This window comes from Sus scrofa, chromosome X (genome assembly GCF_054392235.1).
Source record: "Sus scrofa isolate SSC_HxYL_T2T_F1_AM1 chromosome X, Sscrofa_HxYL_maternal_Yorkshire_Landrace_v2.0, whole genome shotgun sequence".
Lineage (NCBI taxonomy): Eukaryota > Metazoa > Chordata > Mammalia > Artiodactyla > Suidae > Sus > Sus scrofa.
Window position 1 is genome coordinate 97,591,457 of NC_139401.1, and position 72,089 is coordinate 97,663,545.

Sequence of the window (72,089 nt, forward strand, 5' to 3'; positions counted from 1 at the left end):
GTGCACCACTGAGCCACGAAGGGAACTCCTGGGTGACACTTTTCAATTGCTCCACTACGGCATTTGTTTAAAGGGACCTCCTGCAGGTTAGGTTTCACTGTAAACAGGTAATAGGTAGCTTGGGTATTGCAGTGCATGGACTGTTGCTAGAAGACGACTAGGAAATGGGCTGAGAGTAAGCCCTAGTAAAGAGGAGTCAAATTTTTCCACCTTTTTCATTTTATTCATTTATTTTTCTTGCCATTTCTTGGGCCGATCTGGCAGCACATGGAGGTTCCCAGGCTAGGGGTCTAATCGGAGCTGTAGCAACGCGGGATCCGAGCCGCGTCTGTGACCTACACTACAGCTCACGGCAACGCCAGATCGTTCACCCACTGAGCAAGGGCAGGGATCGAACCCGCAACCTCATGGTTCCTAGTTGGATTCGTTAACCACTGCTCCACGACGGGAACTCCCACCTTTTTCATTTTAAAGCTCAGCTGCCTGTACTCCTACTCTGACCCCTCACTGACCCCACACACCCACACCCTATTCATTCTCTCTCCCTCCCACCCTCTGGCTGAATCGTCAATGCTTTGAATTTTTCCCTATAGGCGCCCCCCCCCGCCCCCCAACCTTGCGCGTATCTGTGCAAACTCCCACCCTTTCACAGCCCTGATCTGAAGAACGAGTATCCCTGGGAGAATGGTTGAATGTGACCTCTTTCCCACAGTAGATTTATATTTAGACGAGAGCTGTCCATACCATGGCCTGTCTGACATAAGCATTCATCATGTGGCAGGGAAGAGGCACAGTGAGGTGAGGGAAGGGGACAAGGGGTAGCTTTAAGCATTCATTCCAGTGATGACGCATGGCTCTGGTCTCCCCCTATTCCCTGTGGTCCCCACTGGCATATATCTATGATGGGCCTCCTTTCAAAGAAGTTAAAGTGGGAGTTCCTCTGTGACACAGTGGGTTAAGGCAGTGTTGTCACGGCTACAGCTTTGGTTGCTGCTGTAGCACAGGTTCGATCCCTGGCCCAGGAATCTCCACATGCTGCAGGTGTGGTCCCCCCCCAAAAAAAGTTAAAGTTAAGTTTGCGAGCGTCTTCTGAAGTAACTCTGCAGATGAGAAACAGAACGAATATCCAAAACATTCCTCTGGAATAGCTAATCCTTTTGCGACTGCTCGATCCCACCTTCCTTTAATAATTTCTCCATTCCTTGCTATTTTTCACCGTTGGTATACTTTTATGGGTTCATTGGCCAATGCCTTTCGGAGAGTACTTTGAACTCTTTCGAGTGTATACACTATATAAATACAATAAAGAAATGAATAAACAAAATATCTACTTTTACAAGGGGATAAGTTTTACTATTTCTGATAGCATGGGAGCTACCCCCTCATCCAGCCCTAGCCTGAAAAGTGGGAAGTGTACTCTGAGGGATATCAAATAGACCTCGCTGCTCTAACCTACCTCCGCCACTACTGCAAATGCCCGAGTTTGGTGATGCCCATTTTTAAAATTCTAGCCTTGAAGATTTCTTTTTCAAGCATTCCTTGTGAAAAACGCAAACACCACAGAGGAGGTGGGTAGATGGGTCATGATTTAACCTTAGTTGCCTTCACATTAACCCACCCCTCCTGCCAGAAGCGTTTTTTACATTCCGGCCTTTTCTGCACCTGGGTTCATGCTCTTCTTTCAGAGATAATGCTAAATAGAACATAAATTATCAGTATAAACAGCACCCTGTATTTTCACACGGTCTCTCATTTGATAGCTAAATCCAAGCCTACTCATTCTTTTTAAAAACAATTTATTTTTTTTCAATATAAGAAGAGTAACAGGTTTATTATAGAAAATTTGAAAAAGGCAGGAAGATAGGACAGAGAAAAAAACATCAACCAGAGTCCTACCATGTCAAGAACAACCGCTGTCAACAGTGCTGTCAGGCCCGTCCTTCAAACACACCCTAGTTGGGATCCCATTTATGACTGATGCCTTCCCTGACTTTCCTCCCCCAGAGCTCGTCTACCATGTTTGCGCCACTCACTTGTACAAGTCACTTGACATGGTGTGTGTCTCATGTTTCCAACTAGACTGTTAGATCCTTGAGGGCGGAGTCCATGAGTTAGACCTTCTTCTCTTATCCCCAAACACCTGGTATATTGGCCCCAATATGTGCTCATTGATTTAACTTAAATGAAGAGAAATTATTTCAGAAAGGATATGAAATAGGCCAAGTGTCTGAGGCATGGACGTTAAAAGCTTTCCTGTCACCTGGTTTGGTGACTACTGCTTCTCTGTTTCTGGAACTCTTGAAAGCCTATTTAATTAGCCTCTTTCTCCACATCGAGACTGAATAAGAAGCACACTGATTAAGAGCCAGGATTTACTCAGTCTCCATGTAAGGCCTACGGGTGAGAGAGTGAGAGCAAGAGAGAGAGCAAGAGAGAGAGAGAGAGCAAGAGAGAGAGAGAGAGAGAGAGAGAGAGAGAGAGAGAGAGAGAGGGAGGGAGGGAGGAAAGGAGAAGTGTAGAGAAGGCGACACAGAGTAGCTGGTGCTCAATCCAGTATGTGATTTGCCTCCAGCACCGTATACAGGATCCCATCCACTTGTTCTGAGTCAAACCCGATCTCACGAAGCTCCAAGTGAGGGAGGACAGAAGTAAGGAGATAGCTGACGTGGATACGCAGCCGTGTAAGCTTTGCCAAAGCCCTGTATGAAGGAGTGAGGGACAGGAGAAGAGATGACATGAAGTCGTTAGCCAACAGAACAAAATGAAGCTCCTTCAAAATGGGCCTACATTTCTCAACAATTACATTTCCATTAGCTAGAAACAAAGAAGGAAGCACAATGCCACCAAGCACCGGGAGACTGGCTGCAGCTCTCTAAGAAGTGATTTCCTCAATCGATCCTTGGTGGCCTAGGAATTAATGAAGGCTTCTTCCCTTAGCTATAACCAGTAATGGGGCACGCGGGGGGCGGGGGGGGGTGGTCCTAAGGGAGGCTTCCCATTAGCACTCACAAGCTGGTAACTAAACCCTAGTAATTAACCTTTCTAGGTCATCTCCCTCTGGGGTCCGGTAGGAGACCTGAGCCTTCTGCAGCACTTCCAGGTGTGTCTCTGTCTCCTTCAGTTTCTCCTTTAGCTCCTGCTTTTCCTCTTTGGTTCTTTCCAGCTCAGCTTTCAGAATCTGGAATTCAGCCTGGCGATAACCCATGTGTTTCTTGCTCCAATACAAGCCTTCTGTCTCCTGGGTACTATAGGTCACCAATTCGTGTTGGACTTTCTTGAATTCAGAATGCCAGTGATTCCTCTCCTGTTCCAGCTCCTCCACCTGCAGTCCCAAGAAACAGAAATTCAATAACCCCACATACTTTAAACTTTAAAGAAGGTGGCCCCAAATTTCCTGAATATGTTCACCCTGTGGTGATTCCTCTACACATATTCTTCTACTTTTGGACCTTTTTAAACCCAATATACGGGAGGGAGGCTGATCAGAGTTCGCTCTGAGACATACCATAGAATCATTCCATGGCTTATTTTGTTTAAAGGCCTAGGAGGTCCCGTCTTGGCTCAGTGGGTAACGAATCCGACTGGGAACCATGAGGTTGTGGGTTCGATCCCTGGCCTCGATCAGTGGGTTAAGGATCCGGTGTTGCCGTGAGCTGTGGTGTAGGTCACAGACGCGGCTTGGATGCCGTGTTTCTGTGGCTCTGGCGTAGGCTGGCAGCTACAGCTCCAATTAGATCCCCTAGCCTGGGAACCTCCATATGCTGTGGGCTGCTAGACAAAAATAAATAAGTAAACACATACATACATACATAAATGAATAAATAAAGGCCTCAGAACATGAGATCATTGACGTTCCATCTCTCGGCTCCCTTGATTACAACGAACTCTCCTTCCTAGTGGTAAGGTGTTACCCTAACCTTTTGCTGGAACATATTCCTTTCTGCCAAAACACGTTCCAACTTCTCTGTGGTTCTCTTCAGTTCTTCCAGCTCTCTTTGGTTCTTCATCTTTGGTGTATTACGTCCTCCACTCTCCTCACAGCCTTTTCCTTTCTCCCCGGCGGCTGCAGCAGGGGTTGCAGCAGAGGCCACAGCAGAGTAAGGCGCCGGGGGGTTCCAGGATTCAACTGCTTTTCGTCGCTCAGCAAGCTCCTCTCTGTTAAAAGGGATCAGCTGAATGGGAGCTCCTGAATCTCTAACACCTTTTGCAACACCGACAACAGCTACGAAAGGTCCCTTGCTTACTTCTTCCTTGTTTATGTGTGTGCTGCCTCTGTTAGATTCTTCTGCTACCAATCTTGGCATCTGATCTTCTAATTCTTCAGGGAGCAGGGACCCCTGGTGTGGGTCTTGGGCCCCTGCATACAGAACTGAAACCTCCCTGCTCTGACTGGTACTCTTAACAGCTTCTGGGTATTCTGGGGAAAGGTACGGTGGTGTGCTTCTCTCAGAACTGGATTTATCATGGCTGTTCTCCCCTTCTGGGTAGGCAACTGCTGCCTCTACCCTCCTGTAAGGGCCCGGCATGGAATAATCTAGCGGAGGTGTTGTCATCTCATTCTGGAGCTTCCTTCGTTTCTCCACAGGTTCCTCACCTAGGATCCATTTGTACTTACTGCAAGAAGAAGAGGAAATTACATTTTAAGCTATCACAACACAAGCTACCTATATTCTTATCTACGGAGCCCTGCTTCCAATTTTTCATATTAAAAGTGACTCTCGCTCTTATTCACAGAGCATTTCTGGCTAGCATACACCTTTACCCTCAATCCCCAGCCCCTTCCCTCATGTCATTCGCTGAGATAGCAATTGGTCTTAAGGGAGAGAGGAAATCGAAAGGTGTGAAGAATCAGCATCTGGATATAAGAGTACCAGGCTGGGCTTGGTAGGATTTCTGAAAATAGGATTGAAACCGGATGGAAACCAGCCGGACTTTGAAGTTTGCGAAAGGCAAGGAAAGGAAGGAAAACAAACAAACAAAAAATATGCACGCCAAATTCCCCAACATGAGAATGGAAGAAAAGGTCGTAAAAAGCCTAGTGGAATAAGTGGAGGAGACCGAGCCAGCTCGTTTATTTTAAAGTGTCACAAAACCCTTCCAGTATCAAAGACTCAACGCACATTTTTATATTGCAATGGATCACCACACGATGCTTTTGCCAGCCAACTGGATTGTGGTTATTGCCTATTATCCACTTGTAAAAGTTAATTAAAACTCAGGGCCCTAGTCAGAAACAAAGAAACTGAATTGGCCAATTCAAGCCATTCCTCACTTCGGGCAAAAGAATTCCCGTCTGTTTGTTGGGGCAAAGAGGCACTCCCTCCATTCCTCAGGAAAGCCCAGGACAGTGACCTCAAATCACCTTCCATTTCTGGCTGCTCTAAACACTGAAGGTTGAAGGAACTAACAACAACAACAACAAAACAAAACTGAGGCCAGGGAAATCCGTAGTCAATTTAATATCATGCAGCAGGATGGGATCCCCCCTTTTATCCTTATAAACACTCTGCGCTCTCTCCAGAAAACCAAGACATTTCGAGGTAAAAATTAACTTTCAAAAAGTTTCAATGAGAAAGAGCCAGGCAGGTGACTGGCCACCATATCTCGAGGCTGACCATGTTCCTCGGCAAGTTCTGGGAATATCTGTAAGGCATCTCAAACCTTAGCGTCTTATGATACCCGAATTTCTTCAAAACTAGTGTTCACTCAGAAATAAATCAAACCGGTCTGCCATCTGGATAGATCTTGCTGTGTTGTGTCAGCCTTAGGGGAAAGTGAAAAGGACTTAAGGGCTAAATAAGAACGCATGTATCCATCTTTTTTTTTTTTCTTTCCCCCAGCTGAACCCGAGGCATGTAGTTCTCAGGCCTGGGACTGAATCTCAGCTGCAACTTAGGCCACAACTATGGTAATGCCGGATCCTTTAACTTGGGACCTGCCCTCTCTTTGTTTTCCCACCTCTAAGGGTTCTGTCCTTAATGACCCTCTCTTCTGTCCTTACGTTTTGTTTCTTTGGTAATCTCATACAACCTTTGGGCTCTAACTTCTAGAAATTAACTTCCAAATCATCTTCCCAGCCCTGATCTCCAGTACTGAATTTCCAACTGCCTGTCACACATTTCTTTCTGGAGGTCCCAGTGGTTACCTCAGCTGGTAGGTATAAAAATCACCTTTCAATTTCAGGGTTTTTTTTTCTCACTTCAGACCTGCTTCCTCTCCTATGCTTCCTCCTTGTATAAAGACACCACCAGATTCTCAGGAATTTTACGGAGCCACAAGCAATACTCAAGTTCAAGCTCTCATGACCTCCCCCAGATTATTGCAATGGCTTCCTCCAGTCTCCCCATGTCACACTGCCAAGTTAATCTTCCTAAGGTATTGCTCTGATTATGTCACCTCCCTATTTGCAATCTTTAGGTATTGTTCCCCACAACATGAAAGCTCAAATGTCTTAGCTTGGTATTCAAGCTTTTCCAGTCCCGAACACAGGAAACAATTACTCAGCATTTATTTACTCTGTGCCAGACAGTGCGAGAAGTCTTCCTGTGTAGGGTCTCAGTGCGAGAAGTCTTCCTGTGTAGGGTCTCACCCAATAACCCTGAGGTAGGAGGAATTTTCTTCTGCATGTTTAAAAGAGGACGCTTGGGCCTAGAGAGGTTAAATAACTTTCTGGGGAGTTCTCTGATGGCCTAGCGGGTTGAGGCTCCTGTGTTCTCACTGCTGTGGCTCTGGTTGCTGCTGTGCGGCATAAGTTCAATCCCTGGCCCAGGAATTCCCACATACTGCCTGCGTGGAAAAAAGAAAAAAAAATACAAAAAAAAAAAAAAAAACCAACAACAACAGGAGAGAACCTGAAATAAACGTTGCAACTCTCATTTAAAATAAATAAATAAATAAATAAATGACTTTCTGAAGGTCATGTACCAAGCAAGTGGCAGAGCTGGGATATAATTTGCCCCTATAATTTCTTGCTCACTACTTCCCTTCAAAGACACCAGCCTCAGAGATTGCCCCCATGATTTCTCATGCTGCTTCTTTTGACTGAAATACACTTTTCCTCAACACTGCATGTCTCTGTCCAGCTCAAATGCCACTTCTGAATTCCAAGAGCACCTGAGCACTCTCTCTATAACATTTATTACTTTCTACTCTGTATGTGTGTATATGGTAAGTCTCCCACTAAAGTATAAGCTCCTTGACTGAAAGGAGCTTAATTAACTATGCTACATGAGGATAAGGGAACAAAATCCTGCAAATAAGAGGCAGTCAGAAAAGAATGATTATGTTAACAAGAGACAATGAGTGGATTTTACTTATTGGTTCTGTACATACTTCTGGTTCTTCCCTCCAGGAATCAAATTCTTATTCCAAACCTGTATTCACTCATTTAGTAAAGATTATGTTAGGGTTTACATGCCAGGAAATATTTTCTAACTACATAGTTTCTTCTCATTTTCCTTTTTCTTTGTGTCATATTCTTCCACTGGCTGCCTGCAGAGAAGCCAGCTGAAATTTTGATAGGAACTGCATTGAATCTATGGCTCAATTTGAGGAGTATTGCTGTCTTAACAATTTAATGTTGTTAACATTAGATCTGCTGATCCAGAGACATGAAATGTCTTCTTCCATCTGTTTAGGTCTTCTTTAATCTCGTTTAACAATATTTTGTAGTTTTCAGTATACAGCTCTAGCATGTACTTCTGTTAAATTTATTCCTAGATACTCATTTTGAAGCCAATATAAACTGCATTCTTTATTGTTTTATTAATTTTTGTTGTTCCTTTCAAAGAGCCAATTTTTGGGTTCACTGATTTCCCTATTGTTTTTATATTCTCTGTTTCATCTTCATTCTGATCTTTCTTTCTGCTTGATTTAGGTTTAGCTTGCTCTTGTTTTGCAGTTTTTTTTTTTTTTTTTTTTTAGGGCTGCATCCTCAGCATATACATGTTCCCAGGATAGGGGTCGAATGGGAGCTGTAGCTGCTGGCCTGCGCCACAGCCACAGCCACACCAGATCCCAGTCATATCTGTGACCTACACCACAGCTCAGGGCAATTCTGGATCCTTAAGCCACTGAGCGAGCCCAGGGATCAAACACGCATCCTCATGAATACTAGTCAGGTTCATTACTGCTCAGCCACGACAGGAACTCCGTGTTTTTGTAGGTTTTTTTTTTAAGAGCTGCATCCTCAGCATATGGAAGTTCCCCGGCTAGGGGTCAAATTGGAGCTGTAGCTGCCAGCCTATGCCACTACACCGCAGCCACAGCAGTGCCATATCTGAGCCGCATCTGTGACCTACACCACAGCTCACGGCAATGCCAGATCCCCGACCCACTGATCGAGACCAGGGATCAAACCTGCATCCTCATGGGTGAGCCACAATAGGAACTCCCTTTTGTAGCTTCTTAAGGTGGAAGGTTAGGTTACCAATTTGAGATATTTACTCCATTTTAATATAAGCATTTACAAACATAATTTTCCCTCTGAATACCTCTTTAGTTTCATCCCACAATTTTTTGCACTTTTAATTTTCATCTTAAGACATTTTCTAATTTCCCTTGTAACTTCTTCGTTACTCCTTTGTTATTTTGCAGTGTGTTATTTAATTTTCACATATTTGTAAATTTCCCAAATTTTCTTCTGCCGTTGGTTTATCATTTAATTCCATCGTGGTTGGAGAACATTGCTGAGGTTTTGTTTATGGTCTAACATATGGTCTATCCTGGAGAATATTTCATGTGCACTTGAGAAGAATATTATTACACCGTTTTTGAGGTGAAGTGTTATATATGTATCTGTCAGGTCCAGTTGGTTTATAGCATTCTTCAACTCTTCTATTTATGGAGTTCCTATCGTGGCTCAGTGGTTAATGAACGTGACTAATATCCATAAGAATGCAGGTTCCATCCCTGGCCTTGCTCAGTGGGTTAAGGATCCTGCATTGCTGGGGCTGTGGTGTAGGTCGGCAGCTACAGTTCCCATTCGACGCCTAGCCTGGGAATCTCCATATGCCCGGGGTGCAGCCCTAAAAAGACAAAGGACAAAAAACAAAAAGCCTCTTCTATTTCCTTGTTGATCTTCCTATTATTGAAAGCGGAATACTGAAGTTTCCAACTATTATTAAGTTGTCTATTTCTCCTTCCTGTTTGCTTTTGTTTCATGCATTTTGGTGGCTGTTTTTAGGTCCATATATGGGTATAATTTGTATAGTTTCCTGATGGACTTCATCAATACAAAATGTCCATCTTTATATCTGATAACATTTTATGTTTAAAATCTATTTTGTCTGAAATTAGTATAGCCACTCTAGCTCTCTTATGGATGCTGTTTGTATGTTATGCCTTTTTTCATCATTTTATTTTCAATCTATTTGTATCTCTGAATATAAAGTATAGATAGTATATTTGGTTATTTTTTAAAAATGTAATTGGATAATCTCCATCTTTTGAATGGATTGTTTAATAGATCTTGTCACATTTTTTTTTTAATTTTTTATCTCTTTGACTTTTCTAGGATGGCTCCCACGGCATATGGAGGTTCCCAGGCCAGGGGTCGAATCGGAGCTGTAGCTGCCGGCCTACACCACAGCCACAGCCATACTGGATCCTTAACCCACTGAGCGAGGGCAGGAATCGAACCAGCAACCTCATCGTTCCTAGTCAGATTCGTTAACCACTGTGCCACCAAGGGAACTCCAATCTTGTCACATTTAATGTTACTGTTATGACAGAACTTACATACAATATTTAGCTTTCTGGGTTTATTATTATTATTCTTTTTATGGCCACATCCGTGGTATATGGAAGTTCCCAAGCTAGGGGTCAAATCAGAGCTGCAGCTGCAGGCCTGTGCTACAGCCACAGTAATGCCAGATCCGAGTTGCATCAGTGATCTACACCACAGCTCATGGCAATGCCAAAGCCACTGATTGAGGCCAGGGATTGAACTTGCATCTTCATGGATACTATGTTGTTGTTTTTTTTTTTTTTTTTGTCTTTTTGCCTTTTCTAAGGCCGCTCCCGTGGCATATGGAGTTTCCCAGGCTAGGGGTCGAATCGGAGTTGTAGCCGCTGGCCTACGCCAGATCCTTAACCCACTGAGCAAGGCCAGGGATCGAACCCACAACCTCATGGTTCCTAGTCGGATTCGTTAACCATTGCGCCACAACAGGAACTCCACTATGTTGGGTTCTTAACCTGCTGAGCCACTATAGGAAATCCAGCTTTCTGTTTTTTAAACATGTCATGCCTTCTTCATTCCTTTCTTCCTCTACTGTTCTTTCATGTTATGTGAACATTTTCTAGTTGAACATTTACAAATCTAGTAACACATTACTACAATTATTACTTTAATGTTATGCCTTTTGAGGAAGCTGAGAGAAGAAAGTAGAGCAAGTACATATTTATAATATTTATAGCTTGTTAAATCTTATTTTTCCATTTTAAATTTTCCTCATTTCTTACTGTGGATCTGAGTTACCTTCTGGTGTTATTTCCTTACTCCATTAAAGCTTTGTTCCTACCCACTTCCTTAGTACTGTTATTGGCAAACATTTACATCTGCAGACAACCTCAACAATTCAATTATATACATATACAAAATTATATACAAATATATATATTATTTATGCAATTATTCTTTAAATCGGTTAAGAATAAAAAGAGGAAGATGCCACTGTATTATCTCTTATAATTAATTACAGTTAGTACTGCCAGAACTGTTTTTTCATGTGAATTTGAATTACTATCTAGTGTCACTTGCTTTAAGGCTAAAGAATCATCTCTAGTATTTCTTGTATGACAGTTTTGCTATAAACAAATTCCATCAGCTTTTGCTTACATAGGAATGTACTTATTTTCACCTTAATTTTCTAAAAATAATTTTACTGGATTTATGATTCCTGGTTGAAAGTCTTTCTTTAAGTACTATGAATATGTCATCCCATTGCCTCCTGGTTTCCACTGGTTCTGATGAGAAGCCAGATGTTAATCTTATTGGGATTTTCTTTTATGTGATGAATATTTTTTCTCTTCCTGCTTTCAAGATATTCTCTTTGCCTTTGGCTTTAAATATTTTCACTGCATGGCTGTAAATCTCTCTGCATTTATCCTATTTTGAGTTACTTGAGCTTCTTGGATGTGTAAGTTAATGCTATTCATAAAATTTGGAAAGTTTTCTGACATTATTTCCTTGAATATTTTTTACCCCTTTTTCTCCCTCTCCTCTTTCTTGTACTCCTAATTTGTATATGTTGGTGCATTTAATGATGTCCTACATTTCTCTGAGGCTCTGTTCATTTTTCTTCATTCTCTCCATTCTTCAGACAGAATGATCTATAATTAATGTATCTTCAAGTCTGCTGATTCTTTCTTCTATCAATCCTAAGGTGCTGCTGAGTCCCTTTAGTGAAATGTTCACATTAGTTACTGCACGTTTTACCTCAAGAATTTCCATTTTTTAAAAATAATTTCTGTCCCTTTACTAATATTCTTAACTTGATGAAACATGGTCTCTTTTAGATCTTTGAACATATTTATAATGGTTTCTTTGAAGTCTTTGTCTGCTAAATCCAACATCTGGGTCTCTTCGGGAGCTATTTCTATTACTTGCTTCCCCCCATGTACAGGTTCATAGTTTCCTATTTCTTTGTGTGCCTCATAATTTTTTTATTGATAATATAGTATAGCAAGTCTGGACACTGATCCCACCTCCATGAGTGGTTATTGCTATTGTTTGCTGGGCTTTTTTTCACTGACTTGACTGACTGAACTTACTCAATGAAATTTGTTTCCTCTGTAGTATGCAACCTACAATGTTCCTGCTCAGATTTCTACTTGATTTTTATCTTCTACCTGGCAATCTGGGAGTTACCCTGGGTCAGGACAGGTCAAAGGTTATGATAAACCTCTTTGCCAGATAGATTTTTACTTACCACTGGATGTATGCGTGGCTTGTAGGCTGCTATCACAGTTCAAGGAATTCATGCTTCTGCCTCACATTCGGCCAGAAGGTAGTAGCTTGGATTTTCCCTCTCCAAGCACCTCTGAGAAGGCACAGCCTTGAGTATGTACACAGTGTTGCAGACTACCAGCGATATATGTGATTTTATTTTATTTATTTATTTTTTTAGGGCCACACCAGCAGCATATGGAGGTTCCCAGGTTAAGGGTCGAATCGGAGCTACAGCTGCTGGCCTACACCACAGCCACAGCAAGGCAGGATCTGAGCCACGTCTGCAACCTACACCAGAGCTCACAGCAATGCTGGATCCTTAACCCACTGAACAAGGCCAAATGGAACCCACAACCTCATGGTTACTAGTTGGATTCGTTTCCACTGCACCACAACAGGAACTCCAGCATGATTTTATTTTTAAGCCTGGCCTCCTAGGAGTTGCCCTTAGGTAAGAGTAGCTTATTGTTCAGCTAGTGATTAGTTAGAGGTTGTTCTCAAGTCCCTTAGTGACAGTGAGACTCCTGCTCTCTGTTGTTTGATCTGTGTGAAGCTCGGGGACTGCTTTCAAATCCACCTTATGTCTTGAATGAGTGCAGTCTTATGCTTAGGTACAGCCTTCCTAACCCTCAGGATTGACTATAATCCCAGGAGTGCTCTTCTTGGATTTTTACTTAGTTCTTTCTGTTACCAAACTTATGATTACACAGTCATTTTGCTTGTTGTAACTTGTGTCATGGAGCTGTGAGTGCCATCTTATTATCCACTAAGATTTCCATTGTTTTTGATAATGCCCTTAGGAATGGAATTCTCCACGATCTGTTTCACACAAAGTCAGTTGCTTTGAGTAGAACTAAGGAGTTCTTCATCTGTAAGGCCTGCCTCTCTCCCTAAGCAGGACCTCTGTGTCACTGTGCAAGAGTTGATGGCAGGGACAGTGGCCCACTCCCAAAGAATGAAACCTTTTCTTTACAAATGTGTACCGAGATGGTTTTTGGTTTGCTCCTTCTGGCATGAACCTCTGCCCTATAAGTAAGCTGCACTGGAGCAACAGGGGTCCAGGATTGTCAGCATACTGTCCCTAAGTGAGTGCTTCCACCCTTTGAGTGGAGGCTGGGTGGGGGAAGAGAAAGCTGGGTGGGAGAAAAGAAACCCAGTCCTCTAGATTCTACTTGGGATAGAACTTCTGCAAGACAGACCTGGGGGATATGAGAAATGTCAGAGGCCTGCGCCACCCAGGTGAAACCATAGCTCTAGACTAGGAGCTAGGGTGAGAGGGAGCCCCCAACTTCTTGACCACATCCACCTGGATAAGAGTTCCCTCAGTGGTTTTCATAAAACAAAGCTTAGAGGGTGATGAGAGCAGGCTAAATGCCAAAGACTCTTGCTGTTCTTTCTGAGATTTAATAGATTTTATTGCATGAATGTTTCTCTACTTGCTTTATGCCCCTAGGACAATTTCCAGGGACTAGGAATGACTGTTTCGTTTAATAATTTTTTCCCAGTTAAATAGTTATTTGTTGGTGAGAGAATTCATCACACTCTCATTTTGCCATTCTGGAGTCTTTCTCAAAGATCATATTTTAAAATGTTAATACTGGCCACCCCTGAATCAATCTTATTCATTTGCAAAATTGTTTTTCTATTTCTACCTTGTGTTTGGTGTTTCAAATATTCCTTTAAATATATATTAGAATGTCTTCCCTCTTCTCCTTCCATCATTACAGTGTACTTTGGATTTTTTTTGGCTATCCTTTTAAAACATGAACTAATTAGTCTTACTCAAAAGTTACAGTATATAACTTACATATATAACTATATATAAAACTATATAGTTTATGCAAAAGTTCTCAAAATATCTAAATAAATTATAGCCACTAATTCTCACCTTTGTCTGTATGCTTATATGTATAACTTTATGGAGTTAGGGGTACATATGCTCCTTCATCTTTGATTTCATCACTGCCTCAGAACACTGCTTTCATACAGTAAGCACTTAAATATACATAGAATGAGTGAACATATTTCTTTCCAGCATATTCCTGAAATATGCTGTCTTCCCGTAAAAGATGAACGTACTCTTTATTGGCGGTCTTCCCCTCCCCTTGCTAGAATTGTGAGACTCAGAAAGCTATTTCCAATGACATCTTTGGAACCCCTTCTAGGTCTTATAACCTACTCTACTAGACATTTTTATTTTTTAATTTTTTTAAGTTTTACTTTTTTTTTTGTCTTTTTGAAGGCCGCACCCACAGCATATGGAGGTTCCCAGGCTAGGGGTCTAATCGGAGCTGTAGCCGCCGGCCTACACCACAGCCATAGCAATGCAGGATCCGAGCTATGTCTGTGACCTACACCACAGCTCATGGCAATGCCAGATCCTTAACCCACTGAGCGAGGCCAGGGATCAAACCCACAACCTCATGGTTCCTAGTCAGATTTGTTTCCACTGTGTCACGACGGGAATGCCCACTAGACATTTTTAAAACACTCTTGGATAGTGTAGGCTTTATTTTTACCTAGAGTTAAAGAGCTGTACTACATAACCCAAGGACCCTTATCAGCTTCAGGTTCTGATAACGAAGGAGACCTTTGTAAATCCTGACTAGACCTATTAATTCCTTAACATGGTATTATCAGAAAACCTTGTATATTTTATTAAAACTCTTGAGCACCTAAATTTTCCTCTATAAGAAGGTAGACTATTTCCAATCAATCTGAATTTCCCTATAAATAAAGCTGGAAATGACATAATCATTTACTGACCTCACATAGAACATATGACATTAGTAGCATCAATCATCATACACCTCTTGAAAGAATATTATTCTCAAATTAAAATTACACATAGTCAAAGTACTTTACCTGTCCTCTAAAGGCAAAACCCAACTCTGAATATGGCACTTCCATAAAGACTCATACAGAAATCCTAATAAAGACTGATGAAGTATGCCACCCAATGGATGTACTGACATACTGCAGTCATAAAATACACACACAGGTTAGCATCTGTAATCTCCCTCAAGTTACTGGACAGTACAAAAAAGAAAACACTGAAGGGAAAGGACAACCTTCGATAGCAATACACCTTGATACTCCAGTGGCAATTCTGATACACGATCACATCAAGGAGGTCAAGGTAGACAGGTAATAATGTGCTTCAAAAAAAAAAAACAGTGCGAGGGAGTGGGATGAACAGGGAGTTTGGGGTTGGTAGGTGCCAACTATTCCATTTAGAATGGATAAGCAATGAAGTCCTACTGAACAGCACAGGGAACTATAGTCATTCTCCTGGGATAGACCATAATGGAAGATAGTATGAGAAAAAATGTGTGTATATACACACACACACACACATATATATATATATCCCAGTCACTATGCTGTACAGCAGAAATTAGCACAACAGTGTAAATCAGCTATACTTTAATTTAAAAAATTGAAAAAAAACCACAGCGCTTTACTGTATACCCCTCCCAACCTACAATGGGAGTTGGAAAACTATGGATGGAAACAGTAGAATTAGACTCAAACCCCTGAGACCAACTAGGCTAAATCTTCCTCCCTTGCTACACAGTTCTATCTTAGAAAGAGTTCCTTCAATATAACTCAGATTCAACCATTAGTTACTGAGTACATACTCTCTTTCAAGGCTCTATTCTTGATGCTTTCATACAGATTCTCATTTAATTTCCTTTAGAGTTTTATTAGGTTTGCTCCTAATAGCTTACTTCTCTTGAGACTTTGTGTTCATGCTCAGGGGTATATGGGGATCTTTCAATATCTACAGGGCTTAACTGTGGAAGAATCACTGAATAGGACACTTGCACACATAAACAGATGCTTGCCTACGTGAGAAGCTAAAAAGACCCACCTAAGAAGCAAGAAAGAGGGAAAGGAATCAGTAACATTGGTGGAGGTAGGGACAGGAGTCAGTTTTGCCGTATTATATATTTCTTTGCTTTTTCCTTATAGTATGTTAAGAAGATATCCAAACTGAAGAGGGTTAATGAGAAGTTCACAACCCCCATATAACAGTCACATTCCTGAAGACTGTAGAAGTTTCTACTATTACAGAGCAAGTCTGTACCTTCCCTATGGCCTGGACCTGCCAGAAGTGAGAAGAATAGTGACTTGCTTTCTCTTCTCTACTATGCTTCTCACTTCTGGCAGGTCCAGGAATACATAATAGGGCAAAAATGACTCCTGTCCCTACTTCCGCCAATGTTACTGATTCATGGGAGCACAGGGACAGTCATACCTTTTAGGGCTCCAAATATTCCTGATATTTAAGATAATTCCTATTGTAAAGACTAACAACATAATATTAATGAGGCACCCGAAGACAGACAAAACAAATCCCAAGACTAAAAATTATACTAAAAATTGACCCTAGATAAAGGTGAACCAGGGTTCAAATAAACTAGAAGGAACTAGAAGGCCTGCCTAATGGCAAACTTCTAATACTTATTTTTATATATGGCTAACATGTTCTAGGTCAATGGGACCCTGCGGGATTTCAATATTCCTAAACTTCAGGTAAAAACAATGTTTATCTCTGTAACATTACCTTACATTTGTATAGTACCTTATGCTTTTCAAAGACTTTTTCATGCCCATTATTTCACTCATACAATTCCCAGCATAATGTCAATATATAATCCATAAAAGAGAATTTGTCAAACGATCACCTCAAAAGAGCAAAAAAAAAAAAAAGATAGAAAAATAGACTTGACAGAACAGTTAAGAGTGCCGAAAAATGGGTCGTATACATAACACACAAGTCTATTAACCCCAAATGGTATTTCTCCTTCTGAATTCTATGCCAGACCTTAGGAAAAACATAAATATGATAACCATACCAATTTATTCTACACGAAAATGAACCTTGAAGCTTATTTTGAAGAGATACTGTGGTGTTTTTTTTTTAACCCACCTGGAAAACTGAAAAACACTGGAATCCAGAGGCTTAAGTTGAAGAGAAGGTGTTCTGCTTTCTTCTCCAACAGATGAAAGCTGGCTAGGGCTATCAATTCCCTCATATCCAGCTGTCTTATTATTCAGGTCCTCCATATCTTGAATAGAAGGGATCTTCACTGGATTAGTGAATACCTAGCAAAGAAAGAAAACAATTCATAAAAATCCCAATTTCAAACTAAATACCAAAGGATGAGTCAATCCTTCTGATGCTAGGAAAGAACACTCGGCCAAAAAAAAAAAAAAGAAAAAAAAAAAAAAAGAAACTGTTTCCCACACAAAACAAACAGCGAAACAGCGCACAGTAATGTACACTAGAACACTGACCCCAGGCACGTTCAGTTATAGCCTTATCAGCTGGACACCAGCAGACCTCCCCAACTCACTTATTGGCTCCTAGAATCATCCCACCCACAACACAAACCCAGGCCCCCTAATCGCTGTCTAATTCTCTCCTGTGACCCAGTTTAAGGCTAGGTTTTCACTCCTCCGAGATCTGTGATGAGGGCAGGGATGGAGGGAATAAGCATTGCAGCAAGTGTCTGTGCTGGTCTTGGAGAAATGCATGCGAGAGACTAACATATATTCATATTGCACACACACAGAGACATGCATCTGGGATCTCGTGGGAGAGCCAGCTTATGAAGACAGCATGAACGATGAAGGTGAAGGAGTTTATAAAGGGGAGGTAAACTGAATGAGGACAGGGCAGTCCCAGGAAATCTCCCAATCTCTACATCAGACTATTAAGACATTAGTGTATGAAACGTGTTTATTAATACACCTGGGTCTTGGTAGCGTGTCAGAAGAAGAATTAGTATTTAATTGCCTCTATCCTCACCAGTCTCACCTACCCTGACTGAGTGGGTGGAAGGTGAATCTAACATGCTACTAGCAGATATCTCTGGGAAAGAGGGTCAAGAGGAGTATCATGCAGAAAGGCAAGGTTGGGTGGGGAAGATATATGGGTGCTATGGTGGCTGTCAGGAAAGGAGTGTCCCTGAAAGGACGGCCAACCTTATTGCACCCTTCAGCGTCCGGAGCTGGGCAACCATGTCCGAGAGACAGTGCTCCTGAAAATTCAAAACAGCAGAGTCTTTATAAAGCCAGCCAGCCTGAAAGCAGGGAAGGGGGGGGGGCACAAAGAACCACCCCTTCTTCCCAAGAGGAAGGAGAAAGGAATCACCCCTGAATCCTGGAAGAAAGGAGACTGAGGAAAACCAGACACTCAACGGGAGCAGCCTGTGTGAGGACGGACCAGAACCCTGAATATTCCGTGACACCCAATGTGACATTCACACTTTCCAGAATCAATACTAAATCCAAATATGGGCAATATATGATTCGGCTCTTCTATTTTTGGGGATCTGAACATCAGTAATGGCAGATCAAAGTGCAATCAAAAGATGCAATGAAAAAAAAGACCACCAGAAAAAATGGTTTGTTATTTCTATGCAGCTTTCAAGAGTGCTGCTCCCTTCAACCCATGTCCTCTGTTGGGGAAAATTTTGTGTGAGAAAAGGAAGCACGTGGACTGTCTCTCACCTGGTGGCTCTCATTTTCCAATGGTACCTTCTTCTTCTCAATAGTTTGATCTCTAGGAGAAGACAAAAGTGCTATTTAGGTCACTCGTAAAATTTCTCAGTTTGAAACGGATCACCAATTGCAGATTTAGGTTATAATGTTCCTTCTAAACCAGAAATAGTATGAATCTCATTGAGTAACTAAGGGTTCCTTCCTGAACTCTACCACTGAAGAGGGATTTCAAATGCCCTATCAAAAGAAGTGGAGAGGGGCGTACCCCTTGTGGCTCAGTAGTTAATGAATCTGACTAGGAACCATGAGGTTGCGGGTTCGATCCCTGGCCTTGCTCGGTGGGTTAAGGATCCAGCGTTGCCGAGAGTTGTGGTGTAGGTTGCAGACGTGGCTCAGATCCTGTGTTGCTGTGGCTGTGGTGTAGGCTGGTGGCTACAACTCCAATTAGACCCCTGGCCCAGGAACTTCCATATGCCGTGGGTGCGGCCCTAGAAAAGCCAAAAAAGAAGAAGAAGAAGAAGAAGTGGAGGGGAAGAGGGAGGCAGTCTAAAAGCAATCACTAGTTGAGACATTTGGGAAATGCTTAGGAAGAATAAAGAATTGGAAGATCAGAAAAGTAAGTAGATACATCATTAAAAACAAGCCCCCCCCCCAAAAGTCTCTCTTCTCAAAATTCCCCTGTGCTATTAGGATCAGGCTCCTCTGCTCTTTGATATAGAACACCACTTTGGGTATACTCAACTGTTTCTTAGCTTTGCTCAAGTAGAGGTCTTCATCAATGAGTTCTTGTTCCTCTGGAACAGAGCACCTCCTGCAGCACAGAGAAGAAAAATCGTCTTTCAGAAACAAAACGTGCCCTTCGCTTTTACCCTTCACTTTCCTCACAACTATGACAAGGCAGGTTAACCATCCTCTAGCATTACAGAGATCAGATGCCACCCACATTGCCAAACCTGTGTGCAGGTTAACATGTAGCAATTCTTTTCCCAAGGCATATCGTGCCATTATTTTGGGTGCATATGTCACTCTTCTCCCAAGACATCCAAAGAACTTGACAGCTACCAAATTTATATCTCTATTTTTACACAGTGACGTTCAAGCACAAGAGAGACTTCCTTGGGAGTTCCTGTTATGGCGCAGTGGGTTAAGAACCTAACTGGTATCCAGGAGGATGCAGGTTCCATCCCTGGCCTTGCTCAGTGGGTTAAGGATCAGGTGTTGCCTTGAGCTGCAGTGTAGGTCACAGATGTGGCTTGGATCCTGTGTTGCTGTGGCTGTGGTGCAGGCTGGCAGCTGCAGCTCTGATTCGACCTCCAGCCTGGGAACTTCCATATGCAGCAGGTACAGCCCTGAAATGAAAAATTAAAAAAAAAAAGAGAGAGAGAGAGAGTCTTGCTGAGGTTCCATACAAAGAGAATATTGCTGAGACTAGAATCTAGGTCTTTTGTGTCTTGTTTACTAGAATCTAGGTCTTTCGTGTCTTGTTTAGTAAGAAAGTACTCCCAAGGTGCAGTCTAGAAGCAGGAGAATCCCTAAACTCTGTGATGACATCTGAAGAAGAAAATCAGAGGCTATGACAGAGAGCAGCAAGAAGAGACTAGGAGCTGACGTTGTAAAAGGAACAGAGACTAGCGAAGAGGAGAAAAAGAAGATTCCATGCATGAAAAGACATTTGCAATATGTCAGGCATGAAGAAGAGACTTTTAGAAGAAAAAGCTGAAAAGAGTACTAGAAAATGTATTCAATGGACACAAGCAATCCTAGAAACAAATAAATAAAAATTAAGAATTGGAAACCCTATATTATACTCGTTTTATTAGGGGTCAAAGTATTTTGGACTAAGTATAAACTGATAGGATATACAGGATTCAAAAATGAGACTTCTAAGCACTCAGTCCCACATTTTAATCACACAAACCCCAAGAGGTATTTAGGCACATCTGGAGACTGTGGGGGAATCTTTGCTCATTACACACCTGGACTGCATTTATTTTAATTTCCTCCATTTTAAACCATTTTTTCTAAAAAGAATACCTTGGTTTACTACCCTTTTTCTATCAGCATTTATCCTGAAGAAAAAAATTAAGAAAGTCACAGCGGAATTGAAGCAAACTGAATTATTATTATGAATGTATATGATTGAGTCGAATAAAAAATATTTGTTACATTGAACTGAATGCCTATGGATATGCCAGGCACTATGTAGATGTCAGTTGCTTCAGGAAACATATGCTATATTAGAAAGACAAATGTAAGCAATCTGCATCGAATGTACAATAGGTACTATAACAGACTCAGGTATAGGAAGCATATGAAGGAAATCTACTCCATCTGAAAGGTAAATCCCTTATTCTCAAATAGTTTACAATTTCCTTCTTTTTTTTTTTTGGCTTTTTAGGGCTGCACCCACAGCATATGGAAGTCTCCCGGCTAGGGGTTAAATCGGAGCTACAGCTGCCAGCCTGCGCCACAGCCGCAGCCACGCCAGATCCAAGCCGCATCTGTGACCTACACCGCAGCTCACGGCAATGCTGGATCCTTAACCCGGTGAGCAAGGCCAGGGATCGAACCTACGTCCTCATGGATACTAGCCAGATTCGTTTCCGCTGAGCCACAACGGGAACTCCCTTGAGTAGTTTATAATCTTTTGAAGAGCCCAGGTATATACAGATGAAAACCATCCACAACATTCAAACAGTATGCGAACAAATGTCAAGAATTAAATACCACAGGAAGCCAGGGTAAAATCACTGTAAACTGAACTACTGTCAACAGGAGACGTATCACACCAAATACTTAAGCTTCCCAGACGGACATGATTCAGGTAGGCAGATGGAATGCACAAAGTCACTATAAGCAAGTGGGAATGACAGCATCATGTCATGGAGGAGGGAAGATGTGTGGCATGGGCGGGGAAAAGTGAAGCCACGGGCCTTCTAAAGCAGAGAGTTTGTGTTAAGATACAATGAATAGTAAGGCTGGACAGGTAGGGTGGGACCAGTTAGCACAGGGGCTTGAATGCCAGGTCCAAAGAGTGTGGACTTGAGATAAACGTTTTTGAATAGAGAGACAAATCAGGAATTACCTCTGGCAAAATACCAAGTCTTAACTTTACCTGTACTTTGGATGGGAATTATAGTAACAAAACCATCTTGCAGGCAATGTAGATGGATCAACCTTGCCAGGAAGCTTCCTCCATTTAAGACACTCATCACACTGTACCCATGTCTGGTCAGGAATCTTCCTGAATGAAGGAAAACAGAAGTATGACTGTATATATCCTAGCTCTGTACTCTTATATGAGAAAGGTACAACTTAAAAGCGAAAGAAAATGATTTTATATGCGAGATGTGTTAGAAATGTAACAGTCTAGGTTTCTAACAATCTTCTCCTTTTTTTTTTTTTGGCTTTTTAGGGCTGAACCCACAGCATATAACATATGTTATATCTTGAACTTTATAGATAAAACAATGATAGAACTAGACCAAACATAGATACGAAAAACAGCAGCAAGTATTTTTTTCTTTTGTCTTTTGTCCTTTCAGGGCTGCACCTGCAGCATATGGAGGTTCCCAGGCTAGGGGTCTAATCAGAGCTGTAGCCACCGGCCTACACCACAGCCACAGCAACGCCAGATCCGAGCCATGTCTGCGACCTACACCTCAGCTCATGGCAACGCCAGATCCTTAACCTACTGAGCAAGTCCAGGGATCGAACCCGCAACCTCATGGTTCTTTGTCGGATTCGTTAACCACTGCGCCACTCTGGGAACTCCAAGTAGCAAGTATTAACATGGTGAACCACCATGTTATGGAGGTCAGTAGTACTTATCCTGGAATCGCTAGTTCTAAGCCAACAAAAGTATAACTAACTCTAAAATTTATTAACTGGCAGAAAATTATACATATATATTATATATATATATATATATATATATAATATATATGTTGCAATATTACTAAAAAAATAAAACCCACTGAATTATTTAATTTGCTTCTATCCAATCCCACAACAGATTTGAATTGCATTTGAGAGTCACTGAAACATCATCATTAAAATGTCTCCTCTGAACTTCCGGTGTGGCTCACATCATTAAAATGTCTCCTCCATTTCCCCTCAGGCTCCCTAGTCCTTTTTTTTCCTTTCAATAAGTCTTTGTTTACACTTAAGTCAAAATTTCATTAGGTTGATACTCCCAAAATGAATATTAAGAAGGAACATAAATTTGATGAAATTTCCTAACTCGAAATGGTGGCGCCAGTCCAACAACTAGGTAAAATTATTAAGATAAAATTCTTCCAGAGTTCTACCCTGAAACACATACTCATTCTCATCTCCTCTAGGAAGCATAACCCGGTTACCTATACCTCAGAATAAATTTGTTTCTCTGTAAGAGGAGAAGGTCCATATATAATAGAAGCTGTCAGCATCTAATGTGTGAAATGCAGCCTGGAGTACGAAGGGGGAAGGCTAGAGAAAAAGACATAGAAAGAGGGTAGAGGCGCATCTAGGGCCAATTTGAAAAACATGTAATTTAGCCTAGGAGAGGTTTTATGTATGGTACATTTACACTGCTCTTATACTAGACATTTCAACAGAGTGGTATGATTCTTTTATGTCTTAGTTCAATATGTTTCTTATCTTTTTAAATGGTGCTTTTTTCTAGTTATAAAAGAAATATAAGCTCAAAGAGAAAAATGAAAAAAATACAGAAAACTACAAAAAAAGAAAAGAAAATGTGCCCATAGGTTTACCACTCAAATATAATGTCCTCTGTTTAAAAACTCTGTTTTAACAAAGAGAATTCATACCTGTTTTTGGATATATAGCTTCCTATCTCCTTAGCTACAGGCTGCTCCAGCCGTGCAGCATTTAAGCTCTAAGCTCAGGCCTGACCTCTGGTGTCTATATATTTCTGCACAGTTTTATTTAGAGCCAGAGAAAGCAGTTTCAGCAGTACTGGAAGAGGAGAGGAAAGGTCATATGAGCTTTGGTTTTACATGTACATGCACAGAAGAGGTTCTTGTAGAAGCGTGCCAATATTATTGTCTTGAGGAGAAGCACTGGAGACAACAATTTCCTGCCTCAGATTACATGCAGCTCATGGCTGATCCTTCCGTTTAGGCAGAAAGGAGAGGCTTTTAGCTTGCACTTGCAATAAACAGGTATTTGAAGGGGCTATGCCATATTCTTCTCATTGGATCCTTCCAGAAGAGCGTCATGGTTAAGAACTTGGGTTTAGGGGCCTGACTGCCCATGTTTGAACCTTGGATCTATTACTTTCTACTTGTCTAATCTTGAACAAGTTACTTAAGCTCTCAGTGTATCAGTGTCTACATTTGTAAAGAAGTAATATCATCTGTCTATCCCATAGGGTTGTTCTGGTGATTAAATAAACACAAACACATGGAAAGAACAGTGTGCCTGGCATGTAAGTAAGTACTCAATAAATAATCATTACAATTCTGCCTCTAAAAGGTTTATAACATACATACATATACTCTAGCAATATAGAAACATGTTCCATTGCATTAACCATTGCTTATTTAAAAGGCAAAAAAGGCATCTCATCTTAAGTTGACATTTCTTTGAAAATCAGGGAGTTTGGACAGGAGTAGGGATCTTTAGAATAAGACAGTGATATTCACAGAGCAGTCAGCTGTGTTGCACCTAAAACAAAATTGTTTACCAAACATTTGTCTGATGATGTCCATTAAAACAGAACATGGGTGTCTACCCACAAACAAATTTTTAATACTCTAATCTTCACCTTGATAGTATAATTGACTGTAAATGCACTGGAAAATGCTCTGTTCTCTGTATTATGCTCCTTTCCTGGCCTCCTGCAGCATTTCATCCTGATCCACCATTCTGCGTGTAATTCCCTGTCTTAGATTCAATAAACTTTACATTTTTTTCTGATATGCTGGGTTCTCTACTTCTATACTCAAATTTCTTGCTACAGTTCCAACAATGTTCACTAGGAATAAAGAGAAGAGAAATGTTGGCTAATATTTTTGAATGCCTACTGTATGCGAGGTACCATTCTAAAATTTTATCTTCTAACTTAATACACTCAGTGACTTACTTACCAAAAATTACCCATCTATTAAGAACCAGATCTAGGTTTTCAACCCAGAAGTGGCTTATTTTTTTTGTTTGTTTGTTTGTTTTTTGTTTTTTAGGGCCGCAGTTGCGGCATATGGAAGTTACCAGGCTAAGGGTCGAATTGGAGCTATAGCTGCTGGCCTACGCCACATTCACAGCAACACAGGATCTGACCCACATCTTCAACCTACACCACAGCTCATGGCAATGCCAGAACCCTGACCCACTCAGCGAGGCCAGGGATCGAACCCGTATCCTCATGGATACTAGTCAGAATCGTTTCCACTGAGCCACAATGGGAACTCCCAGCAGTGGCTGATTTAAATGGCCATCATTTTCTACTATATCACACTACCTGTAGGATAAACTGATATTTATCTTTTCATATTTATGACCCAAATGATATAAGTGTTAAACCAAAGTGAAGAGATCTAAAGACTGATGAAACTAGTACCTGCGATTTCCTATTTTTAATTAAACTTCCTTATGGGAAAAACACCATTTTATCCTATTCCTTCCATTTTCTCTGTAGACATTACCCCAATATATTTATATTCTAAATTTAGTACTCACGGTATTGGCCTGACTATGGCTGAGGTCTCAAAATTTTCTTGGGAGGTCTTCTCCTTCCAAAAAGCATTGAGCTTCTGGGCAAGGGCATTAATTGTCAACCTGAAAGAGAAAGGAAGAAGCATGTCAATGTTGAGAATTTTTTGAGTAATTCTGTGATTTTTAAGATGCTCCCTTTAAGAAAAAAAGATGCTCCAATTTAACAGAAACCAGCAATTTAGAATATTCAGCATAGGTTTGAATATCTACACTACAGAAACTAGAATGGGAATCCACTGCCTTTGCAAGTTATCTGTCAAAATGACAAAGTCATAGTGCTGAACAGTCACTTTGGTTGAAAAGTTAAGATGGTCACAAGTCCTAAAAAGTAGTATGTTTTCCTAATTTTCTGGGCTTTTAGAATCATGGTGAGGGGAGCTGACATTAGAGACAATGACAGAAGACTGGCAGCTAAGTTGTTGAGGAGTTATTCAATTGTCAGATGACTACAGGTAAACAATTCAGGACCAAGTTGAAACTCAGAGGATCAAATACTGTACCCTATCTATTACAAATCAATCAAATACTAACTTTAAAATGTCTATATAAGAAGTTCCCATTGTGGCTCAGTGGTTACCAACCTGACTGGTATCCATGAAGACACAGGTTCGATCCCTGGCCTCATGCAGTGGGTTAAGGATTGGGTGTTGCCATGAGCTGTGGTATGGGTTGCAGACATGGCTCCGATATGGCATTGCTGTGGCTGTGGAGTAGGCCGGTAGCTGCATCTCCGCTTCCACCCCTATCCCCTAGCTGGGAGCTTCCATATGCCACAGGTGTGGCCCTAAAAAGAAAAGTCTGTATAGTTTTTCTTAGTCCAAATGCCAATCACAGTCGTTACAGCATCAATGGGTAACAAGTCCCCTTCAACAACCTACTACTACATAGCTATTAGTGGAGGCTATGCCCTAGTTATGGCTCCTGCCCTTTCTCCTTTATCTCTCTTCCAAAATGAACAACAAAAGACCCAGGCTCAAACAATATAATGTGAATAAAACCTGAATTTTGCTTTTAAAAACTGCCAATTTCTAATGACTAATTCCTATTTAATTCTACAACTCAGGATTACAACTTAATGTAGACCTGTATGCACCTGAAACTACAAATTTAGTATTTTTTTACATTTCTTGATTCCTTGGATAATTCCCCCAAGGTTTTGTAGACCTCTTCTCTCCTTAAGGGAAATTTTCCTTTTTTTTTTTTTTGGTCTTTTTGTATTTTGAGGGCCACACCCATGGCATATGGAGGTTCCCAGGCTAGGGGTCTAATCGGAGCTACGGTTGCCGGCCTACACCACAACCACAGCAATGCAGGATCCGAGCCGCGTCTGCAACTTACACCACAGCTCACAGCAACGCCAGATCCTTAACCCACTGAGCGAAGCCAGGGATGGAACCCGCAACCTCATGCTTCCTAGTCGGATTCATTTCCGCTGCGCCATGACAGGAACTCCAAGGAAAATTCCTTCTTAACTCCACCTTATATTAAATTAGATTTTGACCGCACAGATTAAAGAAATCATACATGAGCTCCCCTATAAAGTCTCATTCCCATCCAACCTACCAATATTTCTAATCTATGTTTATATCCTGCCCTAAAGTCATAGATGAAGAACCATTTCTTGTTTTCTCTTAAAATTCTACTTTAAATCTACTTTTAAAGAAAGATTACATGGGATTCTGGGCAGACGGTGGAGTAGGAGGAAGCACCAGGAATCTGCCTCTCCATCTCGACAACAACTGTACTGGCAGAATTTGTCTAATGTAACTTTTTGGAACTCTGGAGTCCACTGAAGACTTTTAATTTCCGGGGGAATGCTTGGATGATAAATTGGCAAATTTCAGCTCTTAGCTCAGTAGTAAGTAGCTACCCATCTACCCCAGTCCTGTGGTAGGCTGCTGTGCACACGTTTCAAGAGCAACTTGCAGGAGCAACTTCCAAATAATGGGTATCTGTGCTCTGACTGCTGTTTGCTGCTTCTGATCACAGGATCATGCAATCCCATGGTAACCACAAAGAAAATAGCAATAAAATATACACAAAAGAGAGGAATTTAAATATTTCACCCCCCAAATTAGCTAAACACAAAAGAAGGTAGTAATACTTAATACAGGAAATGAGGGACAAAATACCTATACAGCATATAGACAACAAATAGCAAAATGACAGAAGTCATTTCTTATCAGTAATCACTTTAAATGTAAATAGGTTACAGAGAGATGGGTAAAATGGGTTAAAAAATGAACTACATATATGCTGTCTACAGGAGACTAACTTTTTTTTGTTTTAAAATTTTATTTACTTATCATTTTTTGAAGTTTTATTGAAGTATGGTTGATTTATAAGATTGTGATAACTTCTGCTGTACAACAGAGTGATTTGGTTATACATATGCAGGAGACTAACTTTAGAAACAAAGACACAAACAGGGTGAGAGTGAAAAGATGGAAAAGCATATTTCGTGTAAATAGTAACCAAAAGAGAGCAATATCAGACAAAATAAACTATAAACTATAAATCACAAGAGCTAAAATTTGGAAGTAACCCAACTGCCCACTGATAAATAAATGGATAAACAAAATGTAGTATATACATATGATAGGATATTATTCAGCCTTAAAAAAGGAAGGAAATTCTGACATGCTACAACATAGATGAAACTTGAGGACATCATGCTCAATGAAATAAGCCAATCACAAAAAGACAAATACTTTATGATTTCACTTATATAAGGAACTTAAGAGTAGTCAAATTCATAGGGACAGGAGTTCCCATCGTGGAGCAGTGGCAACAAATCCAACTAGCAACCATGAGGTTGTGGGTTGGATCCCCAGCCTCATTCAGTGGGTTAAGGATCCGGCGTTGCCATGAGCTGTGGTGTAGGTCACAGACTCGGCTTGGAGCCTGTGTTGCTGTGGCTGTGGTGCAGGCCGGGAGTTGTAGCTCTGATTAGACCCCTAGCCTGGGAACCTCCATATGCCACAGATGTGGCCCTAAAGAGCAATAAAAAAAAAATTCATAGAGACAAAGTACAATGATGGTTGCAAAGGGCTAGGAAGAAATGGGAATGGGGAGTCATAGGTACTGTGAAACTGTTTAATAGGTACAGTTTCAGTTTTGCTAGATGAAAAGAGTTCTGCAGATATATGGCGGTGATGGTTGCTCAACAATATGAATGCACTGAATACTACTGAACTATACATTTAGAAATGGTTAGGATGGTAAATTTTATGTGTATTTTACTACAATTAAAAATTGTTAAAAAGGGGTAGATTATGTGGTTGCCAGGGGCTCAGAAGAGGGTAAAAGGGAAGTGACTGCTAATGGACAAGAGTTTTCTTTGGGGGTGGGTGATGAAAATGTTTTGGAGTTAGATAGTAGTGATGGCTGTACAACGTTGTGAATATACTAAAACCACTGAAGTATACATTTTAAATTGGTGACATTTATGGCATATGAGTTATATTTCAATTTGGAAATAAAAATATAAAAACAAACCTCTGTTCTCACATACTCAGGCAAAAATAAAAAATGAGGTAAGTTTTACATACAGTAAAATCCATATATATATATATATATTGTCTTTTTGCCATTTCTAGGGCTGCTCCCACAGCATATGGAGGTTCCCAGGCTAGGGGTGGAATCGGAGCTGTAGCCACCGGCCTACGCCACAGCCACACGGGATCCGAGCCTCATCTGCGACCTACACCACAGCTCACAGCAACACTGGATCCTTAACCCACTGAGCGAGGCCAGGGATTGAACTCGAAACCTCATGGTTCCTAGTCGGATTCGTTAACCACTGAGCCATGACGGGAACTCCTAAAATCCCTATTTTAAAAGTGTAGTTCTATCAGTTTTGACAAATGCATACTGTCATGTAAGCACCACCTCAATCCAGACACCATTCTTATGTATTTTGAAACCCCATTCCCTCTTGCAAAAAACCTGGCTTGACTCCACTGTTCTATTAATCTCCTTCCTTTTACTTCCCCAATCGTTACATATGTCACCTAACCCAGTACCTCCGCTTCATTCTCCTGTCTTAATCCCCTACAATCTAGTTTCCACCATTGCCACTACACAAAACCGTTTCTCTTCCCAAACTCATTCATTATTCTATCAATAATCCTGCAAATATCACAGTCTACTAAATTTGAGACTGATCTTCGATTCTTTCCTCTCCTTTGTTTGCCTTATACCATTGTTAATATGTTACCAATTTTTTGGATCCTTTTTTTTTTAAAGTTACTCTTATTTCAGACCTTCACCATACACCTAGATTACTCAAATTGTACAAAATCCTCTTTCAATCTATCCTGCACCCTGTTTGTATTTACTTATTTTAAAATTTTTTTTTTGTCCTTTTAGGGCTGCACTGGCAGCATACGGAGGTTCTCAGGCTAGGGGTCAAATCAGAGCCATAGCTGCTGGCCTTCGCCACAGCCACAGCAACATTCAGAGCCAAGCCATGTCTGCGACCTACACCACAGCTCACAGCAGTGCTGGATCCTTAACTCACTGAGCGAGGCCAGGGATCAAACCTACGTCCTCAAGGATTCTGCTGAGCTACAATGGGAACTCCCTGAACCCTGTTTTTAGATTTATCAACTGATAGAATTCACATAAAGCACCTTATAATTCACGTACAGCACCTTATAAACCATAAAGCAGTATATAAGTATAATGCACTATATTCTTTTTCTTTCTTTTTCTTCGTCTTTTGTCTTTTTAGGGCCATATCCACGGCATATGGAGGTTTCCAGGCTAGGGGTCTAATCAGAGCTGTAGCTGCCGGCCAGATCCAAGCTGTGTCTGTGACCCACACCATAGCTCAGGGCAACACGGGATCCTTAACCCACGGAGCAAGGGCAGGGATCGAACCCACAACCTCATGGTGCCTAGTCGGATTCGTTTCCACTGTGCTAAAACGGGAACTCCATAATGTACTATGTTCTTAAGATAGAATTGTTTCAAGTCACTCCTCTGTTCAAGAATACACAAGAAATACTCATTGCCTAAAGCATCAGCTACTCTATCCCACGTTCTCCTAAGACAGAAGTTCTCAAACTGTCTTGGTTCATGGCACCTTTAGTGTCTCAGGTTTTTCATGGCACCCTTAGGTCTAAAGAAATATTACAGTTCAGGAGTTCCCATCGTGGCTCAGTGGTTGGCGAATCTGACTAGGAACCATGAGGTTGTGGGTTTGATCCCTGGCCTTGCTCAGTGGGTTAAGGATCCGGCGTTGCTGTGTCTCTGGCGTAGGCCGGCGGCTGCAGCTCCAATTAGACCCCTAGCCTGGGAACCTCCATGTGCCATGGGTGTGGCCCTAAAAAAGACAAAAAAAAAAAGACCAAAAAAAAAAAAAAGAAATATTACAGTTCAATTTACTATTAAATAGGTCCAAACAACTTGATAAGTATTTCTGTACTAGATTTTAGTATCCATTTGAAAAATAACACATATAAATTTAAAAAAATAGGAGAATAGACTGTGGTTGCCAAGTCAGAGGGGGAGTGGGAGGGAGTGGGAACCTGTAGTTAATAGATGCAAACTACTGCCTTTGGAATGGACAAGCAATGAGATCTTGCTGTATAACACTGGGAACTATATCTAGTCACTTGTGATGGAAGATAATGTGAGAAAAAATGTATATGTATATGTGACTGATTCACTTTGCTGTACAGTGGAAAACGGACAGAACACTGTAAACCAAAGATAATGGAAAAATAAAAATCATTAAAAATAAATTCTAAAATATTTGTTTCATTTTCTTTTTCTTTTTTGCTTTTTAGGGCTGCACCTGCAGCATATGTTAGTTTCCAGGCCAGGGGTCAAATTTGAGCTATAGCTGCCAGCCTACACCACAGCCACAGCAACGCGGGATCAGAGCCTCGTCTGCAAACTACCACCACAGCCTTCTACGACGATGGATCCTTAACCCACTGAGCAGGGCCAGGGGTTGAATCCACATCCTCATGGTTAGTAATGGGGTTTATTACCACCAAGCCATGATACAAACTCCCTCTATTTCATTCTTAAATAGCCATAATCACTTACAATGGAATGGGTAGGCCTTGGAGTCAAATTGGACGCAGCTTCCCTCATTTCTAATTCAACACTGATTTTTGTGTATTAATTGCTTTACATCATAGCAATCACAAAAAAAACCCAAAAACCCAGACTCACAAAGATATGATGTCATCAACAGGAATGTGAACATACTTGTACTTGGAATTGGGGCGCTCCCCTAACAAATACCTGAACATGGGGAACTGGCTTTAGAGTTGGGCAGTAAGCAAAGGCTGGAAGAAGCTGAGGAGCATTACAGAAATTGCCTGGCCACGGACACACCGTTGGTAAAAACATGAATGTTAAACACCTCACTGATGAGGGCTCAGAAGTGGGGAGCATGGTAGAGAAAACACAAATTTCCTCAGAGAAGATCTAAATCACTATAAACAGACTGTTAGTAAAATTATGGATGTAAAAATTGTGGTGAAGGCACAGAAGGAAATGAGGAATATGTTACTGGAAAACATGAGAGACGGTGATCCTTGTTACACAGCAGCAGAATTATGTCCTATAGTTATGTGGAAAACAGAAGTGATAAATGATAAAACTGGACATTTAGCCGAGGATATTTCCAAGCAAAGTGTTGAAAATGTGATCTGGTGTCTGCTTACTGCTTATATAACATATGAGAGGAAAGACATAAATTGAGGGAAGAACTGTTCAACAAAAAGAAACTAGGACTTAATCATTTTGGAAATTCTCAGCTTATCCAAATGGCAAAAGATGTTAAAATTTAGAGATTCACTGTCAAGGAAGCATGCTCTAGAGAAAAAACCAAGGCAGTGGCTGGACAACCTTGGCTAATATCTCAGGCAGATCAAAAGGTCAAGGAATTCCACAAAAAGCTTTTTGAAAAGATTAAACGTCAGATCTCCACCACCATTCAGTAGAAGGCCAGAGTAGAAACAGGATTATTTAGGAAAGACCTGTCAAGAGTCTCTTGTGCCATGGAGTGAATATCCATGATATATACTTGAGACCCACAAGGTTCTTCAGAATGGTATATTAGGACAAAAACTGCTAGACTGCACTGAAATGGACAGCCAGAGTATAAATGAAAGAAGGCTGCTGGACCCCCAAGACTCAACAGTCGGGAAACAGGCTGATGAAACTACTCAGCTGCAAATACATGCTACCCTTCAAGAAAAAGGAAAGAGGACTCTGAGGGTGGAGCCATGAGCCCAGAGGACAGAGCCTTAAATCCAGAGGGTGCAGCTAAAAGCCCCAGAAGATTATTCCCAGGCCTTGAAATTTAATGGCGTTAGCTTGGCTGGATTTTAAAATTGCTTGGAATCTGTGATTCCTTTTTCTTTTAATTTTTCTCCCTGTTTGAACTGGAATATATATAACTGGTATCCTATGCCTGTCCCACCATTATATTTTGGGAGAAAAATACAAAAAAAAAAAAAAAAAAAAGGACACATCTACAAATGAAGAATTAGTTTACTCCAAGATGCACTGGACTCAAAGAGTATCATCCACACATTTTTTCTCTTTTTGTCTTTATTAGGGCCACACCCAAGGCATATGGAGGTTCCCAGGCCAGGGGTCGAATGGGAGCTGAAGCACCGGCCTATGCCACAGCCGCAGCAAGACAGGATCCAAGCTACATCTGCAACCTACACCACAGCTCACAGCAACACTGGATCCTTAACCCACTGAGTGAGGCCAGGGATTGAACCCACAACCTCGTGGTTACTAGTCGGATTGTTAAGCACTTAGCCACTACGGGAACTCCCCATGCTTGATTTAGGTGAGGAGATTTGGGAATTTTGAGCTGATGACATTAAGACAAGACCTTAGACTTTGAGTTGCTTTAAGAGTTGAGACTTCTGGGGATGCTGGGGACAGGTGAATATGTTTTGCATGTGTGATGTAGTAGATATTAGGAGACCTGAGGGTAGAGTGTCATAGGCAGAATAAAGGTCCTTCAAAGATATCTAAGTCCTAAACCAAGAAATCTATGAATATTAGGTTACACGTCAACAGAGAAATAAGGTTAAACATAGAATTAAGGTTATTCTTTAGCTGACCTTCAGATAGGGAGATTATCTTGAATTACCAACATAATCACAAGGGTCCTTAAAAGAAGAAGAGTGAGGCAGAAGAGTCAGAATCAGAGAAGGAGATAATGATGACAGAAGCAAGGTCATCAGAGTGATAGGATGTGAGGACCCAATCCACTATTGGTGGCCATCAATGGAGGAAGAGGGCCATGGGTGAAGGTATGCTGGCACTCTCTAATAGCTGGAAAAGCCACGGAAATGGATTCTCCTCTAGAACCCTCCAAAATAAATGCAACCTTGCAAACCCCTTGATTTTAGCCCAATGAGATCCATGACGGACTTGTAAGCTTCAGAATCCAAGACAATGAATCAGGGTTGTCTTAAGCTACTAAATTTGCAGTAATTTGTTACAATAACAATATAAAACAATTTCTGTTGCTTCTAGGCAAGCGTCAAGTATTCCCTCAAATATTTCAAATATCCTGTGGCTCCCCGGTGAGTTCACTGTATGCAGCTTGGCACACAGTTTGAGAATTACGGCTCTAGTAGGACAGGGGTTAGCAAACTACAGCCTGGGGGCCAAATCCAGGCCACTGACTGCTTCTGTAAACAAAATTGTATCAGACACAAACATGTTCATTCCTTTACTTATTGTCTATGGCTGCTTTCATACTACAGCAGAATTGAGTAATAGTGACAGAGACCATACGGCCCACAAAGCTTAAAATATTTACTTCCTGGCCCTTCACAGAAAAAGTTGCTAACTCTTGCTCTAGAATAGGGCCCTACCCTATCCATCTGACTGTATTCCCTTTCACTCTTGTTACATCTCCTTATCCCTAACTCTTCATATACCTCGCATTCTGCGTTAACGTCACTGCCTTAGATCATGCTGTAATTCCATCCTGGAATTCCCTTCCCTTTCACTCTTGTTACATCTCCTTATCCCTAACTCTTCATATACCTCGCATTCTGCGTTAATGTCACTGCCTTAGATCATGCTGTAATTCCATCCTGGAATTCCCTTCCCTCCCTTTTCTAAACCCTGTATCTTATTTTTTCCAGGCTACACCATAGCCACAGCAACGTGGGATCAGAGCTGTGTCTGCAATCTACACCACAGCTCACTGCAACGCCTGATCCTCAGCCCATTGAACAAGGCCAGGGATCGAACCCACGTCCTCATGGATACTAGCTGGATTCATTTCCACTGCACCACAACAGGAACTCCCTAAACCCTGTATCTTTTAAGGCAAATCTCAAGTTATACCTTTCACCTAAAATATTTCCTATTTGTTCTATCAGGGAACGTTTCCTATACCATACCACTTAGTTTTGATTGATCAAACAACCAGTGTCTTATTCTCTAAACTGTCTCCTGTATGTGACAATCCATCATTTCAATTAGACGGTGAGCTCCTCGAAGACAGTAACCATGTCTCGGATTTCTCTGGAAAATTCCACAAAACCTAGCCACTATACTGTGTACCAGTGAGATGCTCAGTTAGTATGTGTTGACTGCATTTCTTAAGCTGAAATTCAGTCTAAAAATGTTGTAAGTTTGAGCCTTGATTGTTGCAGCTGAAATCTGATATCCACAACTATTAAAAGTGATATTACAAATGATTTATTTGTAGACATTCCAGCCATATGATAGCTCGTATCTCTTTCAGCAGTTTTGAAATCCATAATAAATATTCTTAGGATGAGTTTGTGACTGCAGACAAACTTCTCTAATTGCCCTTTCAAATTCTTGAATTTTTAAAAACTAAACACCTTTTCATTTAATATAAAATGAGTAAAACAGAGAAATGATGCCAGAATTGAGATTAGTCATGTAAATTTATTATCCTCAAAGGACTGTATGCAGGATAGCATATTAGTTTTCTGTTTTTAATAAAATGTGTAGCAATTATTTAGCTACTTAGCTAGAAGCACCATATGCTTAATGGAATAAACCTACTCTCCGTGAATACCTCTATTTAGATGCCCTGTTATACCTCAAACTCATTATATGGAAACTAAACATCATAAAATGAGGGTCTAATACCTCTAAATTTATTTATTTATTTATTTATTTATTTATTTATTTATTTATTTTTGTCTTTTGTCTTTTTTGTTGTTGTTGTTATTGTTGCTATTTCTTGGGCCACTCCCACGGCATATGGAGGTTCCCAGGCTAGGGGTCGAATCGGAGCTGTAGCCACCGGCCTACGCCAGAGCCACAGCAACGCAGGATCCGAGCCGCGTCTGCAACCTATACCACAGCTCACGGCAACGCCGGATCCTTAACCCACTGAGCAAGGGCAGGGACTGAACCCGCAACCTCATGGTTCCTAGTCGGATTCGTTAACCACTGCGCCACGACGGGAACTCCTAATACCTCTAAATTTAAAAGGTAGATAGGGGGTGGCAGAGATGGCCTAAGAGGATGTTATGTAATTTTTAATAGCTAAAATTTGGATTTTGCCCATCTAACTCTTTGGTTAATCATCAGAAATTCACTATCCCTTTCACTCAAGAGAAACAAAATGACTTGGCTCTGAGACTTGTTAAACTGATGTCATTTCTAAACTTTCACTCTTATGAGTCAAGTCCTAGTCAAAGATCTCCATTATGGGCTAGACTCATATTTAAAAGACCATTTTATCCAAACTAGGTAGGTAAGGGCAGGTAGTTATCATAACCACTGAGTAACTCTAGTGACCAGGAACCAGTTACCCTGAAATTAATCTGGGATTATCATCCAAATAGTTATCTGTCAAACACTAAACCTAAAATTCTTATGGTTTCATATAAATTCAGGTACAACGTTTATTAAAAAAAATACCTAATTTTATTATAGCTTTGGACACAAGGCAAAAGAGATTTGGGGAATCACTTCTCCCTCGCTCTAAGAAAAATGTTTGCTACTGAGATTTCAAGGAAAACGACACCAAATGTCCTCATGCCTTTCTTCACACTCCCAGAACATCCTTTGCCCTTTCACACACTTCCCTCTGCTTAGAAAGTCCTCCCCCTACTTGCCTACCTAAGTAAACTCTAATTTTTCCTTGAAATTTAAGCTCAAATATATCCTGCTTTGTGAAGCCTTGACTCCTTTAGGCTTATTTAAAGGTTCTTCCCATTTGGCATATATGCCCCCATTACAGCAATTATTTTATGGGTATTTAAATTTCTTATTTACATATATCTCATCCTATTTGTTCAGAGGCATCAAGGATTCTTATGCCCCTAGTACCTGGCACATAGGAGATATCTCATAATACTTGATGAAAGAAGTATTAAGAGATATGATCCATCCCTCCTCAAAAACTTTAAAACAAACTGTTATATCCTGGCTTTAACAATGACTTTTTTTTTTTAGGGTCACACTCACAGCATACTGAGGTTCCCAGGTTAGGGGTCGAATCAGAGCTGCAGCTGCAGGCCTAAGCCACAACCACAGCCACACGGGATCTGAGTCGAGTCTGTGACCTACACCACAGCTCATGGTAACACCAGATCCTTAACCCACTAAGCAAGGCCAGGGATCGAACATGCATCCTCATGGATGCTAGTCAGATTCATTTCCGCTGAGCCGATGCAAACTCCAACAACTCCTTTGTCTCCTAAAATATCCTTGCTTGTTCAGCCCCAAAGTCAAGCTCCTTTCTGATTCTTTATTGGTCTTCTTATTAAATCTAGATGCTTCCATGAAAACGCATGTCCTTCCTGCTGCTCCAATACTTTCCTCTCAATCTGTTCACTCACTTCGAGAAAATCTTTTCGGGGAGTTCCCACTGTGGCTAAGAGGAAACGACCCCAACCGATCCCTGGCCCTGCTCAGTGGGCTAAGGATCCGGCATTGCAGTGAGCTGTGGTATAGGTCACAGATGTGGATCACAACTCGGATCTGGCGTTGCTGTGGCTGTGGTACAGGCTGACAGCGGCAGCTCCCATCTGAGCCCTAGCCTGGGAACTTCCATACGCTGCACCTTCCGCCCTAAAAACAAAAACAAAAACAAAAAAGAAAAAGAAAAAAAGAAAATCCTTTGGAACAAACTTCAAAATTCTGCTTTTTCTCACAATATATTCAATAACTTCAGATCCACTCATCTCTTTTCACTACAATCAATTTTAAGACTCTTTGTTTCACCGTATTTTACCAAATAACTCCTTTGCTCTTTCCATAATTTTTAAAGTTAAGGTTTATCTCAATTTGGCTCCATACATCATGTATTGGTAAGCTTCAATTTAAAAAATCAAATCATTTTATCTCGAATCTTGGAAAAGAGACTTGAAGGAATTCTCAGTTAGTTCATTTGGCTGGTTTTTAGAGATAATTTTGTAGGTTTCAGAGAAGAGAATCATATCTGAACACACCATCAGAAATACCTCAGGTTGGGAGTGACTCACCGGTACTCCTTGGTGTACTCAAAGTCTTGTTTGTTGTAGGCAGGTTTTAAGAAATTGCACTCAATGACTCCAATTACTCCCACACCTTCTCCTTGTGTTGGCTTAGAAGAAAAATATTAATTTCAACACTTACATTACTGTTGAATGCCTGGAGGCACTTCCTTTCGACTCTCAAATAATAATAGAAAGGGTTACATAATGTTCACGGGCAAGGAAAAACCAGTAAGATGCAGAAATACACTGAGAATGTACTCCAGTAGACGGCAAGTATTACAACGAACTGGAACCTCTGGCAAATTTTAGGGCAGAGATTTTCAAACTGTGATCCATAGAGTCCCTAGGATTTTCCAGGGATTAATAACCACCTCTACTTCACCCACACTACCTCCACTTTCATCTGTTTTATATTATGGGATTGCCATCAGGTTTCATTTGAACAAAGAATGACAGTGCTAGAAAATCAAGGTTATATACTCCTGTTCTAGGGAACTGAAACCAAACTTTATCTGAAAAAAAAAATTAAGGATGCTATGTAATCATCACACTATTAAAATAAACATTTTTTATATATGTAGGCCAGCAAACAACTACTAAAGAGAGTCAGACTTGCAGTGATTATTTACCACAAGTTGATACAAGAAATTTTTGGGAGTTCCCATTGTGGCTCTGCAGAAATGAATCTGACTAGTATCCATGAGGATGCAAGTTCGATCCCTGGCCTCGCTCAGTGGGTTAAGGATCTGGCATTTCCATAAGCTGTGGTGTAGGCTGCAGATGTAGATTGGATCCCCGCACTGCTGTGGCTGTGGCGTAGGCCGGCAGCTACAGCTCTGATTAGAACCCCAGCCTGGGAACCTCCATATGCCATGGGTACGGTCCTTAAAAAAAAAAAAAAAAAAAAAAAAAAAAGAAGAGAGAGAGACAAAAAAAGAGAAATTTTTAGATTTAAAATCATTTTTATATTCTTTAATGGAAGGAACTGAGTCAAACTATAATTAGAATGGCACACAAACAAGTTGCATAAAGATGATATAACAATGAAAAGCAATATAGGCTGAAAACTAGCTCTCCTGGATCATATATAACTTTGTCCTACTGTGCAATATAAAGCAGTTTACCATTCTTTGTGCTTTAGCAATCTTATCTGTAAAATAGAAATGAATGTGATACCTGTGGATATTACTACTTTAAATCGTCATTAAAATTTTAAGATGACGGTACTATTTGTTTAGTTCAGTTATAAAGTACTTTCACAAAATTCATCCCATTTAAATCTCTCAACTCTGGAAACTGTGAGGTGGGCAGAACAAGTAAAACTATTGTTGTTACCATTTTACAGGTAAGGAAATTGAGCCTCAAAACAATTTAACAATATAGCCAAAGTTATATGGCTTTTAGGTGGAAAAGCTGGGACTCATATCCTGGTTATCAACCATTAAATTTTATGCTCTTCTACTATGCCTTAGTGTCTCCCTAAGAAAATGGAAAGAGCTACCTCAAACCTTAATAAACTTCGACACATGGCAGAGTTGCTGGTGCTCTAATTCTACCTCTTATAATAGTTACCTAGAAAATACATCATAAAATGCCTGGGTTGAATAACATCTATGAAGAATGAGAAGTACAAAGAGCGTTTGAACACAAGACGGCTCACTGGTAACACAGGATTCCAGGGTCAGTTTAACAACTATAGCAAGATGGAAGTAAAAAGCCACTCAGGAGTCTATCCCTTTTGCAAATTTTAAATCTTCCTACGCTTTTCAGTCTTCTATGGCAGAGAAACTTTAACCACTCACCTTCACCTGGCATCCCACCTTCTCAAAAGACTTTATGAGGCGGTTGTTATGATACATCATTACTCCAAACTGGTTATTATTCTTGCAAGAGAACCCAAAAGTTATTTTCACCTGCTTGTTCTGAGAAGGAAATCATTAAGGAGACAAACACCAGGCGCTTCAATAGACAAAATCTTGCAGTACATCATAGCAAAAAACATCAAACACCATTGTATGTAAATTGGTACAACCTTTCTAGAAGGCATTTTAAAAATCTGTAGCAATAGCTTTAAAAAAAATATTCTTAACCTTTGACCGGGTAATTTATCTTTCAGGAATTTATCCTACAGAAATAGTCAGAGAAGGCCATTAAGGTTTATAAGTTATAGAGATTTATCAATGATTTATAATGGTTAAAAAGTCATAAGTAATTTATTAATTTATTAGTTAATTTATTTTTTTAGGGCCGCCCCCTCCCCAACCCCAGGCATATGGAGGTTCCCAGGCTAGGGGTCAAATCAGAGCTGTAGCCGCCAGCCTACACCACAGCCACAGCCACAGCCACGTGGGATCTAAGCCACATTTGCAACCTACACCACAGCTCACAGCAGCAGCGCCAGATCCTTAGCCCAATGAGGGAGGCCAGGGATCGAACCCACATCCTCAAGGTACCAGTCAGGTTTGTTAACCACTGAGCCACGATGGGAACTCCAAGACAAAAGTAATTTAAATGTCTGACAATAAGGGAATGACTAAATACCTGCTGATAAATCCACATGGTCTATTGTGCAGCTCTTAAAATTATGGCTTGAAAAATATTTGGGAACACTAAGAAATGTTCAGAATATAATAACAAGTATCATCTAAAATACGTAATATAAATATACACATAGGAAAGACTGTAAGAAAATATACAAAAATACCACCAGTGATCTAAAAATTCACAAATGTCACAAAGCATTTCTTAACCCTTGCTAATGCTTAATTTGCTGCTAGATAAGGTAAAAGTTGTACATGGTACAACACAAATTCACATAATTATAAGCAATAAGGTAAGTCCAGCTAATCATAGAAAACTTAATGAAAGCAAAAGAACCAAGAACAAAATCACCTTTAAGGGTAAAAGACAATACATAGTCCTGTTGTAATATATTTCATGGGAAGAATTTAACAAGCTTGGATAAGTGAAATAAAGAGAACTAATTATTGTACATAAAACATGAATAATTACGTGTTTTTACTAAGTCTCATTTTATTTAAAAACCAAGATAAGAGTGAGAAAGATCTTAAAGGGGAGACAGAGAAGCAGATTTTCATTAAAAACAAGTACTAAGAAATCTTCATGTCCAAATGAGTTAAATGAAAATTTATTTTTGTTACTTTTTCAAAAACTGATCTCCGTTATCCCCTCTAAATAACAAGCTACGTGCATCAAATCCATGTGACAAATGGGTCAGGTACGATACGAAGACATGATGCAGGTGGGCACCTAACACAATAATGTTTGGCTCAGAACATATAAAGTTCTGGCTCCAGAAGCTCAATTCAAACCTCAAACAAGACCCTATTCCGAGGCAAAAACGAAACGAGACAAAATTCCTCCAAACAAAAAAAACAAAATTATACACCATAAAATTAAAATTTTAGAGATAAAGATTGTCAAATTCTGTGTATTGTACACTTTTAAATCCTGAATTACGGGGTAGGAGTTTCTCTAAATTAGTATAAGGAGAAAGGACAAGAGGAGAAAAGATGCTTTTGACAACTGAGGAATAATTAAGTCAGCATCAGTAATCTTGTCCCTCAGTGACCTAAGGGGAAATTTCGTTAGGAGTTTCATTTTACTCATGCCTATAATAAATTCATTTGGCTCAAATTCTAACAGGAGAAAGTAACTATTTAATGGGAAGGGAGGCTAGGTAGAGTCAAGGTACATACAAAATTCATGCATAGGAGCTACCTGTTAGAAATCCACAAAAAAGGAAGCTGGGGGCAGAAATACGGTAGATCCCAAAACAGTAGTTGAAAAGCACTTCTTTAGACTGGCTCTGTTAAACCTATGGCACTAAGATTCTAGCTACATACAGTGACATTATAGCTAATTTATCTAGCGATGCTAACAGTGTTAGTGCTGGCTGTGTTAAGTCAGATCTGTTTTGGTTTTTTTTTTTAAAAAAAAAAAAACCTTTCATAGTAGACAAGGTACAGGTTCTCCAACAGGAGAAAACAATTTGCTTATGAGTAACAACTATATGGCTATTTAAAAAGGGAATAGCAATTTCTAATTTTTGGTCAGGCAGAGAAAAGACAAAACAAAGCTAGGTAATGCTTTGATAAAGCAAACAGAGTGTGAATATACTTTTTGGGCCGAGAGCTGAGCTTAGTTACCGGGAAATAAATCACAAGAGCAATTCTTTTTTTTTTTTTTTTTTTTTTTTTGTCTTTTGTCTGTTGTTGTTGTTGCTGTTGTTGCTATTTCTTGGGCCGCTCCCGCGGCAAGAGCAATTCTTCATAACTGCTTATGAATTCTCACCCGTCCCAAGACTTTTGCCCCCCAAATTCATCAACAAAGATGGACTTAATTTCTATAGTTCATTTTAAGATTTTCTGAAGTGTCTAAAATCCATTCCCCTGGCAGTGGTGGGTAGAAGTGAAAATGAGTAATTACTTCTCTGAGCGATTGCCATTATAAGTACCTGAAAATTCATGTCGAATCTGTTGGAAATTTATCTCACTCTAGAAAATCAACTTTTAATTTCCAATCTCTTAACTTCTATCAAGTCTGGACTTGTTATGGCAAAAAAATTATAGCATGTCTAAAGATTAACATATTCTAGCCAACATTTTGCTTATTGCAACCAATGTAACATATAATAAAATACCAATACAAACCAAACAATGTGGATCATTTCTTATAGCAAAGAGTCTCAAACCCGGCTATTCATTAGAATCAGCTGAGGATATTTATTTATTTATTTAGGCTGCTCCTGTGGCACATGGAAGTTCCCAGGCCAGGGAGGAAATCTGAGCTGCAGCTGCAACCTACACCAACCACAGCTGTGGCAATGGCAGATCCCTAACCCACTGCACTACAGTGGGAACTCTGAGGATTTTAAAATAAATATACAAAAAGAGATTTCAGAACCTACTGAGCCCGAATCTCTAAAACCTCAGGAGGCTGTATTATTTTAATAATTTCCCGGTGATTTCTGATAAAACTGGGGCATAGATTGGCATTTAGGAAATTTTCCCTCAGAGTACAATGAAATAGGGTTTGTACCATAAGACACATATTTGAATTGGAAAAGGAAAGGTTTTTGCTTTTCTGTGCCAACTTGGAAATCTAATCCTGCAACAAAGAGGTCAGCTTCATGTATTTATTTGTAAGGATACTGTGAAGGTAGGTTTATATATATCATATCCTACATTAGCCAGGCTCTTGGCAATCATCTGGGTAGTCACCTTCTTTTGACGCAGAAAAATTTTCATTCGTGGCTTCATATACAGAATGCCACAAAATGCCTATGGAACAGTGAAGGGAAAGTTATTATACAATATTGTCAATTCTACTGACATTCCCATAAAACACTGCTAGCAACCGAGGCCTAATCTGAGCAAAGATTTGGCTCAGTTTCTATATTTTGCTATACTACCAAGTACTAAGTTAAGGGCTGCTGACTTTATTAGCTACACTGTTTCAGGGGAGGCAGTGAAAAGGAATCCTAGCACAGGGTTAAAAGGTTCTCATCTTTTATATAACTAAAGTGAGATCTTGTTCCATAATATTTTCATGTTACAGGACATCTTACCTCTCACTGGTGAAGAAAAACCACTCTTACTCACCCGTAAAGAATACTCTGTTTCTGGCAGCTCAGAGGAAGCGCCACCAGTCTCTTTTTCTTCTGTGCCAAAGTCTGATACCAGGATATCATACTGATCTGTATCAAAGTCCAACTCAGACTTTCCATCTTTATTTCTGGGTAAAAGAGACAAGTACCAATCTAACAAAAACTGGCTCCAAAGGAGAAAAATGCACTAGGAACCCAAGAGAAAAGAAACAACATGAGGCAAAACTCAGATACCTCTTTCTTTCCCTATCAGTTCAAAGGAACTGTACATTATTTGGTTGGAAGGTCACACAATATTTAAGGGTATTTCCAGTCTAAACAAATCAACTATGCTTCATAGAGGTGTGATGCCCAATACAGAAGGAAAGAGAAAAAAAAAAAAAAGACGGTGGGAATGTCTGTGATCTGATAAATCAAATGGATGCCAGCTATCCTCAAAGCAGGATGTCAAAATAGGTCCCAACTTTCTGAGTATCGTTGGATAGATCATTCAACATCATTTCCCCTATCTAAATAAATAACCTCAGCAACAGTATAAGGATTAATGAGATAAAAAGATTTCCCCAGACCTAATTCTATTTCTTAGAAGGGAAAAAAGGTTGTTACAGAAACAGCATGTACTTGTCTTTCTTCTAGAATATAATTTATGGAATTATCATTTAAATATATTACTCATATTCCTTTCATAAGGACCTTTCTTCTTATAATCCTTTTGGGTCACTTAAATATGGTCCATTCCAAGCCCCTGGGCTATGACATTAATAAGTGCCAAGGAAAAAAGTCAAGACCCATCTTTGTTCCTGGAAGAAACTCAAAACAAATGATGGGTTACAGAGAAACAATATATATCAGAACAATAGTCCCCAAAATTTGTTTTGTGGAACAGCAATCCCTCAAGATACTCTTAAATAAGAAATAAAGATATAGGAGTTCCCGTCGTGGCTCAGTGGTTAACGAATCCGACTAGGAACCATGAGGTTGCGGGTTCGATCCCTGGCCTTGCTCAGTGGGTTACGAACCCAGCGTTGCCATGAGCTGTGGTGTAGGTTGCAGATGTGGCTCGGATCCCACGTTGCTGTGGCTCTGGCATACATAGGCCGGTGGCTACAGCTCCGACTGGACCCCTAGCCTGGGAACCTCCATATGCCACAGGAGCAGCCCTAGAAAAGGCAAAAAGACAAGAAAAAAAAAAAAGAAATAAAGATATAAATAAAGCCTGTATAATCTAACAAAATTGAGAAGCAATTCCTGACTCCCAGAATCATCTCAAGCTCTAGGGATACCTCCCTCATACCTTCGGGCTTCACAAGCTCAAAGCTGCTGTGTTGAAAATGCAGCTCCTTCTTCAGGGCTAAACCAGAGCCACCAAGATATGTATCTTATATGACGCTCATGTCACCATAATAGTATATTCTGTATTGTCCAGGGTAACCCCGATTCTTGCTACCTCACCCCACTCTAACACATGTACTCCGAGGAGGTCCCTTGTCCTCCCTGCCCCTCACCATTCACTATCCAAGGAAAAGAGGTCTGGGGAGACAGCCCTTTGAAATTGGGAAACCCTGCATACTGTATTTCTCTCAATTATTTTCAATGTATTTTGAAATAACATTAGCATATTAAAGCCTGTGAGAAGTCCTGCAAGAAATCAACACGATATGCCAGCTTTTTTCAAAGATATTTGACCATGGAATCCCTTATTTACACAACACCTAGTACCATATAACTGAGAAACGATGTACGAAGAAAAGTCTGCTTAATGTGTTTAAATCACTGGAAATGGCACTTGAAAATGATTCTTTATAATATAAATTACATTACTTGAGGTTTTTCCAGTAGGACGCAGGAAGATGTAGACCTTACTTTTTTTCTTTTTAATTGAAAGTACTTTCTACATGAACCAACATGGTTTTTATTTAAGTTTTACCCAACTAAGAAATAAGGCAAAATACTTGACCTAAGGAGAAAAACAAGAATGAATATATCTGAGTCTCTGTTCTATTAAACATAAGAGTAACATCTCTATTGCAAAAATTTTTAGGTTTCAGTGGACACTGTATTCCATTTAACATGACAAGGTTAAACAAATGACACATCCTAAAGTATTTCTAGGTTGTTTTACTGGCTCTAAATATACGACCTGAAGCCAGCCTCATTACAGTTCAAATTTATCTGCTTCAAAGATTTTTCTACTTCAAATCCAGCTACTCTGAAAGCACGAATGCAGAGGTTCTTATTTTTTTAAAGATCATGTTGTGCTTTGTTACCTTAATTTCTCTTCCTCATACTTCATGTTCACTGTCAAATCGGTAAAATAACTAGCACTCACCCATCTCAAAACAGTGTCCGTGAAAATAAAATAGATATTTATAATGGGTTCGCAAGAGTTTAGACTAATGTTGAACTATCTTGATAGTAATGATAATAACCTCAGGATATGTATGCATGTCTCTACCTTATCAAGCTCCGCATTTTCCCACTAAGAAGCGCTGTCTTAAAAGAGCTGTGGTTCTAAGAAAGTTAAGGAAAGGCATGCAACGAGATAAAAATATGTGTGGAAATTTATCTACTCTGCTTCTCTAGAGAGCTTTATTAAAATATGCGTCATCATACTACTTTTGCTTATTGTAATCTGTCACTCTTGGAATACTATACCTGCGGATGTTCCAAATGAGAACACGAGTGCCTTTTTTGCCTGGGATGGCATCAAACTGGGACAGCAGGTCATTTTCACTGTTGAAAATTGAATAGTTCAAGATGGCTTCTAGGCTGGGCAAGGAATCCTCAGTAATAATCATTTTTTGTAAAACCAAATATAGTCAAAGAAAAATTAATATCTTAAGAGGATGCTATCAGTTAGGAAGATCTGCCTTTGGGGTTGCATGTTTAGACAAAAGGTGGACATCCAGACACAAAGCATAAGCATCACTGCTACAGAAGAAAGGAAAGGAAAATGCAGAAAGGCTGTAGAGACAAACACCAAAATCAGTTACCCCTGCAGAACACAGCTTCGAAGATAAAATGTAAATTCAGGAGTTCCCGTCATGGCTCAGTGGTTAATGAATCCAACTAGGAACCATGAGGTTGTGGGTTCAATCCCTGGCCTTGCTCAGCGTTAAGGATCTGGCGTTGCTGTGGCTCTGGTGTAGGCCGGCAGCTACAGCTCCGATGAGACCCCTAGCTTGGGAACCTCCATATACCGCAGGTGCGGCTCTAGAAAAGACAAAAAACAAAAAAGGAAAAAGAAAACATAAATTAAGGCAGTCCTATACTTAAGAAACAAATCGAAGGCTGAGTTTTTAGACTATTTGGAAGCAATGAGTTCAAACTTTATGGCCACACTGCTTGCGTAAAGACAATCTGATGTCTAACAGAAATAATAGCTTGTACAGGTATAGGAAAATGAACTATTCAGCTATCAGATAAGCTAATGAATAGAATGTTTCTGGAAGAATGACGCAAATGTAACTACCCTTAGGGAGAAAAAAAAAGAAGGCCCTGGGGAGCTTTACCATGGGAGTGGTGGGAGGGGGGAGAGAGGATATAGATCAAACCGTGTAACACTGAAAACTGCAATACAGCAAAAACATCTCTAAGCTTCTGTCAATGATCCATTTAATGAAAAAATATTTAGTAGGGTGAAATTCCAGTTAAATTTGAGACATCTGAATGCTTCTTTCAATATGAAAACTTCCGATAGCTGGATGTGACCTGAAGAAAGAGGTTTCTATCAAAATAGTCAGATTAGACCAATTTTTAAACTAACGTTTTCCATTTCCAGAAAGGATATTGTTTTGCTGGTTGAATGGAACAATTGGTACAATAACTGCTTGGGCCTGGACACATTCCAGATAGGTCTGTGACAGGAGTCCAACCGTAAGAGTACCCCCATTCTTGGTGAAGACAAGAGCGTCCTTTCCTAGCCGCATGGAGCCTGACTTGAAACCATTACCAAAGACCCCGATGGGACACTGGCTCTTCTTTATTACTTTATCTGTAAAGCCAAAGCTGCAATTACACAAGAAAAGAGAAATCAGGAAAAAGAAATCAACTAAAAAGCATCCTAAGATAGGGTGGCAGAATGGCTGGCTTACAAATGAAGAACACCTGTCAAAAAAAAGCTCTCCTTTTTACTTCCTTTTGGTATTTCTGGACAAAAGTATTAAGTTAAAAATATAAGAAATTTCTACGGGGTTAGGGGAGTGATTTTCCTGTGTGGCTTGTGTGCTCATAAACATTTCCACTACATTTAGAGACACACTTTATAGATGTAAAGGTGGCCTTTTGTTCACGGACTAACAGAGAGACGTGGAGAAGGCCATGGGGTAGCTTCCTTTCTTGCCTAGATAAAATAGCTCCGATTGCCAATAGTAAAGTTAAGGGAAGATGAAAAGGGTGGTTATCTCAGAGTACACCCTGGAGAGCGTAACAAGAATACCAGATACTGGCACTTGTCAGAGGGACTAGGCCAGGCATCCCTAACCTGGTTATATCACCCTCTAGAAATCTGAAAGTCAGAGGTTATATATATCTTGACAATTTCAACTATTCACCCAAAGAATAGCACTTCCAATTCTTACCCTCTGTTCTATCTGCTGGAACAGTTCATTGGAATATGGCCAAGGGATAAAAATAGGTAGTTCTGCCTCCGAATATCAGCAAACAGCTGCAGTATAAAGTCGCTCTTGTTTTATAAAGAGCCTTTTGCTGAGCCACCTCAACAGTCTCTGTAGCCTGTTTAATCTCTGTGATCAGTTTAATCTGGGAGCCACATCCTTTCCCTTTCTTACATTTTCCACTCAAAGACACAACAAAATAATCAAACCAAAAAAATTAAAGACATGAAATCTAGAAAATGATCATCATCCGCATCATGTATCTTCTCTGAGCACAAATAAATGTAATTTTTTAGGGACTGGTTCTCTCCAGATGGACTAAGTTTACAATGTTGTACACTACATTCATTCAATAAATATTTACTGAGTACCTACTATGTGCCATGCATCATGCTAAACACTGGAGACCCGAGTGTTAATAAGAGACATGATTCTTGCCTTCGTGGTTTATAGACTGAGGAAAGATATCATATATTACAGATGACATGCTTCTGCAACATCGGAAAAATAGATATTCTATCTGCCATGGCTGAGTAGCCTGGCTTGGCTCTTCTCAGCAGGGTTGAGGTGCCTGATTTCTACTTTCTGGAAGCCTTGCTTTGTGTTTACTCCCTAAGGAAGGGGGACCACCTTCCAATTTTCTACTTCAAAGTGTTATACAATAATACCATTAAATCCTTCTAGAGTAGACACTTTACAGGAGCCTTGTGTATCCAACAAATAAATCCAACCACATAAAAAAGTAATTTCTGGTGCAGCAATTCCTTTGAAAATACCAAAAGGGCCTTGAGTTTCTGCAGCCTATGGGCCTTAGCATTCCGGGAAATAAACTGATAGAAGTTGGTAGGATTCAGGCATTTCTTTTTCTCCTGTAGAAGAATTACCTAAAAAGGACAGGGTCACTAGGTGGAGTAAACGATATACTACATGTACAACATATTATAACTTTCAAAGTAGTATTCGAACTTTGATTTTAAACCAACTCTAGAAGTCAACCTGAGAATTTGCACGTGCTATCTTCTACCTCTACTTCAGATCTAATGTCCTGTCTAAACCTCAGGGCTCTTCATAAACAGTAATCTCACCCCACCACGTGAAATGGATCTATCCAGTTACTTCTTTGACCTTCTCCAACGCTACCATAGCTTCAATTAGGCGGTCAAGGGAAAGTGGCGGAAATATGGAACTATATTACTCCTTTAATTCCCTTACCACTCCTACCTCTTCTGCCATCTGGCATCTCTTTTCTCCTTTGTACCAACTTTTACTGTGTTACAGTTTGGGGAGACCAACTGATTACATAAGGTTGAGAAGATAAGTAGTGGGGCAGGGCCGGAACCAGAAATGGAAAAGGATGAGAATAATGAGACAGGAGGAGCCAGAGGCTCAGTATGTTGTTGTTATATTACCCTTAACTTCTCCCATCTGTTCTTTTCTTTCACTTGCATTCCCACCGTTAGGTATTCTATTTAACTGAAAATCGCAGAAGAGATGCCAGATACCAATCACAGGACTACCTAATATAAGAGCCTTCACAAGCAACAACAGAACTGTAGGAATGAACCTTCCATAGTTCGGTACAGCTCACTAATTTTCCACGGAGAAATTCTGGCTTAGCCAGGTAGTTTCTCTTTACTAAGTAAGTGACAGACAAGGGGGTTTGCACACCAAGGGGGCCGAGGTACCAGCTCTTTGAGTGGAATCTAGGGAGACAGCAGCTTGCTCTCAAGTTCCTTAAAATGTCACGGTTGTAGAATCTGGGGAGGTAAATTTAAATTGGGACTCTGATCAATGAAAAAAATCTCAGCAAATTCACGAACATACAAAGGCAGGTACTGCTGTTTCCTAGATATCCTGGTGATGTAGTATGTAATATAAAAGAATGAAAGACCGCTCAGCACACTGTTATTTTCCGGCTGTTGTTTTAGAACATACCCACCCTGACATGCACTTCTGAGCAGAGGTAGAAAATACCTTCAATCCATGGATCTGTGGCTGCTTTTAACACTTGACCTTTAAAAGAGGTTTTCTGCCTTGCTGAAAAAGGTGGCTGAATACACAGACTAGCTGGCTCACACACTATCCCCATAAGCAAAAGAGAATTAATTGTGGACCTTAAAGGAATTCAATGACAGCCCTTTTCTTTTTATCTTGATTTTCATGGGATTCTTTTCTCGGTGTTGTCGTTTACTGTGTTAATTACCGTGTTAATTGTTTTTAAATTTACAACTCGGAGGCATTAAGTACCTTCACATTGTGTGTTTATATCACCACCATTCATCCACAGAATTCATTTCACAACCTGAAATATGCACCTGTTAACAAGACCTCTCTAATCACTCTTGCCCTCAGACCCTGGAAACCTCATTCTAAGTTGTATGACTCTCAATTTGATTATTCTAGGAACCTCGTGTTGGAGTCATATATCATTAGTCAGTCCTTTTGCGACTGGCTTATTTCACTTAGCATCATGTCTTCAAGGTTCATGCAAGTTGTAGCATGTATCAGAGTTTCTTTTTAAGGCCTGAATAATGGCTGCTAGTTTGTTCGTTTTGCTTTTTAGGGCCACACCTGTGGCATATGGAGGTTCCCAGGCTAGGGGTTGAAGTGGAGCTGCAACCACTGGCCTACGCCACAGCCACAGCCACTTGGCATCCAAGCCCCATCTGTGACCTATGCCACAGCTTGTGGCAATGCAGAATACTTAACCCACTGAACTAGGCCAGGGATCGAACCCCCATCCTCACAGACACTATGTTAGGTTCTTAACCTGCTGAGCCACTGTGGGAACTCCTCCCCATATTGCATTTATCCATTCATTAGTCGAGGGACATTGTGTTGTTTCCACCTTTTGGCTATTGTGCCTAATGCTGCCTGACCACAGGTATATAAGCAACTGTTCAAGTCGCTACCTCCCCTTCTTTTGGAAATACTTCCAGAAGTGAAATTACTAGGTTTATAAATTCGATTTTTAATTTTTGGAGGAGATGACATAACTGTTTTCAACACTCACTTCACTATTTTACATTCCTACTAACAATGCACAGGGATTCCAATTTCTCCATATCATTGCCAACCCTTGTTCTTTCTCCTCCTCCTCCTTACAGAGTAACCAAGGGATTCTGTATTTATGGGAGAAACTGTTGTTTCGGTTCTGTAACGATTTTATTAGCCTGAAAATGGAAGAGTAGCATAAAAAGTTGGAACATGTGGACAGGATGATAGCAAATGTTACAGGTCAAAGAGAATTTCTGTAGGTTTAATAACTTTGCATAAGTCCCTCTGATGTTTTTCTCCCCAATACAAAAGTAATGTGCTCCCAAACCATGAACAGAAAAATTAATATGCTTAATAATAATTTTCAAAGCTACTTCTAAAGTCCAAATATTTAAAAACAAATTGTAGTAAGCTGACTCTCTGGCCGGAAGTTAGAACTGGACTAAATAACTTCTTTGAAACAAATGGTACCTTCTAACCAATTCAAGTTTAAGATATGCTCAGAAATAAAATCCAACACATATAACTGAACATAATCTAGGACTCATTTAAGACATTCTCTCATTTTTAAATATGAGGACCAACTGCCCAGCTCAAAGTGCTGGGAAAACATATTTGGCATGATAATGCCAAAAAATCCTACGACGTGAGTAGTGTCTGCCTCTTTTGTTCTGTTTTGTTCCTTGGGAAGGAAACAACATTTTGAATGGATGATACTCATCCTTCATATCTGAACTCCAATGTCATTTCTTCAGGGTAGCCTTTTTTTTTTTTGATTCTGTAGATTAGATTAGATTCCTTATTACATAGTCTCCTAGAAACTGTACTCTTCCTTCACAGCACTTAGCACTAGTGGGATAACCTATGTAGTTGTATTGCCAGCCAATTCTTTTCTATCTTTCTCACTAAACTGTTGGCCCCTTGACAGCAAGGATCATGTTTGTCTGGTTCACCGTGACTCTCACATAGGTGCTCAGTAAAAAATCTGTTGAAAGCATCTGCAACAAAAATCGCTGCAATTATTTCAAAACCATCCTCCTCCTTCCTCCTGCCTTGTAATTGTAAGCACCACCTCTCACAGATGTAGTTACACAGACAAACTGGAAAGTGGGAAAGTGGTAAGATACATTGGGCCCACTATCTGACACCATGTCACTAGGATAAGGTGTGGCAGGAAGGAACTAATAAGAATGTAAGTGATTTTAGAAAAAAAATAGTACATATAGAATTAGAGACATAAGTATTTTGTTTCCATCCCATCTCAAATTCTATTTTTCTTAATACAAAATATTAACTTTAGGAAATAAAAGTGAGGCTCTAAGTTCAGAAATAGGGCCAACTCCATACCTTCACCAACAAACTGGTCACATTCTTAGCTCACTTCTAGAAGCTTTCCTCAAGTATTCTTCTAATTATGAGGGTCGGAGACACGAGGTGCACAGATTGCTGAGTGGTAAAACATAACCAAATTTATGACTGCTTAGGCCTAAATTCCACCTCTTCTCGTTGATGGATCAAAGGGCTTTCCCTACAAACAGGGCATAGAATTAAAATATCTTCAAAGAGAACTACAGCCAAGTGAACTTTTTTACAGTTTCCCGTTTGGAGCCCCTTCCCTCCTCCACTCTAGAACCCCTCCACTGTCACTCATGTTTCACACACTAGTTCAGGAAGTGACATGGAGTGTAATCAACCTTATCTGCTGAAAAAGGAACAGAGAAGGAAGGAGCTGAGGAAACACTCATTTTCACTGAGTGATATATGAAGATAATAAAAGCACAAACTTACCGTTCTCAACTACAAACTTGCAAAAGTAATTATATGAACTGCCAGAGGCAAAAGAAATCGCCATCACCAGCTTCAGCAGTTGGAAAACAGAATTTCCTAACTTTGTGATTCGACTGCAAAACCCTCAACGATTATGTGTATGATACCCTCTGTCTTTCATGGGGTTCGATTATACACAGGCACATGCATAGTTCTTCTCCATAAATTGTTCCAATGCCAATACTTCTAATCTAAGAGTGAATTTAAGTTCATTTAAGTTGGAGAAGGGCTCAGACTAGTGAAGACCTACCTTTGCTGTTCTCTTTGCCCAGAGTCTCATCCCCTGCTCCTGCTCCTTAATTAAATTCCACTACTCACCCTTACATCTCGGCTTAAATGTCACTTCAGCTAAGAGGCTTTTCCTGACCTCCTGGATCTGATCGGGTTCCCCCTCATGAGTTATTTCATTGCATCCTATACTTTCCAATCATTATAACCTGTCACTTTTTATGATGATTACTGCCAGACTGTCTGAATTGCCAGCTAGACTGTAAGTGCTACGAGGGCAAGAAGAATGTCTATTTCATAACCTGTGCCCTGGCACGTAACAGCTGTTCAACAAATATTTACTGAATGAATAAAGGGAAAATAAAATATTAAATAAAATGATTAAGCCTTAAATAGAGTTCATGAGCTCCAGACAAGAGAAAAAGAATGAAGACATCTTTACCTGAGCATTCGGTGTAGTTTATGAGGTGTCATTCCACATCCATCATCGGTAAAGGTCAAACAAGATTTATTCTTGACCTCCTCAACATCTATAAAGACCGTCCTGGCGGATACATCTGGATCTACAGCATTATCTGCAAAAGGCAGAAATCTGTGATATTAGATCTCTTTTTCTAATATGCAAGTAAAAGCTCTAGTTCAATGCCCCTAAGACATAGAATCTGTCCTCTGTTCCTTTCATGTGAGTGTCTCAGAAGGTGAGCAGGGAGCATTAATGGCAGTACACCTACTAGGTTATAGGGGAAAACAGGAGCCATGGCAGATGGGTTTAGGAAGCTGATTTCTAGATTTCACATGACTCATGTGCAATCTGCCTTTCTCTATTCAAACTTCAGAGACTGTGCAAAAACTAACTCCTCCATATACAAAGCATTTTGCTCCATTTTCATCTTATTACTTCTTGTCTTTTAGCCACTTTACTGCTCATGAACATATACAGTAAAGACTGGCTGTGGAGAAGAGCTGAATCTGCAACTTTGGTACAAATGGATACATATCACATGCATGACAGTTTACTGTGAAGGTTTTATTTTCTATTTTTTTTTTTTTTACATCACCTCTTCTGTTAAAGAACACAGATACTATCACCACACCTGTTCGTAGCCTAGAGGCACTGAAAGAGTTAGAGGTTAAAACCAAAACACGAATTGTCTACCTAGATTCCAATGATGGTGACAAGCACACTTAGAGGGGAGTGGTTCTGCTTAGGCACTCTGTACTAGTCTTGAACGCGAGGCTGTCCAGCCCTCATTAAATGGAGAACATAGAACTAAAGTAGGAAAATTTTTTAGAGAAAGTTTCACAATTCATTCTGAGCTCATCTTTGTAATGGGTTAATTATTTAAGACTCCAAAGGCATCAGATCTAGCCATACGCTAGCACATGTGCCATGTTTACAACCCCAGGGCGTGCCACTGTCTAGTGACCACATCTTTTTGCCACGGGCGCCAGTTTACAAAATTGCCGGTCCCTGACACGTGTGGCGCAGAAGTCTCATTAGGTCTCACTGGCTGAGTGGGAGGGCAGTTTGTGCCATCTGTTGGAGAGGTTCCTTAAGCGCTCCTGTCTTCGCTAGCTCTTGAAGCAAGACAAAGACCTTCCCTTCTGCCCCCATCCCTTTCCCCAGGATCCTCTACTGATTAATGATACCATGTGGCTGGGCTGAGAGATCCGGGTTGGGTTCTAGTTGTGTACTCGTCCCACTACCGGTGTTCGGATCATGACATTTCTCTACTGGGAACATCCCTGACGAGCGAGAGCAGTATGGCACGCGTTCCAAATAACAATTTTTATAACACAATTAACAGTATCCATTACAACCACTTAAATGTGTGGAATGTCCATCAAACAAAACAAGACAGATTAATTTCAAGGGCCGCAATGGCGTTGCCAGAGTCAGTGATAAAACTGTTAGTGATTGTAACCCAGTAAGTCTTAACAGCAGTAAGGCATCGCCGATAGCCCCAGAAAAGGGTTCAAAGGTCCGACAGAGTCAATCTTTTTTTAAGGACTAGGTGGGGAGCAAGCCTTGTGTCAGGCGGTAAATGAAGTGGGCCAATTTTTGGCAGGAATTTTAACTTTGGCATGCAATAGTGGCTTTATCAGAAATACAGTGTTTTACTTTGTCATAAGAGGCAGCAGGGTTTTTTTCTTTAAACAGACAGAAGGACTCAGCATTGTGAAGCTGCCTCTATCGTTTAAAGAAACTACTTGGCAAGCAGGCCCTGAACTGGTTTAGAACTTATCAATCGCTCCTACTGGCAGAAAGCCCAAGCCATCGAGACTGATACCTTTACCTTGTCCACCAAAAGGACATCATTTCTACTTTGGAAACCTTGGGCATAGAGGAATTTTTTTTCTAACACTTTATGGCCATTCGCAATTCAAACATAGAACACATCAATTCCAATTCTGCATTTACACAACTGAACATTCAAGGAACCAGCTTGCAGGCCTCTCACAAAATCACTGTTACTCTTTTCCTCTACTAGGAATTTCACCCAAACTTTACTAAGTGCTTTTTTACAGAAACATACTCAAGAGTTTTAATACAGGCATTTTAGGAGTTACAAGGTAACTCTGCCTGGAGCAGCTAGACATTTTTATCTCCTTGGCTGGGAGTGGGTGGAGGACGGGGGAGGGGGCTCGCCGGAGGCCAGGGTCAGCAGGAGCAGCAAGAAAAAGAGATCAGCAGACAAGCCTGCAGGCAGTAAGCACAGCTCTGCACTTCTTGTCAGTTTTAAGTGGACTTCCACTTGGCTTCAACAAGTGAAATTGTAACATAACAGCTCAATAAATGAACTTATAATAATAATAATAAGGCACCGATCTGGTGGCTGGTTTCAACCCCGCCTCTTGCTGCTTAACTTTCCAAAAATTTATCAAAGCATAGCGTATGCTTTCAAACCCTAGGAATCCATCCTCTCCCCCAGCCCAGCCTCCCTAGCTTATGAACAAGGAGAGCAGAGAAAGAACCTCTCTTCCTCAGCCTTCATCCACCACTTAGCTGAGAGCTGCACTACCAGATCCTGAGAGGTCTCTATCCTCTCAGCTGGCCCACACAATCTCCTGTGCTACCAGATCCCACCAAGTCTTTTTTTTTTTTTTTTTTTTTTTGTCTTTTTAGGGGCCACACCCATGGCATATGGAGGTTCCCAGGCTGGGGGTCAAATCCGAGCTGTAGCCGCCAGCCTACGCCAGAGCCACAGCAACGCCAGATTCAAGCCACGTCTGCGACCTACACCACAGCTCACAGGCAATTCTGAAGCAAGGTTAGGGATCGAACCCGGGTCCTCATGGCTCCTAGTCAGGTTCATTAACCACTGAGCCACGACCGTAACTCTCAGATCCCACGGAGTCTTATCTCTCCTAACCTGGCCCTTAGTGCTAGCCTTAGTCAGAGGACTCTAACTCCCCTCACCCACCACTTAGGCAAGAGCATGAGAAACCAGATCCCAAGGACTCTAGCTTATCCCCTAACCATCTGACCCGTTCTTCTAAAAAAGCATTGTAACCGAAGCTTCAGAGCTCATCATAACCCGGGAGGCAATGAGAAACTGTCCTGAGACAGCATCGCTGAAGAGACAGGACAGCGAGTGGGAGGTGGCTTTGATGGAGTGCTTCCTCCCATCGCCTCCTGTTCCAGGGGAAAGGCCTATGAGGATGGCTGCAAGGTTGCCGGGGCCAAGCTGCGGCCCTAAAGACATCCTCCAAGTATCTAAGACTCTTCTCCAATAAAATTAAAGTCCTCATCTTCTGACACAAGCTTATTCTTCTTCCTCTGTTCTGTCTCTCTTCACACGCACACACACACAGTGTCAGCATTCGAGTGACCATAAGCTTGAAATCTGAAAGTCACTTTTTCTCTCTCCCTCTCTCTTACCCTATACATTATGTGATAACCTCCTGACTAGTCTTTCAAAGCCATGCCTCTCCCTTTTCCAATTCATCTTACACAATGCTGCAAGATGAACTTTTCTGAAGCACAGCTCTGATCATGGCATGCCCCTGCTCAGAAAACTTCACAGACTAAGAGCCCAAATACCCGAGCCTCCCAGTCATATGTTGGTCCCGGTTTGCCTTTCTAACCTCATTCCCTGCTTGGTACTTGGGGTCGAAAGACCAGTGTTTGGAGTCCTGGATCTGCCACTTACTAAAACACATAACCTCTGAAAAGTCAATTAAATTCTCCAAGCCTCTGTATCCTTAGGTACAGGATGAGAATAATAATGATGATGACGTTTACCTCCAAGATAAGGTTAAAAATGTATTAGTGAAAGCTCTATGTAAACTCTGTAAGAGCAGGACTATTCGTGAACCCGATGCTCCACTTCAACTCAACTACTCAGTATTCTTCATGCCTTTGTTCAAGCAGTTGTTCCTTTTGCCTGGAATGCCCTCCCCTCCCCACACCCATACCCACATGTCCCAATCCTTCAAATCTCAGCTCAAATGTCACCTCCTCTCAAAAGCCTTTCCTAACCCTCCTCTTCCTGGTAAGCTGGAAGTCACCCCTCCTTCCTCTGAGTTCCCACAGCAGCCAAAGTGTCTATCTTTGCCGACATATCACTTCCTATTCTGCCATCATACAAAGAATAAACCTTCTGTGCACGTTCTGTCCCCCCTCCTAGAGGGTGAATCTGTGTTGTGTTCATTTTTGTACCTACCACAGCGGCCTTGCCCACAGCGAATGCTCAATAAATATTTATGGAATGAATGATTGACCAGAAAATGAATGCGTAAGTAGAGGAGAAAACTAAGGAAGGAAAACCTAAATTGAAAGCTTCGGATTACCAATTAACACTTGCTCCCCTTTTCCCTATTAATAGATCACAACCAGCTATGACTTGGTTTTAAAAACCTGTGTTTGTATGTATGCAGGCATGTATGTGTATGAACATAATACACATGCATACTTGCACTCATATGGGTCGCCTTAGGCCAGAATTAGGTGCAGTTAATGCTTAAGACAAAAATCATATGTATTCAAAATTAAAAAATGGAACACTGTTTAAATCACCCATAAAGTGCAGTACAAGGGACAGCACAGGTACGGACAGTTCTGCACAGTGCAACACACTTCTGCCTCCCGTTTCCCATTAAGTACATTGTTACTTTCCACCTCTTCTTTTCTTCTTTGTAAGTTACATGCATGCACATCTCATTCCACTGTGAAGTTTCCCTCAAGGCCTGGTGCAAAACTTTAAAAATACAGTCCCCGTTCTCTACGATCCCAAATGGGCCAAAGTCCCTTTTTCCCCTTCCCCTTCTAAGGAGCAGTCGTACATATTGTAAGCATTCTGTGTTACCGTCAAAGGACTCATCAAAGTTCCCTGCCACCCTTCCAAATCACTCTCCTGACAATCTCCTCCTGCTGCCCACTGACTTCCTGCACCAAGACAGTTCACTCTGCATGGCCACAGCGATTGCTTAAGTTGAGACTGGGGCTCATCTGGGGAGCTTTAAAACCATTTTCAAGATTTTGTTCCGTGCCACCTTGCCCCATTAAACACATCTCCCTAATTTCAATTTCTGGAACATTTGCAACGTGCTTGCTCTGCTGCTGCATTTTGTCCAGGAATGTTTTTCTTCTTTGCTCTCCACACAGTATTTAGCACACTACTGCAAAAGCTGGTGTACTTGGCTTCCAGGGATCAACTGAAAACGCTTTAAAAGCAAACATTGGTGGAGCGAGAGGTTAAGTGCTCAGTATTCATTCCAGCGGTGTGAGGGCGCTCGTGGACCACGGACCCAGCCCTCGGCAGACGCAGGGAGCCAAATGCACTCGTGTCATCTCTTAAGAGATGTCCCATCATTCCCAGACGCTCAAGTCCCCAAAGTTAAAGAACTCCAGTTTTCCAGACCTTTCTTCATGCCCCTTTGCAATCTCGGCGCCCTCCGGCTGTCGCCGGTCCCCGTGGAGCCCAGCTGCCTCGGGGCTCGACATTTTTATGCATCTCCTTTTGATTATTAACTAACCTATCCTAGAGTGCCCCGAACATCACGAGCCTGAAAGACTACACGGGATTCCTAACTCTTGAGACACACCTTGTTTCCTCAGCTTTCTCCGCGGAACCTCGTCCGTGGCAACAGAGCCAACCCCCTCCTCCGCTTGCGGAGCCGGGGCCGGTCCCGACGCCCCCACCCCAGCCCCGGCCCGCCCCGCGCGGCTCCGCACATTCCTCTCGCGTCCGCGGCACCACGTTGGCACCGCTGCCTCGGGCGATCGCTGCCAGGCCCGCCCTCACCACTCACCTAGCAGCTCCGCGATGGCACTGAAGGGTCGCGTGTGGCTGCTGGAGTTGCTCTGGAGGTAGCGGGGGCTCATCTGGGGGCGAGAGAAGGTCCCGTCCCGCGTGAGGCCTCGGCCCGCCGGGCCCTCCCCGCGCGCCCCCCGCAGCCCCGGGGCCCGCGCGCGCGTCCGCCCCCTCAGGCCCCCGACCTACCGTGCTCAGGCGGATCCCGAAGGCCTGCGGGCCGCCGCCCGGCCTTGCCAGCGCGCTACCCGGCGCGCCAGGGCCCGCGGGGGCCCCTCGGTACAGGAGCATTTTTTTGGCCGCCACGATACTCGCTTGCTGCCGCCGGACTCCTCGCCCGGCCGTCCCGGACTGGCCCTCGCTCGCTCCCGCTCGCAGCTGGCGGCGGCCGTCCGGGACTGGCCCTCCCTCGCTCCCACCCGCAGCTGGCGGGGGCGGGGCGCGCTCCAGCCACCTGTCCGGGGCGGGAGGGGTGAGGCCGGCAGAGCCGCGCGGTGGCCCCGCCCTGTCAGCACCTCTCCCGACCCGCCGACTGCCGGGCGGGCCGCGGGGCCGTACAGAAATATGGCGACCTCCTGACAGCCGCTCCTTGATCCCCGCCCCTAATTAATTCTTGGCGTTTGCCATAGGCCAGGCCGCCGAGCGGGAAAGCGCGGGGGAGGGGGCGGGCGCGTGGGGAGGGGCGGTCGCGTGGGGAGGGGCGGGAGGGTGTCGGGATTTCTGGAACAGAGTCCCAGTAAGGCGGCGTGACTAACGGGCAGGATAAGACAAGTCTTACAAGTTCTAAAGACCACAGTTTTGCTATCTGGGGCGATAGCAGGCTCGCGTGATGGGAAAGCATTCGGACTATTTTGCTTCAAATGCCTCCAGAAGCAGCCAGAACTTTCCAGAAGGCAATTGGCAAATCATCTTCAAAGCTTTGCAAGCGTGCAGGGAGGTTGTTTATAAAAGGAGAAATTGGAATGCACTTAAATGCCCCAAAAGAGGGGATGGGTTAGGTTATGCAGTATCCATAAAATGGAATACTGTGTAGTTCTTAAAGACCATTTTTGTGGATGAAAATTTATTCGTGTGGAAAATTTTCATGAGGGAATAAAGGAAAGGAGGTTAGCACATACTGTGTAATGCGATATCTTTTATGTTGAAAAAACGAGTACATATATACATACATACATATGTATGTATTCTCTCCTCTCTTTCTCACACACCCTCTACAGTGAGAAACACCTGAAATGATGTATTCTAAGATGATACCTCCAGGTCTGGAATTATTAATCTTTTTCTTTTCATTTTTTTTTCTTATTTGTATTTTCTAGTCCTTGTACTATTAACCACATACAGATTACAGAAAAAAAGATTTTTAATTTTTTTTTTAAAAAGTTACCTGGTAGAGATGAACCTTTATTTATTTGACTATTCCTCTGTGATATTTCATGGTGGTATTGTTTTTCTTGCCAATAAAAATAGTGCTGCCTCAGACATCCTCATGTACAGATCATGAATTTCTGGTACAGTTGTTTCTACAGAATATTGTTGTGTCTATTAGTGTGTGTGCAGTTTACTCTTAATAAATACTGTAAGACAGAGGCATTTGTCCTCCTAGAAATTTGCCCTGCGAGAAACACCTGGCTATTTTGCCACCCACATTCATAGCACTAGATGGTTTTGATCTTTTAACTTTTTGCCAATCTGTCTACTATCTCCTTATTGTTTTAATTTGCATTGCCTTTTCAGTGTAGCTCAATATCGTCTCAAATATCTATTGTATATTTAAATCCTTTGCGCATTATTTACTCCCATTGGGTCCTTTGCATTTGTCTTTTTTTAGCATCATAAATTTTTTTCAATACACAAAATACAGATTATGATTTCATGAATCCCCAGGTACTTATTACTCGGATTCAAAAATTATCAGGACTTTTCTTCTTTTGCAAATTTCTCTAAGTACTTTAGAGAAAATCTCAAACATCATGTCATTTTTGCCCTATAGACTTCAGTATCCTCTAAAAATATGGACATGTCTTTAAAATATAGCCACAATGCCACATTCACTCTAAACAAGATTCATAACAGTTCTTTGATGTCCGCTAATACTCAGTCCATAGTCTGAGTTCCTCAATTATCTGAAAAAATGTCTTTTTACATTTGGTTTGTTTGAATCTAGATCCAAACAAGATGCACACATTGCACTTGGTTATGTGTCTTAAATCTACTTTAATCTAAAACAGTCTCCCCTCTTTTTTTCTTCTTTCTATTGAGTTGCCGAAGAAAGCGAGTCACTTGTACTGTGGAATGTCCTACATTCTCATTTGTCTGTTTGCTTGTTTTTGTTGGTACCTAGTTTGCTCCTCTGGTTAAAAGAGTAAGTGTAACTTAACTATAAACCATAAGATGCCCCTAAAGGCTTCATTAGATTCCAGTACAAAGTTTTTTGGGGCCACACCCACGGCATATGGAGGTTCACAGGGTAAGGGAATTTGGAGCTGTAGCCACCGGCCTGCACCACAACCACAGCAATGCCAGATCTGAGCTGTGTCTGCGACCTACACCACAACTCATGGCAACTCCAGATCCTTAACCCACTGAACGAGGCCAAAGATGGAACCTTCGTACTCATGGATACCAGATTCATTTCCACTCAGCCACAATGGGAACTCCCAGTAAAAATTTAAAGCAGGAATGCTCAGAGATTTATACTTCCTATTGCTTCACATCAGAAAGTACATACTGTCTAACACTTAGTGATGCTCAGATTGATCAGTCAGTGGATTCAGGTAGCGGCAGCCCGGATTCCACTATAAAGTTTTCCACCGACCTTTCAGTTTTTGTAGGTTCATCAATCGATGTTCATTATCTGGGGAAAAAAGAATTTTTATTAGGGCTGCAAAACAATGATAAACGAATCCCATCATTGTAATTTATTAACTGGATCCCTTTGTATAGAATCCCTCATCAACCATGGCTATTTGGTTACTATGAAATAGCCTTCATATAGAAATGATAGGATAAAAGTTTAATTCTTTATTTATTTATTTATTTTTTGTCTTTTTGCCATTTCTTGGGCCGCTCCCGCGGCATGTGGAGGTTCCCAGGCTAGGGGTCCAATCGGAGCTGTAGCCACTGGCCTACGCCAGAGCCACAGCAACGCGGGATCTGAGCCGCGTCTGCAACCTACACCACAGCTCACGGCAACGCCGGATCCTTAACCCACTGAGCAAGGCCAGGGATTGAACCCAAAACCTCATGGTTCCTAGTTGGACTCGTTAACCACTGCGCCACAACGGGAACTCCCTAATTCTTTACCTTGAATCAACAATTTTTAGGGTAAAAAGTTGGTGCCTGTATTGGATACTGTGATGTACCAGCCCACCCCCCATTTCAATAAAGGACTTTTGGGTTGAGCTGCTGAGACAACAGTTGGAAAGCTGCCTCCAGCTGTTAGCCCCTTCAGGGATTGCCTTGGGTACAGAGAGTTGCCTCACTCAAGGTCACAAAGTTTTCTGGGGCAGCCGAAAAACTGACCAAAGAAGAACTATAAAGCCTTGACCGAGAGTTCTCATTGTGCCTCAGTGGGTTAAAGACCCAATATTGTCTCTGTGAGGATGTGGGTTTGATCCCTGGCCTTGCTCAGTGGGTATAGAATCAGGCGTTGCTGCAAGTGGTAGCATAGCCTGCAGATTCGGCTTGGATCCGGTGTTGCCATGGGTATGGCATAGCCCTCAGCTGCATCTCTGATTTGACACCTAGCCTGGGAACTTTGAATGTGCCCACAAAAAGAAGGGGAAAAAAGGCTTGACCATTTCAGACTAATGTGGGACAATTCTGAAGAGTCATTCTAACTCTAGATTTCTCTGTGGGGTTGGCTGAGACTGTTGTTGGGCTTGTAATGCAGCTCAACTTCCTCCTCTGCCCAGGCCTGCTCCTTCCACACATGTTAATCCAAAAGACATCTCATAATAAGCATCTTGCATGCTACATTCTGTCTTAGAGTCTGCATCCTGAGGCAATTCAAACTGTGACACTTGAAACTGAGTGTTATCCAGGAAAGCCAGCTCTTAGGATTTGGGAGCTAGATCACTGCCCAGTCGGCAAGGAGGACCACATCACCGAAGGGTAGGTGAATCACAGATAGCCCCCTGCCACAAGGTGGCAGTCCTATTATTGTTAAGACTTCCACCAGGTGGTGAATTGGGATGGTGTGCTGGTAGAAGGAGACATAAGATCTGGTATGATGTCTCAAGGATTTGAGAAATAGGGTGAAATAGCAGCTATAAGACCAATAGAATTCGATGGTTACCGAGCTCCAAAGAAGATTAAACTCCCAAGGGAGACAGGTTTGCTGTGCCCAAATCAGGATGCTTCCTGGGAAAGACTAGGACCCTGACATATGGTTTGGGGATATCTGGATTGATGCCACCAAAATCTTGAATCCCCAGATTTCCCTGAATCCTCTGAGCCTGCAGAATTGGCCTGACTTCCCTACTAACCGCCCTCATACATCTTGCCTCGAGATGATGCAAAGCTTCTTCCCCACAACACAAAATGTGCCTTCATGTTCCCTCCTGGCTACTAGGCCTATAAAAAGGGTTAAGGCACAGCACAAACACGTTAGGCTTGATAAGGGAGTAAAGTATCTATGCCCCAAGCAGCCACAGGACCTAGCCTGCATAGATTGGCAGGAGCTAGAAAAGGGCACATGAAATTGGATTCTGAGAGTGCTTCATCATGGGAGCTAGACTATAAGGTTGGATATAAGAGTTTATTAATGTGGGGACATGCCCTTGGAAAATAGGATTTAATACTCGGGCAAGAACCACACGAGTTGGTGCAAACTCACCCTTAGGATGGCTCCCAGAGGGACAGCAAAAGGGATGATCCATACTAAGTGAGGGTAAAATGCCAGCATTGCTGTGCCAACCCAGATTGAGAAATGAGCATATTGGAGTGGAAATACTGAAAAAGACTGGAAAACTCAAACAGAAAGACACAGGATACACCATTTACCATGCCCCTGAGGAACATGCTGATGAGAGAGGTACCCAGCATCACCAAGAAATTCACGGGCCGTTCTCCACTGTAGGTTAGACCTGTCCAGACGAGAGGTCATTGCCATAGGTTCACTATGGCAGTGGAGATTGTAGGGCTCTGAAAACAACAGAGACCCTGCGGCTGAGTGTAACCATCGAAAGGCAGATGGGTGCGATTCTCATGAATGCAAGGTTGGCACCGAAGTCAGAGGAGCCAGAAGTAGAGTTATAGAAATGGTAAACAGAATCTGACATCCGGAGTTCCCGTCGTGGCACAGTGGGAATGAATCGGACTAGGAACCATGAGGTTGCAGGTTCGATCCCTAGACTCACTGAGTGGGTTATGGATCTGGCATTGCTGTGAGCTGTGGTGTAGGTCACAGACACAGCTCAGATCCCACGTTGCTATGGTTGTGGTGTAGGCCAGCAGCTGTAGCTCTGATTCGACCCCTAGCCTGGGAACCTCCATGTGCTGTGGGCGTGGCCCTAAAAAAAGCAAACAACAACAACAACAACAACAAAAACCCCATAACATCCTAGGGGAGGGATAAATGAGCAGGCACAAAAAATGTCCATTCTGGTGAGGTTTTAGGCAGCACTTTCTACCCGGACCAGGCGTTCATAATCTTTCTTGCAGAGGGACCCACTGCCATTTCTTCCTCTCAGTCCGGCACAGCATTTTTAGAAGCCTTGTTTGGCCTTCACTCTTATTCGGCACAAGTCTTGGAACTTCTAAAAATGGCTATTTACCGCCTGCTCCTAAGGTGTGCGGTCCATCTGCCTCGCTTGCTGTGGGGCACTGTGAACACAGTGCTAAGCATTGGCGTGGTTACTTCTTGGGGGATTTCGTGTTTAAACAAAAGCTTTGTGTCCTCCTAAGTGCTTGGCCTTCTGATGGTCAGCCTGGGTCAGAGGCCTCCTCTCAGGCCCTGTCCAGCTCCCTGAGATACAGGGGCGATCCTGAGGGGCCTGGGGAGCTGCCACAAGTCGAGGGTTTGGTCTATCTTTGGGCCTCGCTGCTGCTGCACAGCGATAAACAAAAGCAGGAAAGGAATCCATACAAATTCCATCACTGTGGCTCCACGGGGCTGTAAAAAGGCCATAACGCGAGGTTCCACATACTTCACCACCAAACAGGCTGCGGCTGGCACGTTGTGGGCAAGGACTCCAGCAAACAGATCTTGCAAGTGGGCACAGCATGGGTGCCAGTTGTGAAACCCTGGGTCTTGCTGTAAAGTGAGGAGCAGGGGATTGCTTCAGCAGGGTATGGTGGGTCCTCTGAAAATCCCTAGCACACCTCTGTCTGTCTTGGGGCAGAGCTTTAGTCTTTAAGGCCAGCCTTGCCTGGTCCAGGGCATTGAGTTCCAAGCCCTGAGCCATCAACATGACCTCTCTTCTTCATCCTGGTCCAGGCTGAGCTCCCCTAGCCACCAGCCCAGGCAAGTGGAAGAGCCCTGGAGAAGCCAGGAAGGCACCCAGCATTTCCTCCTGGCTTATGAACCTGTGACAGCTCCAATTGATTTGACACATGCATGTATTCATTACCATGCAAGGAGCTCCTGGGGCGGGAGGGGCATTTCCCCTAGCATCCTTTGACCCAGTCTCTAAGGTCACTTGTCCCAAATTCCTGGATGGATGTGATGGAGAGAGAGCCTAAGAGGAACCCATATGGGCGGTCAGCCAGATGTGGCAGAAAGGTCCAGAGTCAAAAGACATGGGTTCCTGTCCTGACTTCACTGAATTGGCCTGTGACCTTGGGGAGGTGTCACAGGCTGTGTTCCCAGGAAAACAGTGTGATCCAGAGCTTTATAGGCAGGAAGTTTCCTGGGGAGCAATCTCAGGATCAACACCTGCAGGGGGAGAAGAGAGCAGGACTGGGCAGAAGGGGAAGTTGAACTGTGATGCAGCCACCACAGAGGTTCCCACGGGGAGCTCTGGAGCCAGTGTGGCCCCTCGGAGTGGCCCTAAGTTGTGGCAAAGGGGCCAGGGCTTCATGTCTTTGTGTTGACCAGTCCCTAGAAGCAGGCTGCCACCTGGGACGGGTGCACAGCCTTGGGCATGGTGGCTGTCTTCAGCTGAAGGTCATTCCTGGCGAGGGGCTCAGCTGCGTGCTATCCATCACCCACACTCCTCACAGCTGGGGAACTGAGGGCTCCAGCACGAAAGGGTAGGGGCGGAGCTGGGCAGTGCCCCACAGCATCCTTCCAGCAAGTTACTTCCCTTCTCTGGGCCCCCATGTTCTCATCTGTCAGATTCCAGCTCCAGGGCTCTGTGATTCCACAAGCTCAGCCCCTCTCCTTCTCTTGGGCTACACCCAATTTAATGTCCCACCCTTTCTGAATGTTTGTAGCAACTCCTCACTGACTGTGATAAAGTACCAATTCCTTTATATATATATTTATATATATTGGCCATGCCTGTGGCATGCAGAAGTTCCCAGGCCAGGGACCAAACCCGTGCCACAGCAGCAACCCAAGTTCCTGCAATAACAATGCCAGATCCTTAACCCACTGTGAGCCACAAGAGAACTCCTAAAGTACCAATGCCTTAGGTGACTTTCCAGGCCCTGCACCATCTAGTCCTGACCTATCCTTTCAGCATCCCTCCTCAAAATATCTGCATGGTGGATATTTTGTTTCTATTATGCTTTCCCTGAAAACTCTCCCTCTTTCCATAAGGATGCATTCACGAGCAGAGTGGAAAGGGATTTGGAGCTAGACAGCAACCCAGGTTCAGCTCTTATCATCTGCATGACCTTAGGCAGGTCACTTGAGCTCTTTGAGGCTCGATTTCCTCATCTGAAAGAAATGGGAATTTGGAGTTCCCGTTGTGGCTCAGTTGTTAACGAATCAGACTAGGAACCATGAGGTTGAGGGTTTGATCCCTGGCCTCGCTCAGTGGGTTATGGATCTGGTGTTGCTATGAGCTGTGGTGTAGTAGGTCACAGACGTGGCTCAGATCCTGAGTGGCTGTGGCGTAGACTGGCAGCTACAGCTCTGATTAGACCCCTAGCCTGGGAACCTCCATATGCCACGGGTATGGCCCTAGAAAAAAGACAAAAAAAAGGGGGGGGATTTTTTAATTGATGTCTTTTTCATATGTTTGTGGGAAGAAGCAAATGAGGTTACATAGGTAAAGGGCCTACTGCAAAGCTTAACAACTCAATAAATGTTGGTTCTCTTCCCTCTTTGTTGACATAGCTGAACGTAAACAACATCATCCAATGATCAGTTTCAAAATATATTTAGAATGAGTAAATGCTGTATATAGTTTGGCGCTTTTCTCACTAATCCTTAACTCAACAAAAATCTCATCACTCAGACTTTTTGTCTGGTGCTGAGTAAATTCGCAGTCAGTGTTCAGGCTGCTCTTGGTCTGCATCTTTCTCAGCGGCCTCTCTGCCTCAGTCCTAAGGACACAAAAGCCTTTTCATTCTCTTGGCCAAGAGGCATCTGTCAGCATCACCTGGGGACTTGCTGGAAACTCATTTTCTCAGCCACCATCACCCTGGAGCTGCTGATCAGAAGCTCCGGGGGTGGGTCCAGCCATCTGGGTTTTCCCAAGCCCGCCTGCCCCAGGGGATCTGACGCATGCTCAGGTTGAGAACCACCTTGCTCTACAGCGTGAGGCTCCTCTTGGGCCACGTGACTTTAGGTTTATCCATGCCTTGGGTCCCTCCACCAACCCCAAAGGGGGAGGCACAATGGCAGATGTTAGACGATTGAAGAAGCAGGAGGCCCGGGATGTAACCTGTGCCCTTTGGCCACTGCGGGAGCCCCAAGAGCAGGGTTGCTGAGCTCTGCCCAGGGCCCAGCCACACTGAGCTAGAACCTCCTCCAGGGTACATGGGGCAGGCCCGGCCTCTGGGCAAGTCTCCCCAGGACCAGTGACTCCTGACCTTCAAGCCTTCTCAGCTCAGCCCCTAAAGCTGTGGTTCTCAATGTGTGGGCCCCAGAGCAACAGCATTAGTTCCACCCAGGAACATGTTAGATGAAAATTCTCAGGCCCTGCTCCAGACCGGTAAGTGATTTTGATCCAGGTTCAAATATGAGAATCACTGGCCTGGACTTTGCAGACTAGTTGAATTTCATTTGCTTTTCATTTTCTGGCTCCTTCTTTCTTCCTTACTACAGAGAAGATAAAAAGGAAGACAAAAAAATATATTGATAGAGAAGATATATAAGACTCTGTTTCCTCATTAGAAGGAAGGCCCTTTCCACTTGACTCTTGGAATTTATCTGTTCTGACCAGTCATTTCCAATAGGATCCATGGCTGGTCTAACTTGATTTACATTTAGTACTTATTTCTCCAATGGCTTGTTGCTAGTGGTAAAAGCTCTGGCACATGAAACAGAACATTTGGAATACAATATGAATAAGCATTTTGAACAGAGATTTAGTTTCATTACACCCACTGGCATGGTGTGTTTTGCAGCTCTAATTTCAGTTCCAGTTGTGAAGACTCGGGGAAGGCAAACAGATTTCAGAAAATAAAGAAAGGGCAGAGGTGGGAGAGATATACTCTCCTACTGTCACATCAATTACAGATCTAAATAGATCTAAAAAGCTAAATTAGGCAGTTTTATAGCAAGGGGAACAGGGGAATGCAGTGCTGGAGCATACTTAACCTGCGGCGCCCTCATTGGGAAAGGAGGGGGCTGGAGGACATCAGGGCTGGCTGAGGGCCTGGATAGGAGAGACCAGGACAGGACAGAAGGAGGTTCTAAGGGAGGAGCTCAGAGGGCAAATCAGGGCCAGGGGTTTCAGACCTAAGGGCCAGTGGCTCTGATGACTAAAGGACCTCCCTTCCCAGCCAGGAGGGCTCCCCTCAAGTCTTGCTGGAAGAGGAGTTGGCGCTCACCGGGTGTACCTGCCAGTCCCAGGGAGATGTCGGGAATGAGGTGCTAACTGAGCCGCCTGGTCTCCCTCCCAGAACCCCCAGCGCCCTCGCCCTGCATCACCCTGCGCAGCTTCGCCCCTTTCCCAGTTTGGGGAGCAGGGTCCTTGGCTTCTTGTTCACTGCCAGGCACAACCCCTTCCCACAGAGAGGCCCTCTCCTTTCTGGGCTTTGTTGGCTTTTAAGTGAATTCTTTCTCCTTTCTTTTCCCAGGGTCTCATCAGAGGTCTGAGTGGACCTGCCCCGGGACTGATGCCTGGGTCAGCACAGAGCATGCGTGCTCTGTGACGGTGATTTCCGTTTTCCGGTTGGGATGAGCCTGCGCAGCCAGCTTCCTGGCTCCTACCTGACAAGACTCCCAGGGCGGTTTGTTGTACAGCAGAAATTACAACAACCTTGTGAATCCAGTACACTTCAATAAAGCTTTTTAGAAGAAGGAGAATCCCAGAGCATCTCAGAGGGAAGGAGAGGGACGCGGCAGCTCCCTGGAGGGGCAGGAAGGGGACAGCTGGGGGCAGGGGTGCTCCAGACCAGGCAGGAGGGTGCCCTTAGCTCACCCAAAGCTGGCTCTCCCTGGAGAGCTCATGGTGCCAGCTGGCCTCGTGCCAGTCTTCAGCTGTGAATCAAGGTGATGTGGTCCCTGGGTACGTGGGTTTCAGAGGAAGGAAGACACTTGCCGAACCTATGCGCAGAGGACTAGATGAGTAGCTTGTTAGCTCACCCAGGTGAGGCTAACCCCAGGGGTGTGTGCATGTGTTGGGGGCAGGAGGTACTTAAATGATATGATACATGGAGTCATATGCATTTTTTCAAAGTCATCAAGTGGTACACTAAGATCTGTATATTTCACTGTATGAAAATTTTACTTAAGATAACTCTAAACAAACATTTGTCTCTAACGATATGCATGCTGAATTCTTTCAAGGGAGGTGTCCTGATGTCTGCAGCTTACTTTGAAACACATCCAAAAATTGAATGGCTTGATACATGGATAAAAGAATGGATAAATATGTGACAAAATAAATATAAAAATGTAACATTCGGAATAGAGTGTCTACATAAGTGTTAAGTTTCAACTTTTCTGTAAGTTTGAAATATTTTCCATAATGGAACAGTGGGAAAAATAATGTTTTATTTGGCATGAAAGTGTGGAAGTTAGTGTCCTTCCTAAAGATCTAAGTATGCAGGGGTGTTAAACTTTGTCACATCTATATTTAATTCACCAATCTGACCCTTGGAGGAAAAAAAGATCCTGGAAAATGACAACCTGTTGTAAATTCAACCAAGTAGAGTTGCTAACTCCTGCCACTGTGCTAAATGAGGTATATTTGCTGGAGTAGACTAATACAGCCTCAGGCATATGGTATGCTCTCATTTATTTTCTGAATGTGTTCTATCTATACTGTTCAGACAAGATCAGATAATGTTCAAGGAGTTCCCATCGTGGCTCAGCAGTAACATAGCGGACTAGTATCCATGAAAACACAGGTCGATCCCTGGCCTCACTCAGTGGGTTTAAGGATCAGGCATTGCTGAGAGCTGCAGTGTAGGTCACAGACGTGGCTCAGATCTGGCATTGCTGTGGTGTAGGCCGGCAGCTGCAGCTCCAATTCGACCCCTAGCCTGGGAACTTCCCTATGCCACAGGTGCAACCCTAAAAAAAGACAAATAATAAATAAATAAATAAATAAATAAATAAATAAATAAAATTCTGCTCCCGTATGGAAGTTCCTGTTGTGGCTCAGTGGTAACGTACCCAACTAGGATCCATGAGAACACAGGTTTGATCCCTGGCCTTGCTCAGTGGGTTAAGGATCTGTCATTGAGCTGTGATGTAGGTCACAGACCCAGCTCAGATCCCACATTGCTGTGGCTGTGGTGTAGGCCAGCAGCTGCAGCTTCAATTTGACCCCTAGCCTGGGAACTTCCATGTGCCCTGGGTGCAACCCTAAAAAGACAAAAATAAAAAGTTCTGATTCATATGGGACAGACAACATTTTATATTTGTAATCTTGTTACAGGGCTGTGTTAACTTTCTTGCCCTTTGTATGGTCTGAAAGGATCTGGTTACCTCACAGAACATCACATTGATCCATTACATGAAAGAAATCATGCTAATCAGTCTGAGTGAGCAAAAAGTGCCTCGCACATTGCTGGCCTTGGTGATAGGCAGTCGCTCACAACATGGGAGATAAACCCCATGATGATTCAGGGACGTGGCACATCATTACAGTTCTCAGGTGTCCACTAAGATGAGGGGCACACTGAGTAATCCCATCCAAATTAAGCGACAAATTGTTAAGCTTTGCACCTCTCACCACAAAGAGGCAAAGTGCAACATCTGGTGGACCTCTTCACACTCTGGAGGCAGTGTATTCCTCACTTGGGAATACTGCTCTGACACATGTGCTGGATGATGTGAAGGCTGACAACTATGAGTGGAATTCAAAGCAGGAAGTGCTCTGCAGCAGTCTACGCTGCAGTGCAAGCAGCACTGCTCCTTGGGCCACGTGACCAGAGTACCCTATGGTACTAAAAGCAGTAATAGTGGGAAAAGATGCTATGTGTAATTTTTGGCAAATCTTGTGGGATAATCACAGTGACCCCGGGGATCGGGGCCAGGGCTATGCCATCTTCAGAGAATTCTATGCCTTTGAAAATCAACTCCCAGCATGCTACTGGTTCCTGATAGAAAAGGAGCAAGCTGGTCTTGGGACACCAGCTGAGTATGTGGCCACATACTCATACTCATGCTCACCATGAGTCGGGTACTGTCTGACCTACCAAATCCTAAGATCAAATGGGCCTAACAGTAAGCGTTCATGAGGAATGAGAAATCCAGCGTCAAGTAAGACCAGAGGAATCAAATAGCTATATGAGCAGTTGGCCCAGACTCCCGGGTCATCCACCACTATTTTGCTAGCATCTCTTTCTATGCTCACCCTTATGGCATAT

General features: G+C 42.2%; 1 protein-coding gene across 14 annotated transcripts; it reads right to left on the reverse strand.

Moving 5' to 3' along the window:
* Positions 1 to 1,782: 1,782 nt before the first annotated feature.
* On the reverse strand, positions 1,783 to 59,808 carry MORC4 (MORC family CW-type zinc finger 4). Of its 14 annotated transcripts, none has more exons than XR_014835509.1 (18): positions 59,400 to 59,808; positions 59,209 to 59,281; positions 53,396 to 53,528; positions 47,076 to 47,293; positions 45,941 to 46,088; positions 43,281 to 43,413; positions 42,831 to 42,959; positions 39,459 to 39,578; positions 37,663 to 37,763; positions 25,148 to 25,246; positions 21,582 to 21,710; positions 19,209 to 19,277; positions 18,476 to 18,527; positions 17,948 to 18,003; positions 16,890 to 17,065; positions 3,918 to 4,614; positions 3,077 to 3,322; positions 1,783 to 2,699 (listed from the first exon to the last, which is right to left on the reverse strand). XR_014835509.1 is itself a non-coding variant. In XM_021079787.2 (17 exons), exons 1-17 carry the CDS (start codon positions 59,499 to 59,501, stop codon positions 2,619 to 2,621), a joined length of 2,706 nt encoding a protein of 901 aa, XP_020935446.1. In that variant the 5' UTR covers positions 59,502 to 59,808; the 3' UTR covers positions 1,783 to 2,618. The 14 variants fall into 14 exon arrangements, 11 of the variants coding, with proteins under 11 accessions (XP_020935446.1, XP_020935445.1, XP_084864168.1 ...); XR_014835508.1 differs by having other exon boundaries at positions 3,039 to 3,322; XM_021079787.2 differs by lacking the exon at positions 17,948 to 18,003.
* Between the last annotated feature and the right edge of the window lie 12,281 nt (positions 59,809 to 72,089).

Bases quoted from the DNA above. Each gene is read 5' to 3' on its own strand.
- MORC4 (XM_021079786.2), bottom strand. From the start codon at position 59,501: ATGCTCCTGTACCGAGGGGCCCCCGCGGGCCCTGGCGCGCCGGGTAGC. The intron at 59,282-59,399 runs GTAGGTCGGGGG...TCTCGCCCCCAG, and splicing joins TCGGGATCCGCCTGAGCACG to ATGAGCCCCCGCTACCTCCA. The intron at 46,089-47,075 runs ATATCCTTTCTG...ATTTGGTTTTAC, and splicing joins TCCATTCAACCAGCAAAACA to AAAAAATGATTATTACTGAG.